At 32.7% G+C, this 69,788-nt stretch overlaps 9 protein-coding genes, 1 long non-coding RNA gene and 2 pseudogenes across 13 annotated transcripts in view; 7 read left to right on the forward strand and 5 right to left on the reverse strand.

The window, feature by feature from the left end:
• The window catches only part of LOC114177595 (GDSL-like Lipase/Acylhydrolase superfamily protein), a 2,037-nt gene extending 534 nt beyond the window's left edge, over positions 1–1,503 (reverse strand). Inside the window, exons 1-5 of the mRNA XM_028063005.2 lie at positions 1,167–1,503; positions 788–997; positions 518–690; positions 76–349; positions 1–4 (exon numbers count right to left, since the gene is read on the reverse strand). The exon at positions 1–4 is cut by the window's left edge and continues 534 nt beyond it. Coding sequence (XP_027918806.1) covers positions 1–4; positions 76–349; positions 518–690; positions 788–997; positions 1,167–1,392 — 887 coding nt within the window. The 5' untranslated portion in view covers positions 1,393–1,503. The remainder of the gene's footprint in view (positions 5–75; positions 350–517; positions 691–787; positions 998–1,166) is intronic.
• A 669-nt stretch (positions 1,504–2,172) lies between these two features.
• Positions 2,173–4,800, forward strand: LOC114177600 (uncharacterized). The gene is made up of 3 exons (XR_003603155.2): positions 2,173–2,429; positions 4,291–4,512; positions 4,598–4,800. It is a non-coding gene; the product is annotated as an uncharacterized LOC114177600 (long non-coding RNA).
• A 3,494-nt stretch (positions 4,801–8,294) lies between these two features.
• LOC114177598 (endonuclease 4-like) lies at positions 8,295–12,235 on the reverse strand. 3 transcript variants are annotated; one of them, XM_028063008.2, is made up of 9 exons: positions 11,895–12,235; positions 11,432–11,567; positions 11,003–11,113; positions 10,853–10,908; positions 10,453–10,536; positions 9,809–9,901; positions 9,567–9,634; positions 9,125–9,198; positions 8,295–8,716 (listed from the first exon to the last, which is right to left on the reverse strand). In XM_028063008.2, the coding sequence occupies exons 1-9, from the start codon at positions 12,009–12,011 to the stop codon at positions 8,598–8,600; spliced, it is 858 nt and encodes a 285-aa protein (XP_027918809.1). In that variant the 5' UTR covers positions 12,012–12,235; the 3' UTR covers positions 8,295–8,597. The 3 variants fall into 3 exon arrangements, with proteins under 3 accessions (XP_027918809.1, XP_027918808.1, XP_027918810.1); XM_028063007.2 differs by having other exon boundaries at positions 11,436–11,616; XM_028063009.2 differs by having other exon boundaries at positions 11,432–11,616.
• Positions 12,236–15,509: 3,274 nt separating this feature from the next.
• Positions 15,510–17,186, forward strand: VPS28-1 (vacuolar protein sorting-associated protein-like protein). The gene is made up of 2 exons (XM_028063014.2): positions 15,510–15,668; positions 16,245–17,186. The coding sequence occupies exon 2, from the start codon at positions 16,347–16,349 to the stop codon at positions 16,983–16,985; it is 639 nt and encodes a 212-aa protein (XP_027918815.1). The 5' UTR covers positions 15,510–15,668; positions 16,245–16,346; the 3' UTR covers positions 16,986–17,186.
• Positions 17,187–19,342: 2,156 nt separating this feature from the next.
• Positions 19,343–20,958, reverse strand: LOC114177596 (syntaxin-125 pseudogene; annotated as a pseudogene).
• A 1,828-nt stretch (positions 20,959–22,786) lies between these two features.
• On the reverse strand, positions 22,787–26,920 carry LOC114178912 (sphingosine kinase 1-like). The gene is made up of 10 exons (XM_028065059.2): positions 26,522–26,920; positions 26,324–26,446; positions 25,435–25,535; positions 25,193–25,265; positions 25,005–25,091; positions 24,840–24,917; positions 24,657–24,727; positions 23,989–24,285; positions 23,421–23,543; positions 22,787–23,328 (listed from the first exon to the last, which is right to left on the reverse strand). Exons 1-10 carry the CDS (start codon positions 26,835–26,837, stop codon positions 23,137–23,139), a joined length of 1,461 nt encoding a protein of 486 aa, XP_027920860.1. The 5' UTR covers positions 26,838–26,920; the 3' UTR covers positions 22,787–23,136.
• Positions 26,921–31,790: 4,870 nt separating this feature from the next.
• LOC114163912 (uncharacterized) lies at positions 31,791–33,776 on the forward strand. The gene is made up of 6 exons (XM_085670608.1): positions 31,791–31,934; positions 32,293–32,430; positions 32,514–32,935; positions 33,044–33,171; positions 33,252–33,351; positions 33,430–33,776. The coding sequence occupies exons 2-6, from the start codon at positions 32,293–32,295 to the stop codon at positions 33,602–33,604; spliced, it is 963 nt and encodes a 320-aa protein (XP_085526734.1). The 5' UTR covers positions 31,791–31,934; the 3' UTR covers positions 33,605–33,776.
• Positions 33,777–33,871: 95 nt separating this feature from the next.
• On the forward strand, positions 33,872–35,218 carry LOC114163914 (uncharacterized). Its single transcript, XM_085670617.1, has 6 exons — positions 33,872–34,000; positions 34,089–34,259; positions 34,334–34,402; positions 34,484–34,552; positions 34,624–34,692; positions 34,780–35,218. The coding sequence occupies exons 1-6, from the start codon at positions 33,905–33,907 to the stop codon at positions 34,978–34,980; spliced, it is 675 nt and encodes a 224-aa protein (XP_085526743.1). The 5' UTR covers positions 33,872–33,904; the 3' UTR covers positions 34,981–35,218.
• Positions 35,219–36,143: 925 nt separating this feature from the next.
• LOC114178958 (uncharacterized) lies at positions 36,144–41,321 on the forward strand (annotated as a pseudogene).
• A 3,842-nt stretch (positions 41,322–45,163) lies between these two features.
• On the forward strand, positions 45,164–46,873 carry LOC114176344 (ribosomal RNA-processing protein). The gene is made up of 3 exons (XM_028061362.2): positions 45,164–45,419; positions 45,529–45,628; positions 46,276–46,873. The coding sequence occupies exons 1-3, from the start codon at positions 45,219–45,221 to the stop codon at positions 46,524–46,526; spliced, it is 552 nt and encodes a 183-aa protein (XP_027917163.1). The 5' UTR covers positions 45,164–45,218; the 3' UTR covers positions 46,527–46,873.
• A 3,654-nt stretch (positions 46,874–50,527) lies between these two features.
• Positions 50,528–56,696, forward strand: LOC114176343 (calmodulin-binding protein 60 D-like). Its single transcript, XM_028061361.2, has 8 exons — positions 50,528–50,868; positions 51,419–51,494; positions 52,104–52,162; positions 52,489–52,982; positions 53,055–53,215; positions 53,360–53,563; positions 54,084–54,318; positions 55,646–56,696. The coding sequence occupies exons 1-8, from the start codon at positions 50,756–50,758 to the stop codon at positions 56,200–56,202; spliced, it is 1,899 nt and encodes a 632-aa protein (XP_027917162.1). The 5' UTR covers positions 50,528–50,755; the 3' UTR covers positions 56,203–56,696.
• Positions 56,697–59,133: 2,437 nt separating this feature from the next.
• Positions 59,134–69,788, reverse strand: part of APC4 (Transducin/WD40 repeat-like superfamily protein) — a 13,746-nt gene continuing 3,091 nt past the window's right edge. Inside the window, exons 7-20 of one of the 2 annotated variants that reach the window (XM_085671562.1) lie at positions 69,491–69,571; positions 68,137–68,288; positions 67,836–67,996; positions 67,656–67,756; positions 67,505–67,579; positions 66,696–66,875; positions 64,726–64,808; positions 64,561–64,659; positions 63,236–63,340; positions 62,572–62,713; positions 62,173–62,400; positions 61,915–62,067; positions 59,970–60,051; positions 59,134–59,523 (exon numbers count right to left, since the gene is read on the reverse strand). In XM_085671562.1, coding sequence (XP_085527688.1) covers positions 59,180–59,523; positions 59,970–60,051; positions 61,915–62,067; positions 62,173–62,400; positions 62,572–62,713; positions 63,236–63,340; positions 64,561–64,659; positions 64,726–64,808; positions 66,696–66,875; positions 67,505–67,579; positions 67,656–67,756; positions 67,836–67,996; positions 68,137–68,288; positions 69,491–69,571 — 1,986 coding nt within the window. In that variant the 3' untranslated portion in view covers positions 59,134–59,179. The remainder of the gene's footprint in view (positions 59,524–59,969; positions 60,052–61,914; positions 62,068–62,172; positions 62,401–62,571; positions 62,714–63,235; positions 63,341–64,560; positions 64,660–64,725; positions 64,809–66,695; positions 66,876–67,504; positions 67,580–67,655; positions 67,757–67,835; positions 67,997–68,136; positions 68,289–69,490; positions 69,572–69,788) is intronic. The other variant, XM_028059618.2, reaches the window with a different exon arrangement.

The raw sequence follows: 69,788 nt of genomic DNA on the forward strand, positions 1-69,788 counted from the left end.
AATCCTGAAAATTAAACTGTTAAACTTTGCCTAAAATCATTATCAAACACCTTGTGAAAATAGTAAACAAGTTACCTTCAGTTTTGGTGTTACTGATGAGTGCATACTTTGCAGCATAGACATCTACATAAGTAATTGCAGCCTCTGGAAGCTCTGTTCTGAGTTTGATGATTCGGTCTTTGAGGTGCTTGTTGAATTCAGTAGCCATCTCATTTTGATCCTTCACACATCCATACTCATCAAGATAGCCATCTGGTATATTGTGTTTGTAAAATAGTTGTACCGGCATGCACCCAAAGGGGCTTGTGTTGTGTATCCAGAATGACCTACCTCCTTGATCGTAAATATTCTGCAAACGATTTCATTTCAATAAACTTTCTTAAAATTCAACTCATAAGTTGATTTTAACTTCAAAATTCATTTTACTTTCTTGTTTTTTCAGAAAAGAATCATCAAAACACAAGGTCATTTTGAGTCAATTACTAGTTCTTTTCAAGTGAACCAGGTGGCTACTTACTTTGACTGCATTGGCTAATTGGTTAACAATATCTGGCATGGATTCACGTATTTGGTCAAAATTCATCTTTCTGAATCCAACTGAGAGATCATTTTGACCAATGTCGAAAGTGTAGAGAGCCTTAGAGAACTCCTCAGGCACTGGAAGCTTGCTCCTCTCAAGTGGGGTTTTGGCTAAATTTGCAGCAAACAAATACCAACACAAACACATGATCAACAAAGAACCAACCAACATAACAAGGTTTGAACTTTTTAACTAAAACTTGCTTACCTTCTTCGTAGAGTTGTTTGGTGCGAGCTTTGAACTGGTTAAATTGCACAATCTGGATGTCAAGCGAGAAAGGACTTATCCCATATTGAAATATGGTTTCATTCTGCTTCCTAATGGTGGATCCCCCAGTGGCAAAATTTGCCCCATGCCGGTAATTGGTTCCAAGGGAATTCAGATAGGCACTTAAGTAAGGCAAATTTAGCTTCTCAGCTGCACAATAGAGTATAAATAGCAGAGTTGAGGCAAATCAAAACTAGGAAAATTACTATTCATCGACACACAACTAATGAACATTGCAGAGCCTAAATTGTTAAAATGCAAAGTTGGAAACAGCATAACAGAAAGTGATAAGATAAGGGTATTTCAAAGTTCATTATACCTATGAAATCTACAATGAGACGGCCATCACAGTCCCTTCCTGAAGGTTTATGAAAAAAACCCTCGCCATAAGGTGCAGGAATTGGCACAAATGAAGCTGATATGCCTCCAGTGTCTGAATTGGAGTCCCCAAAGTTGTAGATTGCAGGAAATGTACAAGTCGGTGAGGTTTTTGGCACCACACAAGAAAGGAAGAAGAACCCAACAAATAGTGCTCCTAACCCCATTTTTTTTTTTTCACGAAATGCACCCTTTTAGCAGAGGTGGAGCACCCTTATATATAGATAACCAAAAGCACAAAAAGTTGTTTGGATACCCTAAGCCTGAAGGACATAGAAGCATAATCTTTGAGCAAATCGTGTGTAATAATGAAGCAGATATTTTTAGACCCATGTTTTTGGCGTACAGTTGTCACTTGGTTACATGTACTGTAATCTCTTACAGCTGCAACTCGTCAATAATTGTCACATGATACGGCTTCACAATTTAGCAACTCACCATTAATGGCCACATGAAGAAAATTTTGTTTTTTTTATAATTGAGAGAAATGTTGTGTTATCTTTAGAAAATAGTACACTAGATCATATTGAAAAGTAATGTCTAAATTCAACTAAATTATATTGTATAGAGGCAAAAGCAGGTGATAGATAAAAAATTGTTAAGCTAACATTTAAACACATGAAATGATAGAATAACATTTAAAAGTAATTAGAAGATCGGTTTGTATTAGAATAGAACATGAAAATTATTCTCTGTTTTGTTTTCTCTTTATGTTAGAACAGAATAATATTATGTTTTGTCAGCTGCAATATTAGTCCTAAACGAATAGTTTATTAAGGATAAGTACTATAAATGCTCCATTTGTTATTTGTTCTTATGATAATAACATTTATTATTATTTTAATCTAAGATAGTATCTAGAGCTTTCTTTGGAACACCAATAATTTTTTTTTTAAATGGCTTTCTCTACATCTATTCCTATTATGTCTTCCCCTTTTTAACTTCAGAAAAACTTGATGAATCCAACTATCTATTCTAGCGACAATAAATTGAACCTATAATTAAAGCTCACAAGCTTTAGTGGTTCGTCATCAATCCATCCATTCTTCCGCAATATCTTGTTAGAAAAGATTGTCATGATGGCAAAGTGAATCTTGACTATGAAGCTTGGAAAGTACAAGACTCGCTGCTACTCACCTAGCTTCAATCCACTTTGTCGAAATTCATTCTCTCTAGCGTCATTAGCTCAACTCAATCATGTCAGGTATGAGACAAAATTCATGAATACTTCAATCTACAAACAAAAGCGCGTACTCGTCAACTTCACACCGACCTTCGCACCACCTCTCTTGACGACAAAACGATACGCGAGTTTTAGTCTCAAATAAAGAATCTTACTAACGAGCTTGCAGTCTGAGAAATCCAATATCGCTTAAAGAACATGTTGACACTAATTTAGAAGGCTTACCATATGACGAGTCTTTCGAGGGAGGATCACTAGGGAGAGACAATATTAATGAGACATGAGTCAACCCACACATAAGAGATTGACACCACCTTCAACCCAAAACCTTAAGGCAATGAGTTTATAGGTCGTCATCCTTATATGGTGTTCAATTTTGTCATTTTACTCAATGCAAGACTTAGACCAACACTTGAATTTTCTAACAAGAGTGGGTCCCTTCATGTTGGCACTTCCCCCTCAATTAAACTCCAAAATTAAAAATGTTCAATCTGATTAGGGAGAGGAATTCATACTGTATACTGCCTTTTTAAATAGTTTTGGCATCACTCATAGGTTTATTTGTCCTCATACACGCCACCAAAATGGTGTGGTGGAAAGGAAACACAGACATATTGTCGATTTTGGTCGTACCCTCCTCCATCATGCTTCGTTACCTCTTGTTTTTGGGACTTTGCTTTTACTATTGCAGTTTATTTAATCAATAGATTACTTACTACGTCATTGAATTTTAACACTCCTTTCACAATTCTGTTAGAAAAACAACCTAATTACATATTTTTGGGAACCTTTGGATGTTCTTGTTTCCCTTTCTTCCGACCTTATAATGCTCACAAACTTAATTTTAGATCATAGAAGTGTGCTTTTCTTGGGTATTCTTCTTCTCACAAAGGCTATAAATGTCTTCCCTCTTCAGGTAAAATCTACATTTCAAAAGATATGATTTTTAATGAACATCGATTTCCTTATTATGATATTTTTCAGCAACTCTCTTTATGGTGATTCAAAATAGTTAGTGGAGATTAGTGAGGGTTGATGATTTAATGGCTAGAGGTAACCCAAGTGGACATAGTGGGTGGGGGTTTAGCGTTTACAGGCTTGCGTACCAAGCCATTGTCGATAATAGGTAGTTCGATAGTTGTGGAAGAGGAAGAGGAATGCATGACAAGAGAGGCTTACAGCTGGAGGCGAAACGACAAGTCGAGGTTGGATTCTATGGTCTTCGTAACCACAAACTCGTGGTGTTGCTATGACAAGGGGGTAAAGCGAGGAAGGAGATAGAGGTGATAAGATAGGTGGCCATGAAGTACATTTTGAGTAAGAGTTGGTAGGTGGTGTCATTGAAGGCTCATGTGTAGGGTACCCTAAACCCTAAACCATCACCTTCATGTCCACCTATCTTACCTCCAACTACACCGTCCCATAAGAACATTCACCACCAAGTTCATCACCTTCAAACTCATCTTTAAGTCCAATACCAACAAAAAATTATAGTGAAGGGAGAGTTGCAGAAAGAGTAAGACTGTAACATTGCTAAGATCATTTATTGTCGAAGATATTTTATATTGGCTTAATTAGTCGGAACATATCCAATTTCGTCCCAAAGTTTAAAAATGGTATCAATTTTTAAGTTTGTTTCAATTTAGTACCCAAATTTAAAATTTTGCATCAATGTAGTACACCCCGTTAATTTTTCACAAACGCAGTTAAGAGTGAGGTGATGTGGCATAGTATAACTGAAACTTGTCACAAATGTTAATTGTACAGTGGCATTTTTGGTGTAACGTGTGCAGTGGTTTGTTTTAAATGGATGTGTTTAATTTTTTTTGCCCTAATCTTCCTTTGGCCCCAATCTCGATTTTCTTCTTCTTCTTCATCGCAGAGCAGAGCAAAGAATTTGTTGAAGACAATGTCTCGCACACGAAGTCATCCTTTTTCTTCTTGTTCGTATGGGTCACAAAATCGCAACGTCTCTCCTCCTCGTGGGTGGTGTGGGTCATTAGGTGGATCTCCAATTTACTATTGTGGGGAGATTGCAGTGTTGAGGGTGGCAAGTACAATGAAGAATGGTGGGAAACAATTCTAGGGTTGCCCTAACTATAAGGTTTGAGCTATGATTTTCGTTATTTTTGTGCTTAGACTAGTGTTGGATGTTAAGGTGATATTTGTTGATTGGTTTTTTTCAACAGGAAAGTGCAAATGAGGATTTCAAAGGATGCAATTACTTCAAATGGTGCAATGAAGATAATGTGAATGAAAGGGATGCAATTATTGGAAGACAAAACAAAAAGATTAGTGATATGGAGAAAACCCTGATTTAAAGGTGGTTCAAATATGGTTGTAATTCTCACCAAAATACTTGACTATAAAGAGTTTGATAAGTTACACCTGATTTAAAGAGTTGGATCATTTTCACAAAACACAATAAGTGATTCCTAGAAATAATTTGGCAAATTCACATATTGAGAGAGAGAGAGGTTAAACTCTGTTTATATTAATCTTGATAAACTCATGGGTGTTATATTAATATTTTATTTATTTTGAATCATATATTATTCTATTTAGTTCAATTTAAATTATTTTTATTTACTATCCTCTTATATTTATTTAATTTATCTCCAGTTATACACTTATATATTTATTTAATAACTAACAATAATGATTTAGTATGAATAAAGTATTTCTTTTTAACATACACGGTCCTACAACTTAAAATTCCACAAAGTTCAATTTAAAATAAGGTTAACAATTAATACCTATAATTTTTTATATATAATATAGGATGTGACATATATATATATATATATATATATATATATATATATATATATATATATATATATATATGCTTGCAAATATTTAAAAAAGTATTAAATAAAATTGTTTAAAATCAATTCTTTAAAATGTAAATTTTGATCTTAAAGTATAATCTAAATAAAAATACATGTTAGTGCAAATATATTTATTCTTCTTAAATTCAAATAAGTTGCAACGTAAAGTATACAAGTTAATAAAAAATAATCTCTTTAAAAAACAACTTTAATTTCATCAGCCTAAATAAAAAACAAATTTAATTTCAGTACACAAATTCTTTTTTCATCGCTAGCCATATTATTTGAGAGAATTTTCATAACATTGTGACAATTGTATCCTTTGTTCACTCGAAAAACCTCATATTTGTTTTGAGAAATGGAGAACAACCTTGTACATTTTTGTTGTTGTCGAATCCACATGGCAATCTAGAATTTCACTTTCTTCCCATTCCTTATAACTCTAGTTATTTTTCAAACCATGTTAATCTTCTATGATACATATTTTAAACACACATTTCTAGTTTTGTATAGTGATTATACTTTTCATATTTTCATATGATTCATTTTCAATTTTTAAGATATTTTCGTTTAATATTAATAAATTGAACTCATTGTATATATTTACACTAATTTCGTATTTTTAACTTATTCTGTAAATATATTTATAAATCCTAAATGTTTTCAACCTATGAATATTTTAAACCCTTTCTGTACGTGCAAAAAGAATATGGAGTGTTGAAAGAAATTGTCCCTATAAGATTTGTTATATACTCTTTCAATAGTGAAAATGTTAATTTAAAATGTAAAATTTCTATTTTGGATCTTCAAAATTTACAACAATATGGTGTTTTTCATTCAAAATATAAAAAAAAAATGGAGAAATAAATGTGATAATAATTTAACTTTAACTTTTTTAATTATTCATATAGTATTTTAACTTAATATATTTTTATTGTTTCCATGTATATTAAAGAGAATAGTAGAAATTATAGTGGTTTAGATAAATGTATTTGCTAAGAAACAAGGATACGAAAGATAAGTAGTATTTTAGGTGAAGATATATATTGAAAGAAAACATCATCAACTATATTGCTATCAACATAAGGTAGTTTTTTTTTTTTTAATAATAATAACTATCAGATTATTGATAAAATATAAAATTTTATCCTTCTCATTTAATTTAATTTATCTTATCCAAATTATCTCATTTTTTTTACTTTAATTATTTTTCATTATTTTCTTTAACTCTCTTACCTTTTATCACCACATTCAAAGGGAACACCAGACAGAACAAAACTTACAGCTTCTAAAAAGTGAGAGAGATGTTGGTGGTTTTAATGTTAATATGTAACAAAGTCAATCTTTAAGCGAAATTCTAATTTAATAAACCACTATTATTATTATTTTTAAATTCTCAGAATATTAGTTTTTTTTTGTTTGTTTGATTTTATGTTCAAGTCTTTCCTTTACATGTTTTAATGATATTTTTGCAAGAGAATGTAACATAAAATCAGAGGTATATTGATTGTTATTTGTAACATTAAATTAAACATAAGAGAAATTATCATCATTATTTACCCGGTACACATTATACATTTATAACTTGGAATTCAAAATTCAAAACTTAAAAAAAATAGTGGAAAAAGAGAAAATCTGGGTAAGCAATTTATCTGTGTAGAGGGAGAAAGTGATGTTACAGCTATTTTATTTATAGAGGAAATGAGCATCACATTGCCGACATTCTCTGTCAAATTAAATAAAAAATATAAAAAATATTATTCAGTAATATAATAATGCAACTTATCTGTATTAGTTGAAAAATAATAACCATCTCTTGAACAATATTTCTATTTTGAGGTGACAAAAGTAGATCAATTAAGTTGATAATTGTTTCAAAGTTTTCAGAGAAATAGTATTTTTTTTTAATTTAAAAGTTCTCAAAATTAATATGGTTGGAGTGAAAACTACAATTAAAGTATTTTTTTCATTACTTTAAAAATTTATAGAAAGGTTTTCTAAATTAAACGAAAATAATATTAATTTTTTTCTCTATCAAACATATTTTATTTTCAAATTTGTTTAAATACTAAATTTATAAGTACTTAAAACAGCACTTAAATTGATAGATTTTTTTTTGTGAGAGATACACAGTTAAGTTTACTTAATTTTCTTCCCTTTATTTTACTAAACTATAAAATAGCAGCTATTTTAAGTTACAAATGTGTTATTTACTCAATTATCTTCTTACACCGTTATTCATTTTCTTTTGTATGTTTCTGTAGTTCATTTATATATAATAACTTATCATGTTATCCTTATGATTATAGAAAAACATATATTTGGACATACCTATGAAATTAAAAAAAAAAAAACGCTTGTATGAATCTTAGGATAATTTTAAGATATATTTATTCTATAAAATAAATCCATTGCAAGAAAATAAGCATATTTAAAAAAATAAAAAATAAAAGCCTCATGAATAGTTGTACTGAATTATTGTTAATGCAAGTAATAATATAAAAGCTACTTGATTAAAAATATTGAAAATAAAGAAACAAAAAAGTTGGATAATTGGCATCAAAAAATGTTAAATCATTGTCTTTGAAATGATTAAAAACTACGGTGCATTTTGTTTGATGTAAAAATCAATTTTCATTTTTAATAGATGTAAAAATGTTAGTTGACACGAAATCAGCTATCAATCTGGTCAGGAATCCGGTTTCTCTTAAACAAGTTAAGACTATAAACAAGTGAATAATGGTGAGCTTCAATTGGCTTATTGCTCAACAGAAGTTGAGTTGACAGACATCCTAACTAAGACAATTAGGTCTGACAGATTTGTGAAACTTAGAGGAGAGTTAGGATTTTTTACTTATGAGTATTTGAATTAGGGGGAGTGTTGAAGTAAATTCAAATATAGTTGGTTATAGTTAGTTTTCTCAGTTACTGTTCAAATCTTTGTGAGCTATATGTGTGCATGTGTAAACTTCAGAAAATATGCAAAATTCAGTTTTTCTTCCTTTACAATCTGATTGTGTGAGAATAGTGGTCCAAAGTTAATTTCTTTGATAAATACAAAGTAAAGACCTCATAAGTATTATATTTTGAATGATAAGCATTTACATGTGTTAAGCACACAAATCACAACAACATAGAAACTCTTTAGAATGTTTTAGGTAGGTAATGTGCTTATAGTCCAAATCAAGCAAATTGTCCCTTAGGATCAATGAACAGGCATATAAGCAAATCAAGAAGAACTGTGCTACTTTTATATTAAAAGAGTTGGCAAGAGAAGAGTACTGAAGGTCTCTCTCCTTTGGTAGATACACAAGTGACAGCACTATTTATCATGGATGCTGATCCTCTGAAGATGTGTTCAAGCTTGAGCAATTCTGGTCTTAGAAGCAAAGATACGGTTGAGGATAGCTGCAAGTCGCACACCACCTTGAGCCAGTCTTTTTTCCACAATAGGTAACCGAGAAAGGAAGTACTCATCTACATTATTGAATAGAATAATAAAGAATGAAGGGAATCCTCCAGATATTATGAAACCAAATAAAATATTGCACACGGATCACAATCATTGAACATTGAATAAGTTGGTGCGTTCCATCGGTCATGACCAGGTACAGAGAAAATTGTGATACACACTTTAGATTTTATTCTATTAATATATTTAATAAAAGATGAAGATTAAGTAGAAGAAAATGGATTCGCACAATCGAAATAGAAAAGAACACAACACAAATAAACAAAAAATCACTCCCTCCTGTCTTTTTCATATCAAACAAGGATACTAAAGAAATAACACTACCCACAGTAGAAGGAAAAGAGGAAAAAGCTCTAGCTGACGATTATGGAGTTCCTCTAATGTTCTATTTGTCCATGAGAAATAGGACATACCTTCTAAAGTGCTTCCTGGTGTAGCATTCTTGTAGGCAAATTTGCATGCTAAGCTAATGCTTTCAGAAGCATACCTGAATTGAAACCAATAAAATCAGAATATGCAATTTCAAATTATACAAGTTGTATGCAAGAATGTGATGTGGCAAACCATGGGAAGTCCTTAGCTATCTAGATATGCAACAACAATGGTAACCTTACTAGGTAAGTTACAGGTAGTAACTGGTATTGTGATTAAGATAATTATTTCAACTTAATCAATTCCACGTTTTCAAGGTGCAGAGTTATGAAAATGAGGCACAAGAAATGAATATAAATTTGTCAATATGCATATCAAAATATTGACTATCAAGCAATGAATACTGTAACCAGTTTAATACTAAGCAGCCAATGAGACAAAACTAGAGAGCAAAATGAAAAAGACTGTGTTTTATGCTGATACCGATCTGGACAGGCAGTGTAGTTGTGTGCACAATGTTCCCAAATCGATACATCATTTGACCAATTATCCTGCAGAAAGAGAGTAAAAACAATAGTTAGCCACTTTGATCGAGACGTATCTGTACAAGTCCCAGCATAGCAATAACTATGATGATGACCCAAGAAAAAGTTTCAGTTTACCTACGCTGGGTATCTTCATCATTTGAATAAATGCATTAAAAAAATTAGAAAAATGAAACTCACTGTAATATTCCTTTGAATAGCTTGTATCATAATAGAAAGATCTGAATCATAGAATGTTTTTAGAGCAGACTGAATAATCATGTCATCCCACACCTGGACCAAAACCGAAATCACTGAATTTAATCGATTTACTGCATTATTGACGGGGATAGATTGGATGAGCATGATAACCAACAGATAAAAACCAAAGGATTATGTACAAGATCTTAGTGTCAAAGAAATTAGATCACTTGCAAAAGTGGGTGCATCTTTTACCTACAGCATGTGAGAATACAATAAGGTTTCTCTAACTTTGGCATCAAATGCCAAGTGTAGGTATCAGTTCAAACTGCAAAGAATAAATAGAATTAAAATTAAAACTCATATATTTTTCCTTAAAAATGGACTTGGTTTCTAAATCTTTTCCTTGCCCATATTACCTCTCTCCCAAACACAATGAAGAAAGCAACAAGATACGGAATAAAAAATAATAGAGAGTTCCACTACAAGTAAAGTTTCTCTCAGAAAACAATAAATCTTCGTTAAGTTACACTACGAAAAGGGGAAAAAAAACAATTTCAGTTACTTAGTACAGTTAAGTCACGGAAGGGAATACACCAGTGTTATGTTATCAACAAACATAGAATCTGATTCTAGGCACTTACATGATGGAGATTTGTTTTCCTTCTGTACCAACGAACTGTAATTGAATTTCCACCTAGGTCTCCAAGGAAACCAACATGTAGGGGCTGCACCAGAAATCAGGAATGAAATTACATATCCTTGCAATTACAAGTTAGCTGAAGAAAAAAAGACATTTAACCCCGCGATTATAATTTTCACACAATACATGGGAAATAATATATTGACTAATTACCACCAATGCTTGTTTTAGAGTTTCAAGTTCTCATTTCTCAACTTACCTGCCCATAGATAAATTCAAAAACTCCAATTTGCCACTCATGCAAATCCAGGACAAAATATTTGAAAGCCATAGTTACTTTTTGGACCAAGACTAACTTGTGTTTTTGATAATATTTTAAATAGGAAACAAGAAGAAGAAACCTGATGAACATCCCCAACAAAATGTGACAAGAACAGAAGTGCCTCAGTCAAATTATCTGTATTTGATAAAATCAGAACAGAAAATTAAAGGACATATCTTCGTATGTAACTAGAAAATTAAGAATGCACTCTGTGAATGCATGCACATACAGTTTAATTCAGATGAAGGGCCTGCATCAGCTGATTTAAGTTGCATTGTATAGTTGTATATTCCTCCCGTTACACACCTATGTTTATGCTTGGAAGAATCATGGCAGTCTCCTTCAAGAATCATGAGAGTCGCAATATAGTAACTTGGAAAGTGCGTGGTCATTGAACAGTCTAAAGTCTTATTGGATAAACATCACGGGAAATACTAATAGAAGAAAGAAAATAAGAAATTAAAATGAACTTAAAGTGTGTTATCCAAAGTCTTGTTGGCCTTTTCCAGAAGTTCACAGTTTAACTTATAGAAGAAGTATAATTCATTTTAGCTTCTTATTTTCTATTCATTTAAGTATCTGTTGATAAGTTTATCCAAAGAGAACCTACATATACAAAAATTCCATCAAAGCCAATGTACCAAAGGGCCAAACATACTCACTGCAGTATTCGTAGTTACACTTGAAATCCGGCGTGTCAACATAATGTAAAGCACTACTCCAACGATAGTGGTAATTAAACCTAACCGCGTCCGCCCAAGAGCACACTGCAGCAAGATCACCTTCAGCAGAATCTGGAAGCAATTGTTTGACAGAAAATAGAGCATCTTCACTAAGATACTCCTGCAATTCAAACCCTCCAAGAATTTATTACCAACACTGCGGTCTCAGGATAAACACACAGACATGGTAAAACCCCAAAACCCCTTATACTCCGAAACCAACTAAGCTTCTAACAAACCCTTCATTTATAATTCATTGCTTTCACAGCTTGTTCTACACTACACTGGATCTGTTATCATTTGTTATATATTGAAACTAATTTAAGAATAATTGAGACATTGATAATGAATCTAGAAAGATATGTAAATGCAAAGAGTAGGGTGGTATTGTTACTTTACCTGTGCAATCTTGCAAATGGCATAGTGACCCTCCTTTCCCCAACCCAGAACAATTGGCAGTGGCATCAGCAACAGAAGAAACAACACTCTTACTCTCTCATCACCCATATGCATCATGTTAATGTTAATATTACACAATCAATAGCTATAAGATGGAATCATAGACAGACACAACAAATTTGTGCTAATACCAGGATTAATGACATGAATGAGTTTGGTGTTAAGCCTAAGATTCCTAAATACTATATAAATCCCCAAAAACTCAAACCCCAACAAGAAAGTAACTTCCTAAATTGTCATTTACCAAGAGGAAAGGCAAAGGATGAGTCACCACAATTCAGATTTACCTTACTGGTGGAACCAACCAACGGGTGTATCTGTAGGTAGCAAATGTGTGCCAGAATGTTTTCCCTTTACATGTTCAGAAAACATTATAAATTTTAGAGATCTCAATTTTAAAAAATTACTAAAATCTATTTAATTCACTATAAGTCTATAACTATTCTTAAGAATAATTTATATATTTCTCTAAAATCATATAAATTATCTCAAAATTTTATACGATTTTATTAAATGAAATAGTAAAAGATAACATTACGTTTCTAGAAAAAAAAAAAGTAATTTGACATTTTTGTAACATCAAAGCTTTTCTTCTAATTTGAAAACTTTTGGATTCTCACTTCCATTTAATGACTAGGTAAAAAATATCTATGATAATACAATTTTCTAAATATTCTATTTTTTAAATAAAAAATAAAATTACTTGCTACTTGAAGTAGATTAATTTAAAAAAAAAAATATACATCTCTTAACATTGTATATTAAGATTCATATAAAATGAGAGACATTGATACATCAATATCTCATTAATATTTATGGGTTATTTGGTAGTAATAAGATAGTAGATAATATAATAGGTGGTATAAAAATGGTTCAGTAGTAAATGACATAATAAATAATGTGTTTTGACATGTATTTAGAGAATTGATTTTACTAGTTATAAAAAATTGATTTTAGTTAATGAAGAAATTAGAAAGAGTTGATTTTGTCTGTGTATGTGAATTTGCCATCTTGAATTGACTTTAGAAATTGATTATGAATTTGCTATCTTGAATTGACTTTAGAAATTAATTATGAAGGTTTTTAAACAATTTATCAACATGAATTAATTTTAAAAATTGATTTTTAGTTCAACATGTACTTAATAATTAAAAAAGATTTAAATGACTTTAACATAATACAACGAAAATGAATTTTAAATTTAATTTTACCTTGCAAAATTATAAGTAATATTTACACCTTTTTATATGTAATAAAATTAATATTGTATTTAGTTAATGTAAAATCCTTGACCACGGTAGAGATGTTATAATAAAATTGTATTAATTTTAACCTACTTTTTAATATTGTTATACATTTATTATTGATGAGAGATACTTTACTCTCTAAACAAATATTTTGTAAAAGATTAAGAGTTAAATATGTTTTTGGTCATTCAATTTTGTGCAAATTGAAATTAGTTTTTTCTAAAATTTTTGAACCAATTTAGTCCATTATCTTTATAAATGTGTATATTTAATCTTTCAACCAATTTTTTCTAAGTTTATCGACTTTGAAACGCGTCTCTCAATTAACATTGAAGCGAACATGTGTCAAACGGTGTAAACAACATAAAATATTATAATGAAATATATTCGAAACATCAAATACACTTAATAAATCTGATTAAAAAGATTAGATCCACACATTTATAGAGTTGAGAAATTAAATTGATTCAAAAAATTTAAGAGGACTAATTCAAATTTTCACTAAAATTAAGAAAAAAAAAATTAACCAAAAATTAATGATATATAATATTGTTAAAAACTTATATAATTAATATGCATATATTTTCAAATAATATTAGAGATATATAATTTGAAAAGCAGACCACAAAGTATATGCCGATTGCCTTATATAATAAAACATTAATATTAACACCATTGTGATATACTTGATAGAAACCTATCATTCATTATAGGAATGGCCAATTTCATTAGATTTACTCCTAAAGATATTTTTCATGTCTTACATAAGAAAATGCTATAACATTACAAAAGAGAGCCACAAGCAAAGGTATGTGTTTGAAGAGAAAAAAAATAATAAAAACAAAGGTACATCTATTTTTGGTGGTATCTTCCACTCTAGAGAAGTTCTCCATAGAATATTCTAGATTCAAGGTGAATTTCGACAAATCCAAGCTTGCTTGCTAAAGGAGCATAGTTTCCTCCAACATAATTTTGTAACTAATATTTTGGGTATCATAAATGTCACTATATATATTGTAATATTTGTTTACTTGTTGTGGTAGCTATAATAATGCTTGGATAGATATTCATAAAAACTACTCAATAATATAATCTATACTAGGTAATTATTATAGACTCTAGACATTTTTATCACAATTACCTATAAATTATTTTATAACATAAAAATAAAATATTTTAAAAGATTAAATATGTTTTTGTCCCATAAACGAATTTTGGAATTAGTCAATTTTGAAACTTTAAACCAATTTAATCATTCATCTTTCAAAATATGTGGATTTAGTCATTTTAATCAAATTTTGTTAGGTTTATTTGATTTTCCATACGCATTTCAAGATTATATTTAAGTTGTTTATACTGTTTGACACATTGTTTCTTTAATGTTAAGTCAAATACTATTATAAAATGCGTTTGAAATGTCAAATAAACTTAAAAAAATTTGATTAAAATGACTAAATCCACGTATTTCGAAAGATGAAATATTAAATTGGTCTAAAATTTTAAAATAAATCAATTCCAAAATTCACTGTGAAAATTAAGGGAGAAAAACATATTTAACCCATTGTAAACGATGGAAAGTTTAATTATGTTTTTCGTATTTTCATCTTTTGAAATAAAAATTTTACTAATGAATAAAAAATCTAGCTCCCAATGTGAGTTTATTGTCTCAAAATTTTAATAGGTTTATTGTCTTAATTAGAACCTTCAAATGCCGTCAAAATGAAATTACAACCTACAAATCCAAATAGATGAAGTTGACATTGGCTTGTCACTAAGCAATAATGCACAATGATAATCTCATTTGTGTAATCATCAAATGCTAAGATTGAATTATTGATATTTTTTCGTTAAGGAGGTCCAAATTAGTATTAGTTTAAAATAAGCCACGTGTCCCAAATTTTCACAATTATAATAGTAAAAAATATTAAATACAATTATTTTTTCTTTGAAAAATTAAACATACATCTATCTATACAATTTAAAGTCTTTGTAAACCTTATAAAAAACAAGAAGATTAAAATGGTGGTGACATTAATAAATGTTTTATGTATTGAAATTGTGAGGAAAGAATAAAAAAATATTTGAAATGGTTAGAAAAAAAAAAAGAGAATAGTTAGGTCAGGGTTAGGTTGAAACATAATGAAATTGAAAAGGGGAAATGTGTGATTTGGTGGGTAACGTGTTGGAGAGAAGGGAGAAGGAGGTGGAAATAGTAAGCGGAATGCATTGAGATTTGAGCATTGCGTTTGGTTTCTTATTAGTAGTTATTTGGTTTTCAACTGCTACACGTCGATGCCGTAAGCCGTGGCGTGCAGCAATAATAATATGTGGGAGCCCACACGCAACCCCTTTCTCTTTCCCCGTGGACCGTACCGCACCCGATTTATTTCATGCAATCCATTCCCTTCTTAATCATCATATGGAACGCACCTCTCTCTCACCCATTCCATAACGTCTTCTGCTTCTTGTAAGCCTTTTTTTTCTCTCTCTTTCTCTCTCTTGCTCTTTCTTTCTCTGTCTCTCTTGATTATTGCTTTTCACCTTTGCAATTTCTTTTGATTTGGGGTTTCTTGTCATGAATTTTTTTTTACATGGGGTTTCTTTTTTCTGTTTTTTATTTTTGGTCTTGCCTGTCTGCTGATTTCTTCGTTTTCGTTTGTGTTTATGCTCCGTTGTTGTTTGGTTCGTGGGAAATTTGAGGGAGATTTTGGAAACCTATAACGTCCATTGTTTTCGTTGAAACCGCGTTTTACCCTTATTTTTCAGTTTGAGGAGGAAAGTTTTCTGATACCCAGAGTTTATATTTGGGAGAAAGTTGAGATTAGTTCACTGTCTTGAATTAGTTTTGATTTATCTGAGACAAAGTTGAGATTTTTAGTGTTTTTCTTCTGCTGGGTCTGTGAGTACTTTGGTTACTGTTTTGTTTGCATTTTGATGTTTGGTGTGATGAAATAATGGTGTTAGTTGTTAGATCCCCTTTGTAGCGCTGTGATCTTAGCTGTAGTTAACATGCTATGTTTTGGTTTTGTGGGTTTACTTTCAGCGAAGAAGACCACCCTTCTCTTTGCGCGTGTCCCGTTCTCTTCTCCAATTTTCCTCCATCCCCACTGTGTGATTGGTTTGAATATATTGTGTTCGTATACTCATGAGTACCATGGAGGTTAAGCTCTGGAATGACAAGCGCGAGAGAGAAATGTTTGACAACTTTGCCGAGCTTTATGCCATCATAAAGGCCACTGAGAGGCTTGAGAAAGCCTATGTTAGAGACATAATCTCACCCCAGGAATATGAGTTGGAGTGCCAGAAGCTCATTGCTCATTTCAAAACCTTAGCTTCCACCCTTAAAGACACTGTGCCTAGCATTGAGCGGTTTGCAGACACTTATAAGATGGAGTGCCCGGCTGCACTAAACCGCCTTGTGGTGTCTGGTGTGCCTGCTACGGTGGAGCATCGCGCGACTGCAGCTGCCTCTGCTTCCACTTCGGCTGCTGCTGTGGCTGAGTGTGTGCAGAATTTTATTACATCCATGGATTCCTTGAAACTTAACATGGTGGCTGTGGATCAGGTGCATCCACTGCTCTCGGACCTTTATGCTTCTCTCAATAAGTTGACAATCCTGCCGCCCGATTTTGAGGGTAAAACCAAAATGAAAGAATGGATTGCAAGGTTATCCAAGATGGGTGCAGCTGATGAGTTGACGGAACAACAGGCGCGGCAGCTTCACTTTGATCTTGAGTCTTCTTACAATTCCTTTATGGCAGCCCTACCCAATGCTGGTACATGATTGAGTGGCCAGTGTGCTTGTACATTAAATCAGAATTTCCCTCTTTTTTTTTTTTTCTTTTTTTGTATTTGCTTTGGTTATTAATCTTGTTGATTGGAGGAAAGGAATTTTCTATTTGGTTACAGCTTATACATTTTTAATGCTGGTTCCTTGGATATTTACTAATGATGGCTTTGTGCTGATCATTGATGTTTCATTTTATATTGTGGACTAGTTTCCAGCTTTTGTTTTCTTACCTGCTGTTGATTGTTTGGGTTTGATTTGAGTTTCTGTGTCCTCCTAGCAGGGGTGGAATCTCAATAAACTCGATTGTCGAGTCTACAGATGTACACATTTGTCTTTGTACCGATAGATGTGTTTCTATATCATATAGAGGTAGATCTTTCAAAAAATTGACATGATTGATAGCTTTTGATGTGCTTGAACTATGCTAATCATAAGTAGTTATGCAATTATTGGGTGGAGATGCGTTCCATATGGTGGATAAAAAAGGAGAGACCGATGTCTTTTCTTTTCTCCTATAGTATGTGGAGGAATGCAGCTTGGAAGATACAACTCCCATGTTTTTGTGGTGAGAAACCACAAGAAATTGTGCCTAGAGTCCATTGTAAAAGTCGATTAACCATGATTTTTTATTCTTTTTTCTATATTTCTTTTCATATTGTGCCTTGTTTTTCTTTAAACGTTGCTACTTTATTGTTTCATTCATTTTCTTTCGTGTTATGTTATTTCTTGCTACTTTTTTTCCTTATCAAACACGGTGTTTGCCAGTAGACTCAGATGCACAAAATTTCTGAAAAATCGTTAGCCTCGTGCTCTATTTTATTGCAGTATGAAGGCACATAATTTCGATTGCCTTGCATATAAACCAGCATCTGAATGATCTCTCTGCAATCAAATGTTTGTTTGGAATTTTTTATTGGGATGCCATAGTTTTGCTTTGATCATATTAATTAATTGACAAGTATTGCATGAAGAGGGTACGCTGTAGTGGAAACTGGTACAAATGATGCCCGCGTGGAAAGGTTAGCTGTATAAAAATGGTTCTCTGCCATAAATTACAGCCATTATTCACTGCATCTTAGAATGAAACTGGATTAATTGATTAAAAGTAAAGTGGTGCCCTTCATCTCAAGCTATGAACTTCTGGTGTTCAGAAGTTCAAGAAAAAGTGGGATCGTTTGGACACGATATAATATTAGAAGGAAAAAGACAGTTACCTAGAATTTGTTTGGTAAATTGGAAGTCAAAAAGATTTGGTATACCTGTTAATTAATGGCTAGACTACAGTTTACCAGTGTGATATTTAACTGGATCATTTGTTTCGTTGTGAGTACGAAAATTGACACTACTTTTAATCCATTCTTACAAAATAGTCAATTTTCAACAGAAGACTGGTACTAAATTAATACTAATACAAAATTTATTCTGTGATGACCAAGAACTGTTTGTACTGCTAGTGAAAAGCAATTTTCTTTCATTATTTTCTCAAAAAAAAAAATCTAATAATTAGTAGTAGTAATAGTATCTAAGCGAATGGTATGATCATTGCGTATAACATTTTAAGGACACTAACGTTAGGCACCAGAAGCTGAGTAGCATTCTGCAGAAAAAAATCATTTAGGACTTGGGAGCTATGCTTGTCAATTAAACTGAACACAAAGCACGTTTTGGTTAACAATGAGGCTCGCTGTCTCGGATCTATGAAGCAAGAAAATGGCTGCAGCAAGTAGAAATGCTGCTAACAGAAGCTTGAACAGAAAAATTTAGGTCTGTTCCTCTCTAACATGAATATTGCATACACATCCATTTTTAGGTTGAATTCAGATTGACTGAATTTCAATTTCACTGTTTCAAATTCTAAGCATTAATTATTCAGAGCGCACAAAGTTCTAATTATTTCTAATCTGTAGAATGTTATTCACTTTTATCCTTCTCTTGGGAAAATGACAATGGAGCTGGTGTAACATTAGAGAATTTACTCACTTCATATTTGTAACATTCTAAAGGTAAAGGATATCGGTTTAATCTTTCAAATCATCGTAACAAACATTAACATAATACAATCAACATGGTCAGAGAACAACGTCATGGTAAGAGATTTAATTTCAATGTCTATGTATATGAAAGAACATATATTAACATAAATCAATCCCACTTTTGTAAAAAACTTATCTGTAGATTAAAAAGTGAGTGTTTTGTTTTTCATACTCCAACAACTATGTTTTTAAAAGGGTCAACACATTTTCGCTGTTAAACCCTTCCTTCAACCAGTTCATCTCTCTCCCCCTGTAACATGAAACTGTACTTACTGTTCTGAATAGAAAACAGGCGGAAATGAAACGAAGAGAGTAATATGATTGAAACAAAGCATCCGTTCCGAAAATGTGTGAAGCTATTTACATAAGATGAGAAGAATAGCAGGTTCCTATATGGCACAGTTGTGTATAGTGTTCCTAATCTACTAGAATCGAAATGGAGAAAAAGCTTCTTGTGTTGCATGGATCCTTTGTTGTGTGAAGGTGTTATCGTTCACCTCAAGAGAACAGGCAAGAGCGAGGTGAAGAGAGGGAAGAGAAGCAGAACGATGAGAACAGCGCCGAGAATGATGGCATAGCAGGTCCACTTCCTGGAACTCTTCTGAATCTCTTTGGCATCCTCAAGCTGCTCCGTGCCACGTCGCACAAACGAACTCGCATAAGCCACGTGGCTCTCGATGTTGTTCAGCTGCTGCCCCTGCGCCTCCACCATCGCCGCCATGTCCAGAAAAACCTGGTGCAGTTCCATCAAGTTCTTCTCAATCTCCTTAACGGCGTCGTGCCGCTCCTGAATCTCCGAAATGGTGTCCATTATCTGACCCCTCCCCTGCTCCTGAATCGCCCTCTGCAGAAAGCTCTCGCTCTCCCCACTCGATATCAAATTCTCGATCGTCTCCTCCTCCGCCTTCTCCCCCGTGATCGTGAAGTACCTCCGCTCCACCGTCTCCTTGTATTCCATGTGCATGCGCGCCCTAAGCCCCTGGAAATCGTCCATCATGTCCTTCAGCTTCTTCCCCAACCCGCTCACCACCGACGTCCTCGTCCGGTCCGCCGACGACCCCGGCCCGCACCCCGGCAAGCTCCGGTTCGCCGCGTTCGACCGCTCCAGCGCCTCCAGCTTCCCCTTTACCACCTTCACGCGCTTCAGCACCAGCTCCACGTCCTTATCCATGCGCGCCCGAATCTCCTTCATCGCCTTCGCCGTGTGCGCCGTTTTGCTCTCCTCGTTCGCCTCTTGCAGCTTTCTGTACAGCATCTCCACGCTCCTCATGTCCTCTTTCACGTCCTCCACATCCTCGAAGAACTTGTCCAGGTTCACGCTTTCTTTCCCCGCCTCCACGTCATCTAGATATGCCTGCTCTTTCAGGTCACTGTATTTCTTGAACGAGTTTGAGAAAAGGTCGTTCATTTTTTCTTCTTTCTTTCTTTCTTTCTTTCTTCCCCAACTACCTAAAACCCTTTTTTTTTGTTCTTTTTTCTAGATATCTTGCATGCTATATATGATCAAAATCTTGAGGAGCATGTGCTGAACTCATCCTCCTCTGCAGAACCAACAATGGAGAACCCAGAAGGTGACAATTGACAGAAGCGAGTAATTGCCACCAACGAAAGGTTTAACTTTTTGAGGATGTTTTTTCTTTCAGTCCTGGTTCTTATGGTGCTGGTCTCAGAGGCTTATGGTAATTAATGATGGATGATGAAACAAGGTTTGTGTTTTTGCCTTTTTTTGAACGGAATCTTTAGATGATTTGTGTCCTTTCAAAGCTTCTGCTCTTTTTTATTTTTAGGAATTGTATATTGTTTTTTAATTAGATGTTCCATTTTGATACTATCTAAAACAAAAGAAAATTGAATGTTTATGCAATTGTGTTTGGAACCTAACAGAGTTTGAGCTAGAATTGATGAATCCTATTATAGATGGAACTTAGCAGCCAGTCTTCCCTCCTTCACACATTCTATTTTTGAAAGGAAAATCCATGGCTGCTCAATTCATTTTTATCTTTCATCTTTCACATTAAATATCTAACATAATAAAACTAAAAAAAAATAAAAATGAAGTGATGTTGTATAAGTAAGATCAAATATTTCTCTCCACCAATAACTGTTCAGTGTAATCAAACTTCAATCAAACAGAAGAAATAAAAATCACTTAAAGAAGACGTGCTATAATTTGTATGTTATAATATACTATATTGAATTAGCATTGATATATATATATATATATATATATATATATATATATATATATATATATATATATTCATGTATATTATTACAAATAATGATAGATAATAATCATAACTGATATTTTTAATCTGTAATTAGCATAATTATTGTGGTACTTCTAGTCTTTAGATAATAAATAAATAACTTATTAAAATCAATACAAAATAATTGAACTAGTTATTTTAATTGATAATAATATAATTTAAATTCTATCTTGTATACTGATATTAGATTTGTAGGCTCTCTTGTTGAATGGTTTAGTTGGCTTTTTTCTTACTTGTGTTATACGTTGTAAAATGTTGTCTTTGCGTTATTCATGCATGCTATAAGTGCAAGTACATCCACTGATATTTAATGGTAAAAAACTAAAAAGTAAAAGTAAAAAAAAAAGATATTATTAAAATTATTGAAATGAAAAACATAATTAAAATTATAAAAATAAATATTTTATTAACTTCTATAATATTACAATTACAAGGCTTATTACAATTACAAGGCTTAAATATCTTTTTGGTCCTATTTTCGTAGTGTTTTCGTAGTGTTTGTTGCGGATGGTCCTTATTTTGACAGAATGTTTAAAATGGTCTTCGTTTTTACCGAATGTTTAAAATGGTCCTCATTTTCGCAATTTATGTTTTATTTGGTAACACTGTTTAAATCATTAACGGAACATTGTACAGGTGGCACGGTGTGTTACGTGTATTGTACGGTGTAGTACAATGCTCCGTTAATGATTTAAATGGTGTTACAAAAAATGACCAAATAAAACACGAATTACGAAAATGATGATCATTTTCAACATTCCGTAAAAATAAGGATCATTTAAAACATTCTGTTTAAATGAGAATCATCAACAACAAACACTACGAAAATGACGACCAAAAAAATATTTAAGCCTAATTACAATAAAAACACAGAACACTTTACGATCATTCCTATTTATTATAGGTGATTTTTTTGCTGATAATAAAAGAAAATAAAAAATAGTTATGTTAATAAGAATAAAATCAATATAACATGTACACAATATATTATAAAATGATCTACATTATTAATTGTTACTAAATTTTGTAATATTAGTGAAGAACATTGGTTAACACATTAAAAAACATTGGCTGTCAATTACGATGGCAAGAAATTATAAACAATAATGTCTTTCTATGTTGGCTTAACTAATTCATGTATTAATAATGTATAAAAAATTGCATGCATTATATTTTAGTTACAATTAGTAAATAATGTTTAACAAATAAATAATTTATGTAATTACGAAGTAAACTTAATGATTCAAATCTAATTAAATTCAATTATCAAAATTCAATTAAATGTAATTATTCAAATCCGATTGATCCATTCACAATAAAATAAACAAAATAGACTAAATATAATGGATCACAAAAGTTATTGGTTGTTGAAAATTTCCACAAAAATCATGGAAGAACAAACATTTTCCACAATAGTTAGAGACTCACACTTAATGATATTCAGACTTCCCACTAATACTTTGCTTGGACAATATGAAAGAAAGAAAAAAAGTTAAAATAAAAGTTACTTATTATTCTAATATTATTTTTAAAAATTTATTAATTTTATTATTCAAATACCCCTTAAAACACATTTCTAGCAATGGTATACATCTTTGTCCCCCTCTTTTGTTCTTTCTTTTTCTTCTTCTTTCTCTCTCATCACTGAAGTTGTTCCAATCAGCTCGAGAAAAGCAGGGGATATCTTCTCTTTCCATCTTTGTAACAGAGGAGGTTACGGAAGCAAACAAAGCTAAGTGTCAAATAAGATTTGGTGTATACATCAATTTTCTTCCAAAATTCTTAAACCCAGAGTATTCATTCTTTATCTGTTTCTCACTTTTGTTGTAAAGATCACGGATTTTAAATAGGAGCAAAAAGAGTAGCTAAACCTTGATCCACTGTTATTTGAAGTTTATCATAGGCCATCAAAGTCTTCTGCTCACACTGGTACGATCCTTTACCCCTTGCCAGAACCTCACCATCTGCATCTATGATCCCTTCCTTCTCCTGGTCCCCCAAGCGCGGCCCAGGTTCCAAGACCAGAACTTTCACCTATGGTTTGTTGCAAAAGATATAGAAAGTAACATATCTTGTCGTGCAAATAAATCACTGCAGGAAAAGTATTACAGTAGTGATGACCACACCTTTAGGTACATGACATGTGGCGATTTTACATGACCTCCATTATTCAAATCTGACATCAATGACAGCAACGGTAATTTGGGGCAATTCTTCATAATGATCAAGTCCAGATAACCATCTGAAAACTGCATTTACCAAATTAAATTAACAAAAGACTAGTTAAGTTCATGGCTGTAGGCAACTATCACCAATAAATAGTTAAGATGTCACACAATGGAGGGAGAAAATTTGGGGTGTGGTGTCAGCTAGCAGTTATGTCAATGATGGCAACAATTGGGGTGTCTCTATGATCTATTCTGCACGATACTTATATAATGAACATTGATGTCTAATAGTCATTAAAATCAAGCAAAATATACCAATAGCCATTCCTCATTTAGTCGTATATTAGCCTCCATGGGACCAGTTCGGATACTAATTTATATGGATTCATCTTCTAATTCTTTTTTTAATGTTGCCAAAACTGTCATGTTAGCAATACGAATCAGTTCTAGCTATGACATCACATGTCAGGTGAAACAGTATGAGAGAGCAATGATATACAGAAGAACTTTTACGCATACAACCAACCTCTGCATCTGGTGCAGCCTTGGTGTTTTCAGCACCCCAAGGCACATTGTGAAGCCAGACAGAAATAAATGGTCCATTTAAAACCCTCCAACTCAGATTCTCCAAGTCAATTTCAGGTCCCTGATAAATTACCCTTTTTAACTTCACTGGTTCCTCATCCATTTGATCACTAATAATGCGTTTGCTAGCAGAACTGCCAGGGTAACTTATGGTCTCCCCGTAAGCTTCAAATCCAGGTGCAGGCACAAAATAAAGACATCCTTCATAATGCCTCAAATGGAAGATTCGAGAAAGAGCCTACAACAATAGGTAATGCAAAGAAAGTAAAAAATAACCTCAATCCTTTTAAGTCAAAGAAATTGCTGTATAACAACGAGAACATGGCACTGAAGTGTGGGTCACTACTAGGTATACATATAATTCTGGTGCAAAAAATCAGGAGACAATCTTAAATTCGGTACTTTGGCTTCTACATAAACACAAATACTTTTTTGTAAACTTGGTAGGTGATCAATACTTTGATGATTAACGGCTTTTTGATTTATGTTCTTGCCTTCAACCAAAGTATCAGATAACTCATGCAACAATAATTCATATAAAAAGACTCAGCAACTAAAGAAAGCATCATAAACTAACATGTCTTCTTACTTATTACACGGCTTACTTACATAAAAATCTATTCGTGCACTTCCCATCCACCTATACTTTTCAGACTCGATATCAATATCAGCCACCAGACCTGAAATAAAATTATCAAATGTTACATCAAATAACATGGCCACAACCACATGCTTCCTCACAACCACCTCTTTTTCAAAATCCAATATATGGTGACGTTAATTTATAATTACCCCATGCAAGCATCAACACACTGAAAAATCTGGTTTCCCCTTGTGTGATGGTGGCCACATCAAGTGATCGCTTATGGCCTGACAGCATTTAATGCAGAGTTAATATATACATCAACACAGTTTAAAAAATCATATATATGATCACATATGTGACAAGTTCGTAACCTCTTATAATGGCGAGAACAGCATTGGTTATTGTACAAGGATCACCCACTGAATCGAGAAGAGACTTTGCCATGCCATTCCCCGTACCTTTATTCATTTTATACGAACGTGCATCACAGAGGAGATAATTAGAAGATTAACACAACAAAATTTATTGGCTAAATTCATTAAAGAAAAAGGAATGAAACCTGCAGGAACTACTCCAAGGGGTATCTTTATTGCAGTGTCCCAGTCCTCCCTCTGAAGCAGTCCATTTACAACCTACTAAAAGTGCGTGACGTTAGTAAGATAATTAAAGAGAAACATAGGCAACCATGTGTACAAAAGAAACTCAAACAATCATTAGTTCACACAGCCATCATCACATTCTTAATGGTCGCACTTGGTACGAACTGTAACCAAATAACAACAATAATTTCAGTGAACTAACCTCAACCAAAATCCCATCTCCACTGACACAAACTATTCCATCGTATTTGGAAAAATCAAGTGACTGAACAACTTGCTTTGCATGGAGCTGATGCTTGGTTTCTGATATATAATAACAAAAAAAATAATTCCAACTTATAGATAGTACTATAATTTTTTTATTATGTTGTAGACTATGATAGAATGCATTAATAATAAAATATTTAACTTTGATAATAGTATTTTAAAAAACTAATTTTTATTATTCACAGTAAAAAAAACGTACACCTATAAACATTAAACTAATAATAATAATTATAATAACATTTACTTATTTATTTAGATTTTATACCTACAACAATTTTTTATATTTTAGTTTTTACATATATTGCATGAATACGAGTATGATATAGGTACTGATACAACATTTCGATAAACTTGGGATAGGACGTCAACATAATCAATATAAATATAATTAAATTTTATAAATGATGAAAACATAAATAAAACTATTTATAATTTAAAATGAAATTAAATCCTTGAATAAGTTTCAATGTCATTATAGTTCCTTCTCTTCTCCATCATCTCTCAAAAGAACTGACTCCAAATCAATTCATCACTAGAAGATTAGAAACTTCAAGATTCTTACCCTTTCAAGTATATCCTATTTATCTCCACCAATATCCCACATTTTGTTTTCACGCTCTATATAACTATTACACTTCCTTGAGTGGAGATAGATATTTGTGTGTGTGTGTGTGTGTGTATATATATATTTTGAATCTTTGGCTCTTTTACGATTTAGGATTATTAATGTTTGATTGGTCTGTATAGATTGTTATTATCAATCACACTTTTTTTATAATAACAATAATGGCAAAAGAAAGAAAACCTAAGGAAAAGATCAAAACCTTGAACAGTAAGATGGACTTGTGCGTCTTCCAAAAGAGGTTTAACATGATCCCGAAAAATATTGGCACCAAATTTCCTTCCCCCAAAAGGATTAACAAAAACAAAGAGCCTCTTAGGGCGTCCTGTTCCAATAAAAATCAGAATCCGCAGCACAAAATTAATCACATAAGCTACCAAAAAATCTTCAAATTAGTTACCCAGGGAATCGATGAATTCTTTGAGCTTCCGGCACCAGAGCCTGTGCGATTCCTCCGACGATGGCCGAAACACGACGTCGTCTCGGACAACTTTTCTTCTACTCCCGCAACCACAGCATCCATCTCCGCTCTCCACCACGGTTTTCAGCCTAATGTTCAAACCATCGGTGGCGAACCCGATAACCTCTTTTTCTATGATCAAATTCCGTTGACCTCCCTCCGGCCACCACAGCCTCCCATCGGCAAGCAGGGATAACTGCGTCACAGTTCCGTTAACGTTGACCTGATCGGAGATTATGGCGGCGGTTCGGTCCATTTCCTGCGAGAACCGGTTTGATTGCAAAATAAACCGCCAGAGCAGAAGGTCAAAGAATAATGGTAATGACTTGAGTTAGGAGGAACACAATTGATTAATTTATTGATTTCTTTTTCACAAATTTTAAAATATATAATAAAAGCCTTAATTTTTAAAAGTAGATTAGTAATGTTTTCAACTAATAAACTCATTTTTGATATATTTACACGCACTCTAGTCAGTAATGCGAATTATATATATTGAGATTAATTTCTTTTGGGAATTAAATTAGTCTAATTTTTTGTTTATAAATTTTACCACCTTTTTTAAAGTTGTTCCTAAACGTGTACTTTGATCATCTTTTTTAAATGAAATCATTTCTTACCATTATAAATTTATTTTAAAAAGCATGTTAATTGTCAAAATTTTAATTTATATATTTCAGGGAAAAATATGTTTTTCGTCCCTCAAGTTTTACTAAAATTTGAAAATGGTCTCTGGTCGAAACTTGGTCACTGTTCAATCCCTGTATTTTCAAAATCATTGTTTTTAGTTCCTATTTTTGGACGGCGTTAAAAATAACAAACGGTGTCACGTGTTATTTAATTTTTTATATATATAAAAAAAACTAGCGTCGGCCTAGCCGATGCTTTTCACCAAAACTAGAAAAAAATATGCTTTTAGTCCCTGAAGTTTGAACTTAATTTGAAAATGGTCTCTGATTGAAACTTAGTCACTATTTAATCCATGCACATTAAATATTAATTATATAATAATAATAATAATAATATTAATATAGTATTAATATTAATTACTTATTAGTATAGTACACTATTTAGTCACATTTAAACTTAGTCACTATATAATTACTAATATTATATATAATTACTGATATTATTATATAATATCAGTAATTATATAATAATAATATACAAATAATAATAATATTATATAATAACAATATATAATTATTAATAATATTATCAATAAATAATAATAATATTATTTATTATTTATATTATTACTGATATATTATTATTATATAATTATTAATGATATTATATAATTGTTAATAATAATTATTATATATTATTAATAAATAATAATATTATTAATTATTATTTATATTATTACTGATATATTATTATTATATAATTATTATTAATATTAATACTAATAATAATTATAATATTATTATTTATTTTAATATTATTAATAATTATATAATAATTATTATTATTATTGTTATTATTATATAATAATAATACTATTAATAATTATATATTATTATTATATAATATTATTATTATTAGTAGTATAGTATTATTATTATTATATAATTATTATTTAATGTGCAGGGACTAAATAATGACTAAGTTTCAACCAGGGGTCATTTTCAAATTAAGCTCAAACTTCAGAGACTAAAAACATATTTTTTTCTAGTGAAAAGCGTCGGTCTAGCCGACGATAGTTTTTTTTTATATATAAAAGATTAAATGACAGGTGACACGCCGTTTGTTATTTTTAACACCGTCCAGAAATAGGGATTAAAAACAATGATTTTGAAAATACAGAGACCAAAAAGTAATTATGTTTCGACCAAGGACCATTTCTAAATTTTAGTGAAATTTGAGGAACTAAAATCATATTTTTCCCTGTATTTTACTTTTAAAATGAATTAGTCAGTGGAAACGAGCAGAACATTACTGTTATTTGAATATCTTGGTTTTCTTTTTTTCATTTTTCTATAGAAATCAAATCATAGTATAAAAGTAGTAGCTAAACCCTGAGTTACTCGTATTTGAGGCTTATCATAGGTTATCCGAGTTTTCTTTTTCACATTGAGATTAGGATTAAGTTATAATCATAGAATTAAGAAAGAAAACATAAATTCAAATTTAAAAATAATTTTGTAGAATGTCGCATGTGTACAATTATTTATGATCCTATTTAAATTACAAAACAAAAACAAAATATAGGGAGAACATAGAGGTTCCCTCAACTTTATAATAATTATATTGGTAGAGATATTGTTATATAATAAGTATTAAAAATACAAGGCACGCATTTATTAGCTTATCATGATAAGAATTAGATAATATATATAGTATCATATATGATTTATAATGATAAGATAAAATAAGTGTATGTATGGTGCTTTTTTGGAAGTGTGGTTTTGTATCAGTGCCATGTTACTGTGTAAACAATAGGAAACAGTCCTCACTACAACATTAGGTGAACAAAATGAGATAGCAATTATATACATAAATTCTTTCAAAAATAATGTGGTATACTTATGGTCAATGGTATATCATCCTATTTTGGAAATATGTAAATTTGACCAAGGGTCAACCTCTATATGCTTATAAATCCTTTTTTTTTTTAATTATTCATCGAATGAATTGGTTGAGAAATGTTTCTGTTTGTACTTAAAGTATATTAAGGTCACTTACGTCTTCATAACAAGATTTTGATTAGTTTTTGAATATTTTTTATAATAACATTATTTTTTAAAGTATTTTACGTTGCGAATTAATTTTAAAATATTTTACACTAATTAAAAATTAGTTTTTAGAATTAATTTTAAAATATTTTACACTAATTAAAAATTAGTTTTTATTTATTTTTTACTATTTGTTATTTATTAAGAAAGTTGTGATCCAATTCAATTTGTTTGGTTGAGATGACTCAATCCAACTTTGGTTTGACTCGACCTAATATTGTTCAACATGGGTTGAGATTGTGTCTCAAGAATTAACATAGTATGATATGAACTTGATCTGACATTGGTCTAATGTTGGTTTAACTCAACTCAGCCCAATATCGGTTTGACTTAATTCGTGTGGTCTGACTTTACTTGGTATAATATAGACACAATTTTATTTAATCTGATGTGAGCCCAACTTGACTAGGCTCGAGTTCGACACAAGGTGGCCTAAATTGACTCTTTATGAGGTGAGATTAACTTAACTCAGTCCAAGGTGGGTCAAACTCAACTCGATTAGAGGTGGTCTCGACTTAACTCAGCCAAAAGTGGGGCAAAATGACTTAGCAATAGGTGAGTCTACTCGACTTAGCTTAAGGTGGGCCTAACTTAACCTATGATACGTCCAAAATGACTCGATCTGTGGTTAGCCTAACTTCACTAAGTTTAGTGTGGGCTAATGTGGACCTAACTTAACTCAATTCAATGCGGACATGTCTCTACTTGGTCTAATGTGGGATCAACTTGATTAGACCTAACATGGTCCAACTTGGCTTCACTCGACTTGATTAGGCCCTATTTAACTCAATTTAAGGTGCATTCGACTCACCTTGGCTTGACATGGACTCAACTCAACTTGGTTTGACATGAGCCTAACTCAACTTTGTCCAATGTGAGCTCAATTCAACTCAACACGTTGTGGAGCCTATCAATCTTATCTTACTTAGATCCAGCCTATCTTAGCCTAACCCTTACAACCTACTTTGCTTGGGTCTAACCTGACCTTGTATATCTTGACCTGGGACCTACTCACGGATATTATTTCTTTACCCAACTTTATTTGACCTATGTGTGGCTCAACTTTACCAACATTGGTCCAACTCAACTTAACCTAACATGAGTAATCTCAACTTGACCTAACATTTTTCAAAATTGAATTTGACTTGCCCTATACTCAATTCAACCTAACTTATCCTAATTCATGCTTAACTTGACTTAGCACGATTTGAATTAGATCTATATTGGCCTAACCTAGACTTGTTTTGTCTCAACCTGACTTAGGTCCTTGACAACCAGCTTAAGATGGTGTCAACCTGGCTTAACTTGACTTAAATTCAACCCAACTTTGCTTATATTGTGTTTGGATTTGAATTGAGTAAATGTCTTTATGTGTATCAAGACCATTTTAAGTAATTTTTTTTCATTTTCATTTTTAAATAAGATATCTACTTAAAAATATGGTCCATTGGTTAGCTTTGACCAATGGGGCTTTTGTTGCTATTTTGGTCCAATAATTTATTTGAACTTTCTAGTCCTGTAGTTTTTTTCTGGCTCACGTGTTGAAGATCAATCATGCGAGTTGAGTCAAATTGACAAGTTTTGTAATTTAATATTTTGTAATTATAATTATAAATGAAAACTATTTACAATCAAATTATAAAATTTATTTATATTTAATTTTATAATTATTAAAATAACTTTAATAATGGTAATAATAATTTTTTTTATTTTTTATTTTATAAAAAATTAAACACACATACACACATCTGTTTTCATTATCAACTATTAAATAATTTATTGTATTAAATTAAATTACTCTAAAATAAATAAAAAATTATAAGTGTGTAAAGGATTTAAATATGTTTTTTTTTTCACGAATTTAAATGTTTTTAATATTCACCACGTTAAATGTTCTAATAGAAAAACGTTTATATTTTGCTCGAAATAAAATTCTATTTCAACACTAGTCAGAATCTTGTTTCTTCTACTATATATCTAAGAAATCTTTAGTATAGGTAAATTACTGAATTGGACATCTTAACTAACTGACACGTGTCTGAAATTGAGGGTATTTTGGTCTTTTGGATAATTTTTTTTTTCAGCTGAAGCTTTAATTGTTGATTGATGGTTGCTGACAGACGGAAGCTTCTGCATGAAGGCATTGCATTTGGCGGAGGTATTTGAATTTTTCTTCTTGCATTAGGTTTGTTCAGAAACATATTGTGCTACTTTTTTCTTCTTCTTCAACATTTCATTGGATCTTCTTTCTTCTTCTTCATAGCAACGTAAGTTTCATTTTTTTTTTTGGTTGTTTATTTTCGTTGGTTGATGTTTGTTTCTTCTTCTTCTTCTTCTTCTTCTTCTTCTTCTTTTGCTTTCTTTTGCTTTCTTCTTCTTCTCCAGTTTATTTATATATCTTTGTGATTATTGTTGTTCAAAGTTTGCAGAACCTGTTTTGTTGTTCATACCGACGTAAGTTATAATTTTTTTTTGCCTTTTTTTTGTTGGTTGATGGTTGCTTCTTCTTCTTTTTCTTCTTATGCTTTCTTCTGCTTTCTTCTTCTTCTGCTGTTTATTTGATTTTTTTTTTGTTGTTGAAGGTTTGCAGAAGCATTTTAGTTCTTCATACCAACGTAAGCTTCCTTCTTGCTTTTTTTTTTATTTTTTTTTTCTTACGTTCGCTTTGTTCTAACACATTTTTGCTTTATTTTTTCTTCTTCTTTGAGTGCATTGCATGTTCTTTGTTCTTCTTCATCTTTCTTCTTCTTCGTACCAAGAGTTATTTAAGTTATAAATTGTTTTGTTCGTCTTTTTATTTTCGTTGTATTTATTTTTTTATTGTTTTTTTTTGTTGTTCTTCGTTTTTTTTTGTTGTTCTTCATACAACTTTGATTTTATGTTCTTCTTCTTTTTGGTTCATGTGTTTTTGTTATTTTTAAGTTGTATTTTTTTTTGTTGTAAAGCAGTTGACCTGTTATTTTTATGTATTAGATGGCAAGGAAATTTGATATGATCAAGGATATTGATGGAAAAAGGGAGACTTTGAAACTTGTCCGAATTGTGGATCTGTGGTTTGTTGAGTCATGGGATTCAAAACGAAATATGGAGATGATTCTGACAGATCAAAAGGTAATGTATGATTGTATTGTCATTGTATCAGTGTATTTTGTATGTGTATGTATTTGATGGTTATGGATGGTTATGGTGGTCAGGGTGATGTTATCCCTGCTATGATTAAGAAGGAAGACATTGCTACGTGGGAAGACAAGCTAAAGGAAGGAGAAAGTTATATAATGCATAACTTCAAAATTCTCAACAACAGAGCTCAATATAGAGTTTGCGACCACCCTTATAAGCTATTGTTTATTGGAGCTACATCTGTTCGACGACAACCAATTGCCAGTATTCCTGCAAAAGTTTGGAAGTTCAAGAGTATAAAGGATATCATTGATGGAAAGTATTCTGCAGATTTGTTGGTTGGTAAGTTTTTCTCCTTGATTTATATTTGTTTTCTATTTTTTTGTTGTCTTTACTTACTGTTTTGTTTTTCCATTTTAGATGTCATTGGTGTGGTGGATAATGTGGAGGAGAAACCAAGTTCCAAAAATGTTGTGTTTGACCTAAAGGACTTGAGGTTCAATTGTTTGTTTTGAATTGTAATGGTGTTTTGAATGTCATAGATTAAGTTGATTATTTCATTTTAATGGTGTTTTGAATTTGTTTTTTTTTTTGTATATTGTAGTGGTGCGTCAATCTGTTGTACTCTTTGGGATTCATATTGTTTGCGTTTGGTTAGTTATTGGAGGGATAGTCGTGAAACACCTTATCCGGCTATTATTCTTACTCAGGCAAAGATAAAGGCTGCCTCAGGTTTCATTGTATTTCGAGATGTTTGTTATATTGATTAGTCTACGTTAAATGGAAATTTATTTAAATTATTTTGTATATAGGTCCATGGCCGGTGTCATTGTCTAATTGTTGGAATGGATCGAAGTTGTTTATGGGAGATGATGTATCAGAACTGATTGAATTTAGGAAGGAATTTGCAAAGTAATAGTTTTATATAACGACTATCTTATTCTATAACTCTTTGTATTTCATAAGTACTAACTAATGTTTATTGTGTAGAACTACTGCTCATGAAACTTTCGAGGAGGGAAGCCAATATAGTGGATCATCCCAGATTAGTCATGTTGATAGGTTTATGTATAAAACTGTTGTTAAGAGTGTTTCACAGATCCTGATTGTGATAGAGGTAGTTTCGATTTTGTATACTTTTATAATCGATTTTTGTTATTATTAACCCTTCTTTTATTGTTGTAGGAGATTTCATGTGTTACTGTTGCACATACACTTAAATTTAACTTAGGAAATGATGGATGGAGTTACTTGGTTTGTAACTTATGCGCAAAAAGAACATATGAAGTTGGTTCTTTTAAGTGTTTGAATTGTGATGGTTATAATGAGTATCCAAAAATGAGGTTAGTAATAGTTGTATTGTCAAATTATGTTATTTGTCATTGAATATATGTTTTCAGATACAAGCATCTTATTTTTGATTAAATATATGTTTTCATGTACAAGCTTGAAATTCAAGTGACTGATGGAAAAAAAGGTTGCTAACTTCATGCTTTGGGACCAAGACTGCATCAATTTAATTGGTCTTTCTGCTGGTGACTTGCGAAAGAAAATGATCAAGGTTGTATATTTTTTCTTTTCCATTAATAATATAATAATGGCATAATAATACTCATTTGATTTCATCTTTGTTTTTTAAAATATATTAGGATGGTGAGGAGGATCCTAAGTGTTTTCCACAGGATCTAGACGTTCTTTTGGGTTGTAATTTGGCTTTCAAGGTCAAACCACAAGGAAATAACCGACCTGCTTCAGTAATGAGAGTTTCAACTGATCGTGAAATCATAGGACACATTAGTAGTCTTCTTGGACAAACTGAGGTCGTTATTTTAATCTTTGTGTACTGATTATGTGATGTATTTTGAGATGGAACTAAAGAAATCAAATTTTGCAGGTAATGGAAATTGTTGAAGCTAAGGAAAATTTTTCTGATCAATCAGAGCTTCGTAAGGACAAGTCGATAGTAAGTACTTATTAAATTGGTTGGTTTTATTAATTCCCATTTTCATGTATTATATGTTTTAATGTATATTGAGTTATGCAGGCAATTGAGGTTGGGAAACGTACGAGTGCCAGTGAATCTGATGTCCATACTCATACTGGGAGTTCTTTAGTAAGTATTTTAAAGTAGGTATGATTTGTGGTGTAATCAAAATTTATAATTTTAAATGTTAAATTTTGCAGGCATTGGAACTTGCTGAATGTGGTGATAATGCAGCATGTGACTTATCTGCTGATACTGATAGTTCATTAGTAAGTATATAAGTACATAGATTTAGTGTCTTAATTTTACTGGACAGTTTAAAGATGTAATTTGACTAAACATATGTTTCATTGCAGACGTGCCTTTCCAGGACTGATGATCTTGATCCGGATGTTGTTTTATGTGTGACGCCCAGAAAAGATCTTTACGCTACCAGTGACAATGAAGACATGCAGTATATTCCAGAAAATTTCATGGATTTTGATCTTTTGGAGGACCTGCCATTAGCCCAATTGTCAGCTACAAAGACAATGAAGATTATCAAGAAGGAGAAATGATATTTAATTTATGAAAGCTATGGAAATTATTGTAATTAATGTTGCTTAAGACTTTATGTTAGTTTCCTTAGAAATGTTTTGGGTCCTTCAAAGGATGCATTCGTGTTTCCTGTTTTGATAAATTGTACTGGGGAAACCTTCTTTGGTTTTTTAAAGAGTTTTGGTTGTGCTTACGTTGAACAAAGTTTGAACACTTTTCGTATATTAATATTAAACACTAAGGTCTATTATAAAAAAATTGTAACCGTCCAGATGTTTATGTATTTATAGTCAGAATTCAAAATTTTATGCATTGTTTTAAGTATACTACCATAATGAGAATTAAGGAAGACTACCATGACAACATGTTATTAATATTCTTTTAAGTATGCTAGCATGATACGCGTTGATACATGTTCATTTTGTTACAATCGAACCTATGCATTCAGTTTAACATTTTCATATATTTTTTATAATATTATCTGGATTGATTAGACATGCATTTAATAAAGATACGTTAAAGTTTATAGAGTAGTAGGATATCATAATTCATTCAAGCAATGATCAAACCCACATTTATTAAAGCCAAAGACGTGCAATAGTTAATGTTGATGGTACGATATTGTATTCTATTAAACCAGTACATTTGGTAATTATTTCCTGCGCTACAAGCAATGTGCATGTAACTGTATAAAGCTGGCAGATTAGACACATTAGGATGAAAAGACTTGCATTTAAGAACCCGAAATCATGCTTCGCATTGACATGACTTTATAGTGGTGCTCATTTTGGCGGTAAAAATTTCACGAGTCATCTATCCAGTATCATGCAACTGCGAAAATCTTTAGATTAGTTTATGTTAACACAACCTTTAATGGTTAAGTAGATGAGAATTTGGTAAATCAAGTGTGTTCTAAAGGGTTAAAGCACAGCTTACTATTATTATTCATTAATTGGAATTGTTTCATTTATCTGTTCACAAAGCAGTATTATGAACTATATCTGTAATGTTTTCAAAATTTCGTGTAGAAGTTTTTCTATGATCTTCAAATATAACCTTTATATATTATGCAAATGTTGTTATTTCCGGAATAATTATCATTGTGTGTTGTGTTTAATGTAGAATGATGGCCGATGAAAATAGAATCTGCAGTTCAAGTGCAAGAATAAAAAGAAAACTCATAATGCAGGAGAAGAGGATGAAAGCTACATACAAGAATCAGAAGCGCGTTCAAAATAAAATGCCAGATTGTACCCCATTAGCAGATGTGACAACTTATTTTGTTAATCAAGATACGTTGCATATGGAATCACAACTTGGATCTTCTGATATTAGATTCAGGAATGTTCAAAGAAATGTTACACGCTCACGAAAGAAGCCTCAAAGTTTGCTTGACAAGTTTGAAGGCACTGTGAATAATATGACTAACATAAGTCAAGGGAACATACCAAGTCAATCATTTGTATTGGAAGATGTTCATGAACTAGAATCATATTCAGATGAGTCTGAATCGCTTGGTCAAACAGTAGAAGGTAATCTTATTTTGAAATGAAATTAATAGTTAATCATTATTACTGATATGTTGATCATAATTAATTAAGCAGTCATTGATGAAGTAGATGATAGGAACCATCAAAGCATGGAGACTAATGCAAGATAAGTAATCTACGAAGTTTTTTATCAATATAATTGTTACGATATATGAGAACTTCAACTAATAATTATATTAATTTCCAAATTGTATGCAGATATAGGAGATCCGATCTATGTTTGTCAGCATTGCAATGCATATATGTGGTATCAAGAACGCATTGGCAAATCTCATCATATGATTAATCCGAACTTTCAACTATGTTGCTCAAATGGAAAAGTTGAATTGCCAATGTTGAAAAAACCCCCGGATGAGCTAAGTCAACTTTTATTTCAATCAGATTCAAAACAGAACAGAAGTTATCAGAAGAATATCAGAACATACAACATGATGTTTGCATTTACATCACCTGGAGCAAAAATTGACAATAAATACAACAATGGAGGTGGTCCACCAAATTTGAGAATCCAAGGACAATCATGCCACAGAATTGGGAGTCTTCTTCCACCAATTGGACAACAGCCAAAGTTTGCTCAATTATATATTTATGATACTGAAAACGAGATACACAACAGAATTCAATCTCTAAGGTACAATTCATTCGTCTAAACAATTGTTATTATATTATGTAGCATGTTTGTATGGATCTGCTGAAACAATTGCCATATATGAATGTAGGAACAACAATGATATTGATGCTGAAATTGTTAGAACATTGACAAACATGCTAGATAAGTACAATGTCCATGCTAAATCTTTTCGTATGGCAAGGGACAAATATGCGGAGTAGCCATGTCATGATCTTAAATTGAAACTTATTGCTGATAGGCAAAACGATGGACGTATATACAACATCCCCACCGTTTCAGAGGTTGCTGCATTAATAGTAGGAGATGTTGACACTGCATCTCCTAGGGATATTATTATGGAAAGCAGAACAGGAAAATTACAAAGAATAAACGAGTTGCACACAAGCTACTTGGGATATCAGTATCCGCTGCTGTTTCCCTATGGTGAAGATGGATATAGGCATGATATTAGTCATCGTGATTCTTTGGCACTCAAACGTAACCGCTTAACAATTAGGGAATGGTTTTGTTTCAGAATTCAAACCCGACAATGTGAGCCAATGACCATTCTTAGATCAAGAAGATTATTCCAACAATTTGTTGTAGATGGATATACAATGATTGAGTCTGAAAGACTATCATTCATCAGAAACAATCAGTCCAAGCTGAGGGTTGAGAAATATAGTAACCTCTGCCAACCAAGCAATGAGAGCTACACAGAAGCTTCACAGAAAGGAAAACGTTTTGTGCTTCCATCTAGCTTTGTCGGTGGTAGGAGATTTATGGATCAATTATATTTTGATGGGATGACAATATGTGGTCATGTAGGATTCCCAGATCTTTTTGTAACTTTTACTTGCAATCCAAAATGGCCAGAGATTTGCAGAATATTGAACCCTTTAAAATTAACTCCTTCAGATAGGCCAGATATCATTGCAAGAGTTTTCAGAATCAAATTTGACCAACTATTGTCAGATTTAACAAAGAAGAACATATTGGGAAGGGTCATAGCATGTCTGTATACTTCATATACTTACTATTTATTTGTTTCATTTAATTGATTATTCTAATCATGTAACTGATGTATGATTGCAGACATGTATAGTATTGAATTCCAGAAATGTGGTTTGCCACATGCTCATTTGTTGTTATTTTTGCATCCATCAAGCAAGTACCCGACAGCCACGAATATTGACAAAGTAATCTCAGCTGAAATACCATGTGCCAAAGAAGATACAGAATTGTATAACTGCGTAAAAGAACATATGATTCACGGCCCATGTGGAATGTCTAAGATATCATCTCCATGCATGAAAAATGGATCATGTTCTCGATTTTATCCAAAGAAATTTGAAGATACTACAACAATTTCAGAAGATGGTTTTCCTCATTATCGCAGAAGAAACAATGGTCTTAGCATTGTGAAGAATGATATTGCACTAGACAATCGATTTGTGGTTCCTTACAATCCTACAATATTAGTCAAATATCAGGCTCATGTCAATGTAGAATGGTGCAACCGTTCTAATTCAATCAAGTACTTATTTAAGTACATCAATAAGGGTTATGATAGAATTACTGCTGCCATTGTCTCTAATGAGAACCAAAGTTTTTTAACTGATATTCCAAGGGATGAAATCAAACAATATATTGATTGTAGATATATTTCTCCATGCGAAGCATGTTGGAGAATATTTTCATTTCCAATTCATGGAAGAAATCCAGCTGTTGAACGATTATTTTTTCATCTACCAGGCGAGCAATCAGTGTACTTCAAGGATGATGATGACATTGATGATATCATGGCAAAACCGACAGTTAGGGAGTCCATGTTCACCAGTTGGATGGACTGCAACAAGAAATATTCAGATGCAAGGGAACTTACATATCCACAATTTGTTTTTAAGTATGTGTATAATAAGAATCAAAGGTGTTGGAAACCAAGGAAAAAGGGAAATACCATTGGAAGACTTATTTGGGTTCCCCCAGCAACTGGTGAACTTTTCTACCTAAGAAGGATGCTAACAATTGTTAAAGGTCCAATATCCTACATAGATTTGAGAACTGTTGAAAGCATAACTTATCCTACATTTAGAGAAGCATGTGAAGCTTCTGGATTTTTGGCAGATGATAGAGAATACATCGAAGCTATCAAGGAAGCCAATGAATGGGGATCTGGAAACTTCTTGAGGAGATTATTCGTAACTATGCTCATGTCAAATAGTATCAACAAACCTGAGGAGGTTTGGAAGAAAACATGGGAAATGTTTTCTGATGGAATTGTATATAATGAAAGAATTATTGCACGAAATCCAGGTGAAATAGTTTTTAACAATATTAATGTCAATTTTGAATATGAAACTATGTTAACTCATGTTATTTGTTGCAGCCCTCATCCTGAATTTTGAACTATTGAAAAATTTGACTTTGATTGAAATTGAGAAGCTTTTACAGAACAATAGGAGATCATTAAAGGAATTTCCGTCCATGCCTTATCCTAATGATTTTGCAGTAAATTACTGTGGCAACCGATTAGTGTATGCTGAACTTGATTATAACAAGGATGATGAACTACGTATCTTTGAATCAAATTTTAGCAGTATGACAGGTAAGTCATTTATTCCTAATATTTTTCCAACACAAGTCATTGCTATTTATCTAAATTATTATTGATATGCAGATGAACAAAGACGTATTTTCCAAAAGATTATAAATGCGGTGCATGATGAAAAAGGGGGCATGTTCTTTTTATATGGATATGGAGGAACTGGGAAAACATTTATGTGGAACACATTATCTTCTGCTCTTCGTTCTGAAGGAAAAATAGTTCTAACAGTTGCATCAAGTGGTATAGCGTCTTTGTTATTGCCTGGAGGTAGAACAGCTCATTCAAAATTTAAAATTCCAGTTCCAACACTTGAACACTCTGTCTGCAACATTACAAAAGGTAGTGAACTATCAGATTTGATGAAATTGGCAAACCTCATAATTTGGGATGAAGCACCAATGGCACACAAGTTTTGTTTTGAGGCACTAGATCGAACTTTAAAAGATATCATGAAAGAACACAACAAATCAGATTTCGTTTTTGGTGGCAAAGTAATAGTATTTGGAGGGGATTTTAGACAAATTCTTCCTGTTATCCCTCGAGGAAGCAGGTCTAATATTGTTCATGCAACAATCAACTCAAGCTATCTTTAGGAGCATTGCCAAATTCTAAACTTGACCAAAAACATGCGACTGTTACAGCAGGGATTGCACAGCTCTACTGTTGCTGAAATTGAAGAGTTTTCTTCCTGGATAATAAAAATTGGTGATGGTTCACTGAATGAACCTAATGACGGCTTAGTAGATATAGAAATCCCTCCAGAATTTCTAATCAAAAACTACAAAGACCCTATCCAAGCTATAATCAATAGCACTTATCCACAACTACACCAAAAATTCAATGATGAGATGTTTTTGATATCACGAGCTATTCTAGCCAGTCGAATTGAAACAGTGGATGAAATTAATAAATCTGTTCTGGATTCTATTCCAGGTGATGCTTAACTCATACTTATCATTTTTTCATACATCTGTCATATTTTATACGTCTAACAACTGTTACTCATAAAATTTAGGTGAAGTAAAAGAGTACCTCAGCGCAGACTATATTGATTCTTCAGATACCATGGACGTTGATGTATATGAAGGTATTACACCAGAGTTTTTAAATTCATTGAGGACATCGGGGTTACCAAATCATATTATAAAACTCAAAGTTGGGACCCCAATAATGCTTTTGAGAAATTTAGATCAATCTGAAGGGCTCTGTAATGGAAGTAGATTAGTAGTTACCAGACTAGCAAAGCATGTAATTAGTGCAAAAATTATAACTGGGAAAAACAAAGGAACAGAAGTTTACATCCCGCGTATGTCTATGTCTCCTTCTCAGTCACCATGGCCATTCAAGATGATTAGAAGACAATTCCCAATCATGTTATCTTATGCTATGACCATAAACAAATCTCAAGGTCAGTCTTTAGATTGTGTTGGATTGTATCTGCCTACACCAGTTTTCAGTCATGGTCAGTTATATGTTGCAGCTTCCAGAGTTAAAAGCAAGTCTGGATTAAAGATTTTGATCCATGACACCGATAATAAGCCTTTGACTGCTACCACAAATGTAGTTTTTAAAGAAGTTTTCAACAATGTGTAATGAACGATTACATACCTGATCTTTTTTTGGCTAGCCATACATATGTCGAATAGTTACAGAGTAAGAATGCTTAACAAATATTCTTAAATATGATGTGTTGGCGTAATGTATAAGTTTATTGTCATAATAACTTGCAGTAATAAATGAATATGTGGTACTTTTATCTTATTCCTTGCATTTATCATGTCTGAACTGACAATTACATTATGGTAAATTCGTATTGGCCATAGTGCATTAAATATGCAAACTGCCATTGACCAACAACAAAACAAGAATTAATTATGTGCGCAGATAATATTCTGAAATAACTGCTAGGTTCATATAGCAACTCCTTATATAGAGTATTGTCTTGCAGCCATATAATTAGCCCAATTGATTCAGTATGTCTTACTTGACACACCACCTTAAATATGTAGTTAACCTCCCACAATTGTCAGTTTAATCATGTATTTAACCCCAACAAGACCTTGCAACGTCATACCAGCAGCCCAAGTAATACTGAATATTTAACTAAACACACTACCTTAATTATCAAACGCACCTCCCAGAACTCTGACATTATTAATCAAATATGCTGATGCAAATGAAGATCCATTTTCTTTTATTAACAACTATCCATACTATATTAAATACATCAAATTTTGGACATTACATTTATTTATAAAATTGACTTTTTTAACATAAATAAGTAATATTATATAGAAACGAATATAGACATTATTTTGTTTTTTTATTAACGTAATATTAGAGTAAGAGTTATATTGTTATTTATGTTATTTATGAGTAGCAGTTATGAAAGTAAATAATGTTATTTATAAAATGATATTACCAATAAGAATACTAAGGTTTAAATATACTGTTATTAATTAACAAATAATTTCATATTTGGTAAAAACACTTTACATTTATTCAAAGTTTTCGCTAATTTGAATTTATATTAATTTAAATTTTAAACTTAATCAAAATATGAAGATAACGAAAGTTGAAACTTGGTATAATAATCCTAAGAGACGTGTACATATTTATCATTAAGTAGATATAGTCAATATAATAGTCAATATAAATAAGCAGTTTTATATCAACATTCCAAAATACATTAATGTTGATATACTAAATATGTAACATAAACTTAAACTATATATTCCAAAATTCATAAAAACGAAACTTAAACTAAGTGTTTGTAGGATGTACGTAATACTTTGACAAACAAAATATTCAAAGCATTACAATAACCTAATTCTTCAATATATGGATTACGCCCTTTTCTTCATCCTCCACAACAAATCTTATCCGATCACCAGCAGCCAATCTGTTTTCTTTGCAAAACTTCTTCCAACCACAGGTCAAGTAACACTCATACGAACTTCTGCCCGTCCAACGTATCTTACAGTCCCAGAATTGAGATTGGTCATTCGTCAATCTGTAGCTCTTGCGACCCTTGATCAAGCATTCTTTTGCAAATTTGGAATCCAGATACTACATTCGAAAAAACATGTTAATGCATCATAGATAGGAATTCAAGTATGAAAGCAGGATTATATATATCTGTCTTACCAAAGAAGATGCTTTAACATCATAATTGCTTAATACTTTCTCAAAATCAGGAGCAGCAACTGGAACTTGGGTGTTTGCAGCACTGCCCGAATTTCTGTTATAATCCATTTCTACTCCTTCAGCCAAGAATATCCTATGAAGAAATACATTGTTTCCTACATAGTTTAAATGTAAGTAACACGGACCAGTCAACCCATAATATGGAATGCACCTACTAAAACCAAACAGGACCATCCTCAAATTCTCATCTTTATCGACATATATTTCAAACATCTTTGACAGGGGATCATACAACTTGATCGCGTAATGAAACGCAAGTTTATCCCGACAGAATATTTGAAAGTAATCTGGGACAGTAATCAACATCTAAGACAACAATCAAGACATGAACTATATTAGAATCAATGCCATACAAATGCAACTGTAAATGTAATAACAATGGATTAATATAGCATACCGTCGCTGGGATAAACTGCACCCTAAACGCTTGGAAAAACCTTATTGAAGACAAAGGGTTACAACCAAGAGAAGTCTTTGCTGTACCAGGGTAGTCAAACTCCTTCCAGTCCAGATCAAAAAGCCTTATACGAAAAAATTGGTCTCCACAGTAAACAGTACACACATAATAAACATCGTTGACGTTATAAAAAGACCGAATGCTCTGGACACCACGAAACTGTCTCTGACCCAAAAGACCCTCCTCAAACTCTATATTTATGGTATTTCCTTTCGGATCGCTAAAGAAGTTGGTCCCCAGCAGTAGCATTTTACCCCATTGCTCATAAAAACCAACTTCGAACTCCAGACATTCCTAACATACACGAAAGCAGTAGCATTCATAAAAATGAAAACTTTCAACACAAATTTCTACAAATACTTCAACCACAACACCATCGTACAAAAAAACATTAACTCTACGCCAGAACCTAGGTATTCCTATCCAAAAAACGAAACTTTAAATAAACGAACGAAATAATGCACCAACCTCTGCGGGCTCCATGACAGTAACTGAGTTTTGGTAAAAGTTTGTGAAGCTCATGGCCTTTGATGAAGACATTTTAACGTTTGGAGGCTGCTGCAACTGCGACAGGGATAATGGATTCTTTCTTCTTTTCTGACCAAACACAGGGATGATGGTTTCTTTCTTCTTTCTGACCAAACACACGCACACTGATCCAACTTACCATTTAAAGCCGCAAAACGTTACAACTGAACGAAACAAAACCCCCTGACGAAACCAATCAACGTGCAAAAAAAATATCCCCACGACAAGACATGTAATAAGTTGGTTTTGCCGCCATCTTTTCGTATTCTGAGAGATATATTACATTTATTTTAATGATATTAAATTAGTAGTAAAAACGTTTACCATACCACTTTAATAATCTACTGGTAGGTTTAAACAAGAAACCAAAACACAAAACACAAAACAATTCACCAACATTGACCTTAAATTCAAATGAATTGTCAAATTAATAATTGAATAAGAGAATAATATTACAAATATAACAACACTAATATATAACTGTAATTAATTGTAGGAAATTATTTCAAAATTATATTTATTTAAAGAATATAATTATTACATATTGTTTATAACCATGTAAATATAAATATTAATTTCTTTTTAAAAAATAACTTTTAAATCTAACAAGAAAATCCAAAACAAATAAATTAACACCTGTTTTTTACTCTTTAATCTTCACCAAAACTCTAAACTTATTAGCACAAACAACATTCTATAATTAAATTTCTAAAAAAATTAAACTGAGATTTCGTAATTCAAACAAAATAACAATCTATATCATCACAAATAAATTATTCCAAATTACTCAAAAATATATAACATAGAACACATAATATATATCAATAATTAATTATACGTAAATGTATAATTACATAATCATTAGATGATTTTGTTGTTTGAATATTTTAAAATTCACAACTAAACATCTATAACTTTTAAATGAAATTATTGATTTATTGATAATAATATTAAATCCGTTTTCTAAACAAAAATATTTAAAAACAAAAACACGACCCGTGCGTACGCACGGGTCTCATGCTAGTTTACACGAAAATATTTGTATAGAAAAGACAGATACCTCATCGAAGTATAACTTTTTTCTCAAAATTATTAAAATTTGAATTTCGATTTTTCTAATATTATTGACATATTTCTTTATTTAACACTATTATAACCAAAGAGTTAATATCTTAAACAATCCTTATTCTGAAATACTGTATTTATATTTTAAAATACATTATTTGACATACTTAATTTTTTAACTACTATCATATGAAAAGGATTTGGGCGCATTCTAGGTTTTGGTTGATTGCGGGATGGAGGAGACAGTGCAGCGCAAAGGCACGCACCTGAAGAAGAGGGCTCTGAAGAACAAAGCTTTGGGCATCACTTTCAACGAGAAAGACCTCAAAGACTACGTCACTGGTTTTCACAAGCGCAAGAAGAAGAGAAGAAAGGAAGCGCAGAAACAACAGGATGAGGCACTGCGCCGCAAACGCAGCGAAGAACGCAAAAAGGTTTTCACTTTTGCATTCTTTTACAACCAATGGAGGATGTTTGGGTTAATTTTATTTATTTTTTTATGGATTTTGTTATCTTATCTGGTTGGTTCGAATTGTTTTGCAGAGGAAGTTGGAAAGAGAATTAATTCAGTATGGAGGTGTGCTACCTGATCAGAATGAGGAGCGCCAAGAAGAAGTTGCGGACCAAGTTGAACCTATTGCTGGTACATTTTCTCAATTGGAATATTCCTCGCTGTTGCATTGTTTGCTTATTCACTTGTTGATTTAGACTCACTTCTTTTCAGTGTGCACAATTAAGAGAAAAAAAAAAGGGTGAAATGACTTAATTTTTTCTTATTAGCATTTGAAATTAGCTTTGATTTTTTATTTATTTTTTTATGAAGAAGCTAAACAATAGAATAGAGTTTGTATAAAGTTGGTTATACACGAGGTTAACTAGAGATTATACAAACAAAACCTTAGTCATATCAGCATTCCTTTTTACTCTGGCATTCATATTATGTTTGAGCCTGATGTGATACTTGGACATATGTAACTTAAAAGTTTATCAAGTTTATCATCGGGGGTGAGGTCTAGTGGAAGAGGCCAAAACGTGGAAATAAAGGTTGAATTCCCCCTTGAAGGAGTGCTCGTATTTAATGTTAACTGTGCCTTGAACAAGATTTGTTTTTTCAAAGGAGATCTGTGGAAAACAAAAAAGTGTAACCTGAAAGTTTGGAGTAAAACCTGTCCAAAGTTTATTTACTAATGAATCTGAGGCTCTTTTTAGTGTATGATGTGTAATTGATTTCTTTTGTGCTTGTGAGTTGTGATTCATTTGGTGATTGGGTTTACCTTCTGTTGTTGAAAGAAACGAAGACATACGAGAACGCCGATTTGAAAGTTACTGTTGTGACAAGTGAGATCAACCCCGAAGAAGAAAGTTATCCTGGTGAGAGGAAGGAGGAAACAGTGACCCCCCATTCTGTTGGGGCTGATAAAGGGCAAAGGGTACCTATAAGTAACAGGAAATCTTTTAAGAAGGTTGCAAAACAGAAGTCACGGCCCAAACCATCAAATAAGAGAGACAAGAAGAAAGGAAAGAAGCGGGGAAAGAAGTAATGGTAGCTAAGCACCGTGCATCTTCAGGACAATTCTAAGTCTACAATGAACTGCGTTTATTTGAGGTGTTTGTTAAGTGCAGTAACTTGGCCACCTAGAAGTGAGAACTCGTGCTTGCTTATTGCCGGATTTGGACTTGTTTCATTGTTGAATATTTGTTCTAGTTGGTTACCTGGTACCTAAAGTACATGACAGGACTTTCTCCAGCGGGGTCATTGGTGACTTATTAATTTGGGGGATTCGAGAGTTAAGGAAGAAGCACCTACTTTTTCTCTTGTTTGGTTAATCGGTAACTGTCTTGTGTATTGTACATTTATTTAGTTAATTTACATATTTAACTTTCTAGATTTTCTTTTCTCTTATTTTATGTCTAAAGGTTTAGTTTCAGTTCAAAGAAAGGTTTTTAGTTTTATCTTTTTTTCCTTTTCTGGGAGCTATGGTTCATGTAATATGAAGACACATAATGAATCAAGCCCTTAATCCTGTGACAACCTTAAGCAAAATCCTTGGTAAAGTTGAGGAGTTGGGTAATGTATGTTCTCAGCCAAGGCTAATAGCAACTTGCTGTGGGTTTCAAGTTTAACCTCTTGCAGTTGGTAGTTCTATTTAAACCTTAATCAAGAATATTTACAGCCTTGTCTCCCAAAATTAAAACAGGTCAAATGACTGCTGGCATTTTTGGATTTAGTTGCAAAAACTTTGAAGCAATCAAAATTTAGTTGAAAGCTTCTTAACCATAGCGACATGACTGAAAATTTGGTGAAATTGTGAGGATGTTGTTGTTCTAATATTAAAATATGTTTGCTGTTAACATATAGGGCTCTTTTCAAATTGGGAGTTGCATCATCGACCAGGGCGTAACATCTGTTTTCCCATTCCTGGTCTAAAATGCACCTCTATTTGTATTTAAAGATGAGCAAGATTTACAATCTGTAGCATATGGCTAGCTGTTCATTATGAGGAAAGAAAATGGTATTTCAATTTAAGAAATAATTGTCTTCAATTTTGCAAAACGGATTAAAAGAGTTATCTACCCTGTGAATGCATGTGCATGATTAATCGGCTGGTCTTTTTGACTAGGAACAATCCAAAAAAAGAGGAAGTTAAGGGGACAGGAGCAGAAATAAATAAATAAATTATAATTATTCTAAAGAAAATTATAGTACAACAATATTACAGAAAAAGAACCAAGAATTATAGTATTTATAATAGAAATGGTATTATAAGAAACTCTCCCTCTGGTCCTAACCTTAAGGTGAATTTTACCATACATTATTTTCTTGCCAGATTCTCATTTTCATAGTTTTTTATTTTTATTTATTTTTTACAACTTAAAAAAGATTAATTTGATTATTATAATTAAATATCAAGTTTGTGAAATTGTCATTTTTATAATTTTTTATTTGCATTTATTCTTGTAAGTTTTCATTGTAAAAAATAAGTCGTTTCTCCCTGTACCCCCAAAACATTCTTCAGTATTTCCAAAACTTTTATAAATTTTGTCTTTACCCTCCAGTAAAATTTAAAAGAAAAAACAGTAAAATAATCCACCCACCTCCTGCATCCAAAGAATTAATACCCAAACACCACCTTTTGATCTAACCCTTTTCCCTTTCTCTCGCGGCGCACTTCCTCCACTCTAATCTCCATTGTATTCATCTTCCTCTTCCATTCGCATCACCCTTGTCTCATAGTTACAATGTCTTGCAGTAGCAGCGCACAAAAAAAATAATGAAACGAATGTCGACATCTGCAACTAAAATGTCCGAAGTGAATGTCCACATCCGTAATACAAAAAACAAAAAAAATTACGAAATGGATGTGGACATCCGCAACTCAAATGTCTGAAGCATGTCGACATCCGTAATACCCAAAAACACAAAAAAATAATTACGAAACAAATGTCGAAATCCGCAACTCAAATGTCTGAAGTGGATGTCGACATCTGTATAACCCAAAAAAACAAAAAAAATTATGAAACGGATGTCGACATCCGCAACACAATTTTCTGAAGCAGATGTCCACATCTGTAATACCAGAAAAAGAAAAAAATATTATGAAACGGATGTTGACATTCGCAAGACAATTTTCTGAAGCGAATGTCGACATCCATAATATATATAAAAAAAAGAAACGGATGTCGACATGTTGACATCTGCAACTCAATTGTCTGAAGCGGACGTCGACATCCGTAATGGTAACAAAAGTAAATTTAATTGTATATCAGTGATAACAAACAATATTTCAATGATAAGAAACAAGATTACAATTGGAATATGATTACAATGGGATTATAAATACTAACTTGGAAGAAAAGAGTTTTGAAGAGCTTTGATGAAACAGGACCATCACTCAGAGAGCTTGAAGTATGAATGGAAGAAGCAGCTTGAAGCAGGGACCACTGGGACCACTAGTGGGAGCTTGAAGTATAGAGACACAGGGACGGACCACACGGACCATAGAGCACCACAAATATTGGGAGGAAACGAAGACTGAAGACAACGGAACAGGAGAAAAGTTGGGGGTGCAGGCACTCGCAAAAATTAAAAGAAGATGACCGGTAGCAACATAGTAAATTTGCTTTCACTATTTTCAACTACTAAGTTAGGTAAAATTAATCTGGAACAAAAATATAATTATTGGGGGTACAAGAAAAAATGTTGAGTGCAACGAGAACCCCAAAGTAAGCCAGTATTGAACAAATACATGTGACTATGATTTTTATTTTCATTTCTGAATGTAAGGAAAGAACTTGATAAGAGGAGACAATACCTGTTTTAATTATCTTTATGTCTAAAAATATTTAAATACATTGGTTTTCAAGTATTGTAGTCTAAAAATATTTAAATACATTACTATTAGAACCAAACTTAAAGAAAACAAATAATTAATCCCATATATATTAGGATCACATAATTCTAAACACTAATCTCTCAATTGAAACGTGAGATACCAAAATCATAATCTTGATGCTTGGGAACTCAATTAAAGCTTGGAGAACCAAAGTTATGCAATTACATATTCGAGGGATCAAACGTATATTTAATATTTAATACAAAAAATACATTTCAAGAGAATTTTCCTGGTATAAACTATTGTGTAAAAGAAATTGAATAATATACAGAAACAAAGTCGTAGATTCTAATAATCTTGATGATAAATTTGTAAAGAAAATCCGTCACCGTATCTTATTTATTGGTATTCCTACCCTACAGCTTTCCACTAAAAGCCAATTGAGAATCGAATTTATTCTGAACCTTTATGCGTGTTTGAGTTCAGCATGTTTATCACCTATGGCCTTGTAGGTCCTTTCTGTTTTTTAACTAAGAGATTTAAGGATCTTGCATTTTTCATTTTCATGCTGTTGCATTGCACTGCATTCTCTTTCTTTTATACTCATAATTTTTCTCTCAATTTCGTATCACCCTGAAACAAAGTAGATGTAGATCATCTTTATTTCACAACCCTAGAAACTTTTTTTTTTTTTCATTTTAATTCACCCTAAAATAAAGTAGATATTGAGCATCTTGCAATTCGGAATCCCAGAAAAAGAAAAAGGAAAGAAAAAAAAAGGAGAAAGAATAAAGGGTGTAATATACTTTTTGTGGCAGTAAAAGCGTGAAACTGAAAACAAACCTAGGAGGAGTTAAAACAGAGTTACAGAACGATCTGAAATCTGACGGCTACGAACCCCAAGGCCTAGCAGACCTGACCATCCCAAATCACGCCACGTGGCAGAATCGTAAAATGAAGAAAGAGATTCCCATCAAAGGTGAGCCCAAAAAGAGAGAACAATAAAAAGGAGATATGCGAGTGACACGTTTGTTTTGAGGCGTGCGACAAAATAAGCGTCAGAGTGCAAAATAGCGTTTGTGGCCGAAAAAGAAAATTCTGAGACGTTTCCCCGAAGTTTCCACACCCCGTACTTTTCCAACTTCTCCTTTATTTTTATTTTTATTTTCCCTTTCTCTTTCTTTTGAGTCCCCACACCACGCCCCGTTTGGATGCTCTAAAAGCGATCCAAAAGTGGCGCTAACTCTCATTTTCCGTTTTTTTGTTTTGCCGCTTATTTATTTACTTGTTGCTCAGTCAACTGAACTGTTGAAGCTTACGTGACTGAGAAAACCTACTTACCTGCGTTGTGTGCCGCCGCCGCCGCCGCCGCCGTGCTTTTCTTTTTTATTTTTCTTTCGTTTTCTCCGCAACCAAACAGTGTTGGGATTGGAACAATGCACGGAAGGTATGGCGAGAGATCGAGTGGCGCGGGGAGAGAGAAGCGAGGTTTGGATTCGGCTTCGGCCGAAGAAGGTCAACCTGATCGGAAACGACCTGCTTTGGCTAGGTGATTCTAATTGCGTTTCCTTCGGAGTCTTGTGCTTCGCTGAAGTGGATTGTTTTGTTCCTTCTTCGTTGTTCTGTTTTGTTGCATTTGTTGATATTGTGAGAATGGTGGACAAATGTGCTTATGATTGTGGTGGTGGTGGTGGATACTTGAAATATTTTGACATTGCGGTGAAAATCGCAGTTACTGACTGTTTTTTAAAATCTCGAGGTTTAGGTTGCTGTGTTTGCACGAGAATTGATTGAGAAGTAGAATTGTCACGTTATCTGATTTTATTGGCAGCTTATTTATTTTTAAAAGGAAAATTTTAGGCAATGTATTGTTTTTGCACGAGTCTGAAATTCATGTGAAAGAATGGTTCTAACAAGCAAAGAAGGAAAGAGACCGGTTTAAACCGAGTATATGTCTCACTAATTAATGAGTATGCAACTAACAAAGCAGTCCGTGAGGAGGCTGTTATGTTCTCATATGTTGAAGCTTACTTTGGTGTCTTAAACTTGGTTATGAGTGTGTTTATTTGTTTAATTAGTTTATTTATGTTAATTTGCAGTGTAATTGTTGAAGCCCTGAAGGTTGACAGTCTGCAGAAACTTTGCTCATCACTGGAGCCTATTCTACGCAGAGTTGTAAGAAAATTCGTTCATTGTGGTATTGATTCTTAATATATTGATCTGATAATTTTCTGAAATTTTTGGTTGATTTACTGGTCAATAGTGCCTTAAGTTATCACTTGTATATTCTACTGCTCACCTAATCAGCCACACAAGCACAACCTCTCAGGCTGCTGGCCTGTAGCTAAAATTTATTGTACTTCAAGCTGAGAGGCCTTTATTTCATCTGAGGCTTAGAAAGAATTCTGTAGGAAATTAGTGATCTTGTATTCAAAACTGTAGAAGTTGATGTAATTTTTTTTTTTTTTTAATTTACTCGTTAGTAGACGAAACGGACTCTCGAGTCCTTCCTAGTCTCTCTTCTTGTGGGACCGGGTTGGCTGGTTACTTATACCCCTTCCAGGCCTCATTATTTGGGAGCCTTATGGAATAGGTCACCCATTTTATTCATCATGAGAGGCTTTCTGGGATAAGTTGGCTCGCAGCGTGTATGTCTGAGTGTTATTAACCATAATTTAATGAAATAGCTCTATAAAGGAAGAGATCAAATGCTTTGTTTGCATGAATAATGTTGGATCAAGAACATGTGTTTTGTTTCTTATTTTTATGCTTGTTGCTGAACAGGTTAGTGAAGAAGTCGAGCGTGCTTTGGCAAAACTATGCCCCTCCAAGATTGCTGGCAGGTAATTTTTTTGTTCCCTCTTGCTAAAGATAAATTTTATGTCAGATGAATGTACATGACACATGGACCGCCTGATCTTTTTCTGCTTATGCTTTCATGGCAATTAGAAATATATCCTGCAATAACTTGCTTTGCTAGAGGTTGGAATGATAAGATTAGACAGATAGTCCATGTTACTGTAGACTCTGTTACGTTTTAAAGTAAAAAGTTCAGTGATCCAAATCTGTTTAGAGATTACTGTGTTAAATTTCAGGTTCAGCTTATATTATTTATCACCGTAAGTTTATAATATCTATAATTTTCTCTATTACTCAATGTAAAATTCAGGTCTTCCCCAAAGCGAATAGAAGGCCCTGATGGCACAAATTTACAATTGCAGTTCAAGACCAGGCTGTCCCTTCCCCTCTTTACAGGTGGAAAGGTGGAGGGAGAGCAAGGTTCAACAATTCATATTGTTTTGATTGATGCAAACACTGGCAATATTGTCACATCAGGGCCAGAGTCATGTGTCAGGCTAGATGTTATTGTACTGGAGGGAGATTTCAATAACGAGGATGATGATAATTGGACTGAAGAAGAATTTGATAGTCATATTGTGAAGGAGCGGGAAGGAAAAAGGCCTCTTCTAACTGGTGATCTGCAAATCACACTGAAGGAAGGTGTAGGAACACTGGGTGAGCTTACGTTTACGGACAACTCTAGCTGGATAAGGAGTAGGAAGTTCAGGTTGGGCCTCAAAGTTGCCTTGGGTTGTTGTGAGGGAATGCGTATCCGTGAAGCCAAATCAGAACCTTTCACCGTTAAGGATCATCGCGGAGAATGTAAGTTCATAACGTATGTTTGTTATATAATTCTTGGAAAATGGTTGTAACAAATCATTAATTGAATTATAGTATACAAGAAGCACTACCCTCCTGCCTTGAATGACGAGGTCTGGAGACTGGAGAAAATTGGCAAGGATGGGTCATTTCACAAAAGGCTAAATAAAGCTGGAGTATATACTGTTGAAGACTTCTTAAGACTTGTGGTCAGAGACCCTCAGAGACTGCGGAATGTAAGAATCCAGATTTTTGTCCATTTATCATTTTAATGCCAATTGTTCGAATTTTCAATTCCTTTGGTTTTGCATTTGCATTGATCATATAAAATTATTTAACTGTCAAAGGATTTTATAGGTTAACTATCCTTCTTAATGTAGATCCTTGGAAGCGGCATGTCAAATAAGATGTGGGATATTCTTGTTGAGCATGCCAAGACTTGCGTTCTCAGTGGAAAACATTATGTGTACTATCCTGAAGATGCAAGAAATGTGGGTGTTGTTTTCAATAATATTTATGAATTAAGTGGCTTAATTGCCAACGATCAATTTTACTCAGCTGAATCTCTCTCTGAGAATCAAAAGGTAAGCGCACTACGTAATATTTTCCTTTTATGTTGAATTCAGACCATACTGCTGAGTTTCGTCCATAATATGGTTAACCTGATTTCTGATGCCACATAACGAAAGTTGTTCTTCCTTGCAATCTTGGATAGGCACGAGCAATACTTCATGCTGAAAGCATTTAGCTAAACTATTATGCATATAATCTTTGGCTTGGCTGCACTATTTTTGCTTAGTTTTTGTTTTATTTTTTTGAGTCTTTATTGTGGTCTGGAAACTTTTTCTAGTCTTTAACTTTGTACTTAGACACTCATAGTATCTATAATTTTGTTGTTCCTGGAACTATGGATATAAATCACTGATAAAGAAAATGGAAATAAATCGGCTTAGCACTACGCTTACAAGTGTTACAAAGATAATGTGGGGGATTTATGCTTCCATAAAAGAAAAATTGGAGATTTAAAAGATGTTAAGAGTTCTTCCAAACGATGGGCAAGGAAAATGACAAGTTTTCTGATAGTGCCAAGAATACCTGTCGTAGGTTTATGTAGACACATTGGTGAAGAAAGCATATGATAATTGGATGCATGTTATTGAGTATGATGGGAAATCTCTGGTAAATGACATTGAGGATAAGACTTTGGACACCGCTCATCCTCAGGCACCAATGATTTCCCATGAATATTCAAACTCCCTTCAGCAGATACCCATCCCAGCTTTGCCACTTCCAGGACATGCTGGCCAGCCTTCAATGGATTCAGGAGTAACAGTTGGAGGTACGTATTTCCTAGCAAAAATAATATTATTAGCAACAAAAGCAAAAGTTTTTTTGGAGTTTTTTTTGGTTTAAATTATTTTCTGAGTACTTTTTTTTTTTTTATCTTTCCATGCAGTTTTTTTTTTCTGTATTATTTTCACAATTTTTTTCTTCCCTTTGTTCATAGACCCAGTACTCATAATATTTTCCTCTTCAAAACCCAACTTATATCTTCAAGATGGAAAGAGTGTATCTTCTGCGAGATTAAATCGGGTTTAAGAGAAAATTCATTAAATATATTCCCATTAATTTTATTACTTTTATCATTCAATCAATTTAATTCTAAATTCAAATCCAAGCTAATTCGTTGAAAAACGATTTGGACTGGATTAGTTATTACGTTTGATATTTTTTTATTCTAATAAAGGAAATAACTAAGCTTTAAACTACAAATATAAAATAATAAAAAATCATTAGCAATATGAACTATTTCATCCCTTTAAATAATAGCAAATTCTAGCGTCAGATTTCATCTCAAAACCAAATGACATTAAATAGTTTTTCAACACATATATAAAGTCTCATGACAAGAATGAGACAGTGACGTGAGACTTTCTAACACCTTTCCCCTCCATAGATGTTTGCCAAAGCAGACAATTCTAATAGAATAGACAATTACCACTATGAGCTACAAGCTTTGATACCATGTCAATTTTTCGTCATAAAATCAGCACTATGTAAAGTTGTCCAGTAGATATATAAGTCTCATTTCAATAATTGAGGCCGATGATGTGAGACCTCCCGAGAGCAACTACTACACAACTCCATAATTTAATTCTTGTTTCACTCAATGAAAAACTAGAGATGTGATAGATGTATAGTATATAAGTGAATGCAGACTTGTTCCGGTGTTCCGGTACATCCAATAAATTTCACACAGCTTAGGAATCGAGGTCAAGCATAGTTTAAATACTCTTTCTTCTCTCCGCTCTCCTCTTAAAGACAAAACTGTAATGGAGTTTTACGCTTCAAAGCAGACATACCTTGAGAATACGGTGGTTGTTCCTAACAATGCTGCCGGACCGACTTGGGTCGGGTCGAAATAAAACCTTATTTTTCAAATTAATTTTGTAAAGTTGAGTTAAACTTAAAGTCTACTTAAAATGGTATCAAAGTTATCCGAAACTTATTCTAGCAAAATTTATTATTTACTGGCACTATCATATGTAAGCTACACTCGTTCAACATCAATCTGTGTATATTGTCTTGCTCATAATTGGCCTAAAAAATTGGTGAACCCGTGGGATTATATTGGTTGCTGACTGACTACACATGAATGTCTGCAGGTTATCATGATGGAACAACTTCTAGATTCTCCTTGCAACCACAGAATCCCAGTCTTAACTCTTCCATTCAGTTTGATGATAACGCATTTTCTCTTCAAAACCAATTGATGAGTGTTCCACACCATGCCCAACTTCCAAGAAATGAGAATGGACTAACTGTTGGTCCTGCACAATCATCCACACATGGGTTTGAGCCTGTCAGCATTTCAAATCCTACATATAGAGGAGTTGAAGAATACTTCCCTGAGGAAGAAATTCGTATTAGAAGTCACGAGATGCTAGAAAATGAAGATATGCAGCATCTACTCCGTATGTTTAACATGGGGGGCCAACCAAATCCTGCCTTTAATGGCCATGAAGATGGGTACCACCCTGGTTCATCTACATACATTTCTGCAAACCCCATGGGCTATAATTTTGATGATGAACCAAATCGGTCCTCAGGCAAAGCTGTTGTAGGCTGGCTCAAGCTGAAGGCAGCATTAAGATGGGGGATTTTTATTCGGAAGCAAGCTGCTGAGAGACGAGCGCAACTTGTTGAATTGGACGACCCATAGAGATCTTTAATGAACTGACCGATAGTTTTTCTGGTTATAGCATCCAAGGCTTCTTTGCTGACTTTCCGAATAGTTCTCATGCTAAAATTTCACAGCATGAGAAAGAATATGAAATCTGGATTGAACTATTTGGTGCAGACTTAACTCAAAGATTCCAATGTGGCTTGATATATATAATAACTGTTGTGCATAGACCTCTGCCTGTAGAAGAATATCACTATGCAACATCTCTTCTTTAACTGCTTTCCTTGTGATGACCCAATTTGTAGAGGCTTGACAGTCTGCTTGTTTTTAAACTGAAGAGTCTGTTGCTGCAATCTGCTTAAACCCGGAAAGCTCCAAGTGCAATTTCAAGAAGCTACAATCTTTACTACATTTACCGGGCTGTATTCAATTCTGTAAGTAAGCTTGCTGGATATGTTCAACCTAACTGAAAGTGAATGCTCTGTGGCATTATAATTATAATTAATTCCATCTGCAATGTGCTTCGAATACCTCTGTACTTTATGATTGTTTCGGCATCTGTATAACTTTGCATATTGACGTGACGTAGTTCATAACGGTATCATAACTTCTTTGTGAAGAAGTTGTCACCCTGCAGTACAATTTCTGACATGTGGAGATGAACTCCTGCGACCAAATGACAGCTTTAGTGAAAATGTTGAATTCGTGCAGATCTAGGGTGACTTCATTTTAATTAATTAGATGTAATTAATTAAGTCGTGCAAGCAGCATAAGACTTCATTTGATAAAGTTGAAGTCGTGGAAGGATGATGCGACTTTCTTTCGGAAACATTAAAGTTCTGCATGCAGGTGGGTAACGACTTCGGTGTAAATGAAGTTGAACTAATGTCGGCATAGGGTGTGACAACTTCTAAAGATAATATGGTGAATAGACATGCTTTCTAAAACTATTTTGTTATTTTATGTTTTTAATAGTCTTGGTGGTACTTAGTTAATGCAAGAATCCTTTTTTTCTAGAGGATAAACAAAGATATTAATGTAACTAAAAAGCTGAAGTTTACAATCAGACTTGTAACAAACCTTGATCTCAGTTCCCACTTGAATAAGAAAAGCATGTCCCCTTGAATAGTTCTCAACAATTCTCCTCGATCTCACTTGCCATATCAATAACAAGGTCAGTCAATTTCTTTGCATGATAAAAGGCAATGCTTACTTGTGTTTTTTCAGCTTTTAAAGCTTCAAACTGCATCAAAACCTTTTCTGATTCAACTGAGAAATCGATTTGCAAGAGTATTTGATTCTATCTTCAGTGATGAAGTTCATATCGGAAGGAAGAACACTTTCATAAAAGCATTGATTTCTTTCCGTGGAGAGGCGCGTGTCTTGTAGGTAAACACTGCAACGCTGAATCCCCTCCTTACAGTAATCTTCCCAAATCCTTCCTCCAAAAATAACCGATTTCCTTTTCTAAGCCAGACAACACCTTCAAGACTAGTAAATAGTATGTCTATTTTTTTTTCAAATAATGAAAGAAATCGGAAACAGAAAAATAGAAACGAAAATCAATATCTAGCAAGGATTCCGTACATCATAATTTAAAACATGAAATTCAATAGCACTCAAACAATCATACGTTCTCATTCTAAATCAATACATTTTTATAGACTCCAAACATACTTCTTTTATACTCAATTTCAAATTATTTATGCATTGAATCAAATACTTACCAAGTAAGACACTTGTCATGTAATTATGAAATAAATTGTGATGACTGATTCAAATTTATCAAGTTTCAATTCCTTATGATAGAATTATTTCACTTATACATCATTAGAAGAGATATCTCCATCCTAAATCTCATTATACTAATCTCCCTCAGTTCTTACCACCTAAACTTCATCCTTTATATGAGTATGTGACCTTATTAGAGTCAGGATAATTTCACAATATGAATCTCTACTCAAAACATAACATTATATTTACTAATATTGCATTTCTCCTGAGGAACACACCCTATTCATACAATGTACACAATCTCTAATTTCTGTATATAAATCATTTCATCGCTTTAGCATGCTTTAACCATTTTTAAATCATAATCATTTTATAGCATGATAAATCCTCAAGATTCTTTTTATATTTCAAACCGTATCATATAAAGGAATTAACAGACTCGTCTCACTTACTCACCTAGTATGTGACCCACGAGAATGTACTTACTCAACGACTAATAGACTTGCCCGTGAGCCCCGCATTAGAACAAACAATACGTAAATTCACCCAACAAAGACAAACTCTTTGTAATCTTATTTTTTTGACACTCCACTCAGTGAATGTTTGGCAAGGAGAAACCTAGAATTGTATATTAGATTGTAAACTTAAGTGTTTTTATCCCGTATTCCAATAAAAAATTAATACTAACTCAGTTTAAAATATCCCCTATTAAACAAAGAACTTAATTGTGGTGACTTTTCATCTACAACTATTAATAAAAGAAATCGTTTTCAATAATCGTTTTAATATAAACTACATTACTAATCATTCTATTTCTTAAATTTTATAACTACTTTTTCTAATTATGATTACTTTTCTAAAAAATAATTTGAAAATTTTAGTCATATTTTTTAATTTAATAGTAATTATAAGAATTTATTTGATAAAATAAAAGTGGACATTTTCACTAATCTTATTAATCCACATAACAGGATGACGTGTTAACATTTTCTCACATCATCTATAGTTAAAAGGTAAAGACTATATGTCAACATTTCGTACACTAATCAATGTAATGGCAAGGAAAATAATGCAAAAGTGTAACGAAATCTATTTAACAAATTGCAAAATGAAAGCATTAAAAGTGAGATAATTATTGCACTTAAATATGTCGCATTTAAGTTTAATGTCCGTTTCATTACCAAACCTCACATTTAGTTCATTTACGAATGATAGATGAAAATGGAGCAATGCTTCCCTCTCACGAACCGGTACTGTCGATTATTTACTCCGGTCCCTCTTATTTTACTTTTTGGGCTGAACTGTTTACTATTATCACAAAATAATTAGTTAATTTAGTGTTTTTAAAATGAACGCTAATAACACATGGATATTCTACAACAGAGTTCGGACCATTAAGAAAATGGAAAATGATTACAACCTGGCCGAAACAAAAGTACAAAATGGTTACGAAGGAAAAATAAATTGGCGAATTATTCTGCATCCGAGACCTCATCCTCATCTTCTTCCAAAATGTAGACCAGAGCACGCTTTCTTGCGGCGAATACACAAGCCACGCCTCTAGATGCTGTCCAAGATAAAAGGGTTCGGTGCAGTTTATACCGAGATTAACACAATAACCATCTAGAAGATAAAAATCAAAGATTCTTTAAAGGAGGGGGAAAACATTAGCAACGATAATCATTATATAAATCAGAAGTTTTACTTTCAAAAGGCATTTATGTTGAAGAACCGTTTGTACCTCTGAATATTGTCAAATAATGTTAACCAAAGACTGATTACAAATAAACATTCTCCAGGGACTTGATTAATATTTATATCAGAACTGACATTTAGTTAATTTCCTAAATTTGATTATTGTAATGTACCCCTAATATATTTGCACCAAAAGATCAAGACGCACTACATGGTGATTCATAAAACAAATATACTGCATGAAATTTAACTTAGGGCAGATATTCTGCGGTTTAAGTAGAATCGGTTTATTTACAAAATTAATGCATTTTAACCATCGGCAGAGAGATAGAGATAGATAGAGAGAGAGAGAGAGAGAGAGAGAGAATACTCACCACTAACTGCCAAGGGAGCAACTACAGAATGTGGGATGGTGCGAGCTTTCTCATCCTCAATATGCAAGTAAGCAACAGAATCCTAGACACATAATTACAAAAACATAACTATGATGAAATATAAAAATTATAAATACCTTAAGGAGATATCTATACAGATATTAACTAATGGTAATTTTTGAGATTATGATAAGATTACAGATTTTACGTGATAGAGTCTGAAATTGTGATACATTTGGTTTGATTTCACAGTAATTATTTCCTTTTATTATATAACTAGGGTAATTGGGTTGAATATCTTGTAGATCTTATAATTTTTTATTTCAAAATTACGGGAAAACATTTGACAACATTTATGTATATGATAGGCCTACGAGACTGCTCTAAGCAGGTTTTCAGTCCAATACTTGTTCCATGCCTGTGTTTATCTCATACAGCCAATTTCAAGTGGATTTGATAAAATTCAGCGAAAACTAGTCATCCAATAGTGCAGCCGCTGCACATGTTTGTTATCAGCAAATGGTTTAGCAAGAGGGATTGAGAATGTATATGTGCCGGGAACATTTTGAGATGAATTTGATAGTAACAAAGGAAGTCCCCAAGCTTAGAATTGGACGAATTCTCAACGCAAGACAACAATTAAGTGGCTGCAATCACAAGGGAGCAACACTGATGCTCAAAAGAAATCAAGGTGGCTCAGATGACCAAACCAGACTGTCTGCATGGCAAAATGACAGTCAGATGAACTGCACTTGTCAGGGACATGGGGTGCAAATGGCATGGGCCTGGGTTTCAACATACAGCATATCTAGACTTGGCTAGCTGACAATTTTTATCCACAGCCAGGTGCCGATATTGACTATTGGAAATAAAAAGGCTATTTTACAGGGTAGCTAAACAACTTAGAGGTTCAACCAGAATGTAAACTCTAGCATCATCTTAAGATGATCATTGATTTCATTAAAATACCACAAAATTAATTTTACAAAATAAAGTTAGTTCAGAATGAACTTGTAAATGCTCACGCAAAACATAAAATTATGGCATGCATTGAATCTGACAGACAAAATTAAGATGATAACAAGATGATTTAAAATTAAATTAGTAGATACTTTTCGGTTTGAGGAGATACTTTCTGTTTTCACAAATAATTACAAAAACATAACCTACTTTTCACTTCGTTTAATGTTTTAAGATTTGTATAAAAAAACAATTGAAAAACAGTTGAAGAATGAAGATCAACATATTACAATATGCAAGGTTTGGCAAGACATTTTTTATTCTAATTTTATTCACAAACAATTACAAAAGTGTCACCTTATTTTTATGTTGTTTCTCGTTTTCAAAGATGTAGGACAAGATGAAAAAAATCAGATTTATTTTACACAATTACAAAAATATTTGAAGACAAGAAAAATGTGACATTTTCATAATTATTTATAGAAACAGAAAAAAAAACAAAATACTTTTTTCTTTAATCAACCAGACCCTTAATTTTTTTTATTCTTTCGTTTTCATTTTTGCCTTTTTGATGAGTAAAAGAGCTATAAGGAAAAGACATTCAAAACAAGGGAAATTTTCCCACCTTAGGAGGAAATTTATTTTGGACATCACACGCTTGATCCTTGATTTCTGAAATATCTCTATTACCTCCTAGGCTTGGTTAATTGTAATTTCTATACAACTACATGTTTTACTTTGTCTTATCCTCTTATTTTCATAAATTCTATTCAGTATTTATTGGCACAAGCCAAAGGTGAGCTTTCCAGGGATATATTCAGATAGGATGATCAAAAAGAAAATGAGAAAAGCCTAGGCACCAAAGATACAGGGGACCTTAACTAACAAAGATAAGAATAAGTGTTATTAGAAAAAAGAGTATTGGTTACATAAATCACGAATTTATACCATAGACAACGAAAACAAGGGATATAGGACAACTTACCTTAAGTTCTGGTAATCTCCAGACATCTATATAAGCAGATCTTGACATAGAGATATACTGTAGATCACTTGCTTGCAGAATCATCATACAACCATCACCAGCACTTTCTGATGTATTAGTAACTTTGTTTAGTAACAAGACAATTTGACTATCCTGTTTTAAACATTAAAAAATGAAAGGATAAATCTTGAGATTTGTGAACATTAAAATTGAGACCATAAAAGCTGTATGATGAAATACTTCTTACTTTCTCGTTACCTTATACAAAGACAGATCCACACATTGATAATCAACAGGAACATGTAACAGCACCGCTTCCAACGAACTGCACCCCTTCTTTAGGCAGTGGGAGTCATGCATGAATCCTCTGACTATACATATGCAATTTACAATATCTGAGAAACACTCATCAGGTACTTGGAAAGATACATAATCAATAAACTGGTTTTGAACAGTTTGAGGTGACACAGAAGCTCCAGAAAAATCCTACATCAAAAAGCACGAAATGAAGAAAATAATACAGAATTATAATAGAATTAGAAACCAACCGACATTAAATTCAAATGACCACAGACATAAGGAAAAAAAAAAAAAGACCTCTTGCTCTTACTGACTAGATTAATAGGAATCATCGAAAATGTTCATTCTGTGAAGTACCTCATAATATGATACTGAAGTGGGAATTCTCATGGATGAAGATGATTTTGGCAAAGATGGTAGAGGAAACAATGGTAGTATATCCTCACAAAGTATCTTTCTTGATATTGTGGTAAAAGGCATTTGAAAAGCCTCTTTAAAGCTGAAAGACAATGACGTCACAATGTAAATCTGAAAGAAATATAGTGATATGGCTAGAACAATCTAAAAATATATGTTTGCAATTTAAAAGACCTGACTTTTATTATCTTTTCTGCTGAGTCCAAGCGATAAGTGAAAGCTTTTAGGCAAATCAATTTTTGAAGAGAATCTTTTTGATGAAACTATTTTAAGATGGTATGCATTCAAGCTCAGGTCTAAACCAGTAGAGCAATAAATTGTATGAGTCATAATGCTTCATTAGTCATATACGCTAACCTCCCAGAGTAATATAACTATGAAAAATTAAGTGTTTCTTTACACTATGGAATAAGAAAAAATATTCACAGAAAAAAAAACGATAGTTTTGTTCATGACATTTCTCAATACATTTTGCAATTTCATTCATAACGATTTAAGCACTATATAGATCCACCAATTTGGTTCATGAGTGCAATGGAAGGTTAAGATAAACAGAAACAAGGTATTGCCTAACCAGAAGGAATAAAAGGGCAAAAAGAAAAACCTTAGTTCCATCAGCTGAAATTCTTTAGCCAATGTTCTCCTTAGATACTCAGTGTCTGAAAATCCCCCAAACTGAACCAATTCTCTAACTCTTTGCATTGTTTCCCTGAATATAGCAAAAAATAAAGGAACTTCATATGTGGTGTTCTAAGGTAGAAGAACAGAGGGTGAACAGTGAAATTCAGCAGAGAGCAATAAAGGACCGAACCATTTAACATACCAATAATTGATAGAAAGGAAAAGCAAGAAGGGTTCATGCTTTAAGCATGGAGAAAACTTTCATCCCTAACATCAATGGCCAAAAGAACAATTAATTTTGAGTAATGTGGGTGAATTTTTTGTGCTTATTTTAAAAAAATACAATAAACAGATTTCTATTTGTTTTTGTGTTTGTCTAATCTGATTATTTTAGAAGTAGTTCTCAGCTTTTTTTAGAGAAGAAAAACCCATGGGACTCTTAAATAAGTGGTTTTTTAAAAAAAATTGCTTATTTCAGATCAGAAATACTTATTTTAAGAACAAAACTGATCGAATGAATGACTAAACAAAAATGAAGAAGGAAATTTTATTGCCGTGGATAAAGATGGTGTGGTGGAAGAACCAAATTCCAACTGTCAGCCTTGGGGACAAGACTGATTTTTCAGCAGACAGCAACAATATGAACTGATAGTCAGGGACAGTTAGGCTAGTTATACGTAGAAAATAACTGCTTCAGAAATCGGTTGTTTTATAAACAAGGATTATGGTTATTTATACTAGCGTAACACAGGCGCTATCGCGCCTGTGTGTATGTATTTTTTAAAATGCGTGATATTATATTAGTAGGTGATAATATTATAATATTATTAAGTTAATATATATTTTAAAATTATATTTATTAAAAATAAAGTAAAATATATCAAAACTGATAAAAGAATAACCATTGATAAATAAAGAAGAAGAGAAGAAACAGAGACATCTGATTTTATAAAAAGTTTGTAAAAGTAACGGTCAATTTTTTAAAATTTAATAAATTGTTATATTTAAAGGGTAAAATCGGTATTTTGAAAAGTGGACACAAAAAGGGGAATCCCCTTTATATATTGTTATAGATGTAGAAAATAACTGCCGTCTTAATTCCCACACAAATTGATAATAAATGGAAAAATATTAAAGAATTTGTAGTAGAAAACAAAACTTACAAAATCAATTTCAACTTCATATTCTGTTTCAGATATTAAGGATTGCCATTATTTACATGCAGAAAAAACTGCCGTCTTAATTCCCACAGAAACTGATAATAAATGGAAAAATATAAGAGAATTTGAAGTGAAAACCAAAACTTACAAATCAATTTCAACTTCGTATTCTGTTTCAGATATTTCCAGCAATTGTTTAACTGGATCTTGTTCGTATAGAAACTTCAAGAATATAATAACAAGTTCACTGCAAAACCAAAAATAAATTCAGACAAAATCATCTTTCATAACATTAAGGAATGTTTAAACGAACCTGTTATACGGTAGAAGCTGGTCACTTGGTTCTGACATGAGTAATTTTATACACTTTAATAGCCAGTTGAAGAAGTTTGAGTACTGGTTGAAAATGTAAAGAGGAAAAAAAATTAAAAAAATAATATCAAAATAATAGATATAATAGGCTTTTATAAAAAATGAATTCGTTGATATCTTTCAAACATTATTTTCTGTGCAGACAAGTGAAATCCAAATAAGTGTTCCAGCATTCCAAAAAATCCAGTCACACAAGCTTATCATCGAATCCTATCCTCCACAATATTACATGCTCAGAAAGCACAGTATATGAAATAGTGTCATAAAAGTAAAAATGTGATAACATAATACGTAGATTTTCACCACTTCAAACACATGCACTCATTTCCGTAAAAAAAATTGCTTCTGACAAGGAATAAAAATTTAAACGTATATTAAAATACCTCCCAAAAACGAGGTATTCAAATACAAGCAAACTGACACTTCATTCAAACAACCTTTTGGCTTTCTAAAACTATGTTTAACCTTAGTATTCCAAAAATCCCTAAGGCCACAGCTCTAGGCTCTGGCTTTGCACTTGACCTTGTTCCAATATTTTGTTTCTTGCTTCTCAAGTCACCAGATTTCCTTGATTGTGTTATTTCTTTTACTATTTAAAGTAATGAGTATACTCGCAGTAGTTTATTCTGGTATCTGTTCAAAACTGACTGTTAACTGATAGAAGTTCGATCATTAGAAGTTCAAAGTTACTACATGACTACGACCAAAGAACTTCATCAAATTATACGAACAACCTATTCCTCTGGGGATTTGTTTTATCTAAAAAATACATATGCATATTACCTTAGAGTTCCCAATTTAACAAATGACAGCTGATGTTTATTTGGGGCTTTCTATTAGGCTCTTCTAGCTCCTACCATCACATTGAACCCACAAAAAAGTGTGGGTAAAGAAAAGTCAAGAGATACTTAAACCTATTGAAGATAAAAGTAATTTTGTTATTTCACAGGATACCCAAATAGGCACTAGGAAGCAATGGTGAATGGCAGAATATGTGTGGAAGGACAAAATTTTACCATATAAACATGCCATTGTAGCTTCTGGCCCTGCCATAGTGAGCACCCCATCACAAATTACCTATTGTGGAGGGGTCAAAAAATGCCACGTTATTGCATTATGGCATTGCTATAACAGATATTAACAACATTGCTTGGCAGTTAAGCTGGCCCACACGCCTCAGTTAACTTGGGAATATATTGGAATGGTCGCAAGACTTTTCTAGTAATTAAATCTTAGAGTTGAAGAGTAACTGAAATATTGACATTTGAGTTCTTCCCTTTGTCCATTTTTTCCTGAGTTTCCACCAAATTTCTCCTAATAATTAAATATTAGAAGTCAATAAATAGATTTTTTATAATAGAACCACAAGCAGCAATGTTTTGAAACTACACCAATAATTAAACCGATGAAGACAATTCAATGGTTGAACCACGGTTCATTAAGAAATAATTAAAATATACTTTTAATTTTATATAATATATTAAGTGATAAAATAAAATATAGAATTATCACAGATTAAGTTATGCAAAATTTTAAGGATCATATTACAAGTCCTACAACTTAAAAAACTCATAATAAATAGTTAATAGAAATACATACGTAAAACTCAACCTTTGGTTATTTAAAAAATGTTTATGAATAAAAATAATAATAAACCACCACCTTTTCAAATACAGATTTTTGAACTGGATTTTAGCCACCAGTTTTTTACTGATCTAGTGAGCTAACTAGCTTCAGGTCATATTGGCTGATCCATTTTTAAAACCTATGATATACGGAATTTGAATAACTATTGTAGCTCTCATGGAAATATATAGCTGATAACAATTTAAAGGCCATGATAACAACAGAGCTAAAATTGAAAAATAAAGCTACACTCTACAAGATTCATTTAAAACAAAAAAGGCACACCTGCTGCACAACAGATGAAAGAACCCTCATAAATCGTTCAACTTGTACAAGTAGCATACCAGCCTTTTCTGTTGCATTGTTAATAAGTGATTCATCCAAGCCAATGCTGTGATAGCGTGCTCGCCATCTTGAAAGCCCTCTTAGTTCTCCTATTCTGAATCCAATAACTTCGACGGCAGGCTGAAAAATACATTTAAGCTTCCATGAGAGCTTAAGTGAAGTGTTTACAAACACTGAATAAACTCAAAAGTAATGAACTTCTAGTACCATGTCAAGAATGGAACAGTAAAAGTTCAGGCTATTACATGAATGAGCATGAATTTTATATCACCTAACAATTTATTCAATACACTACCATTCCACCTTTTGCGTTTTGATCTCATGGTAATGCCCTCTGTTAATGTTATTAAAGTAAGTGAAGCTACCCATTTTCTTCTACAAAGGTCAGTGAATTATATGAAGGACCCTGTGTGACAACAAAACTGGACCTTTATAACTATAATTGCAATCACAATTCTTCCAGACAACATTGAACTTAAGCCCCTTCAAACTGAAGCCTCTGAAGTCCTAAATCATTGTGATAGGAGCAGACTTGCCTACTTTGTTAATACATGGTAGGAGGTAATAACAACGTAGCTCAAACCCATTAATGAGGTTTGGAGAAAAGTTATAGACGAAAGAAAAAAAAAATCTTCTCATTGTCTTTGAAAAAGACTACAACAGGAAGCTGTTTGCCATGACAAATTTTAAAATATTTGCTTTCAAACAATATGTTTCTCCTTATTGGTAGACATTGCTGTATATTCTACCTGGAGGTGGTCCAAGACAATGCGTTGAAGTTCTTTGCCTGCACCAGACAGAACCTTTGAAATACGCTTGACACCCTGTAAAGAAAAAAAGTTGCTGAATGAAAACTACATCCACAAAGACGAATGCAACTAAATAAGACTGCAAGTATACCACTTCTCCCAGAGTGTTAACGAGAAACTGATGAACTGGTGGGCTAGTTCTTGCACCACCCAAAAGGCTCAGAAACTCCTCTTGGGGTGAGGAATCAAGTCCTAGTAATCAAAGACAGAAACAAGTAAATTAAAGTGAGTGTAATGACTAAAACAAATTCCATAACTCTAATTCAGTTACCATGATTTATAATCAGAGTAGACAAAGAGCTAAATTTCTCCTGAAATGTGTTCATGGCATCAGACCACTGCCTACACATAACTGATAATGATGTGCGAACAACCTCAGTCAAATCCTCAATGTTAGAAGCTTGTTGAGCTACCTGATGAAGCTCATTTTTCCTGTAAAAAAGATAGAAGGGATCAAATTGCAGAAATAAGATGCCGAATTCATTTGCATTTGTCTTGAAGGGAAAAGGTCTTAAATGTTACAAAGAAAAAGAATGTAACAGCAAAGCATCCATTTCTCAAAGAATTTTTACCTATTCCAAAATATAGTAGTATTCAGGGCTAAGCAATGCAGACCGTGCTCATTGTGCCCAGCCATGTTAGCTTCTCCCAAGTCAGCACCAACTTTAACAAGGTCCCCTGAGCACATTACTATCAAACGACAGAGATCTTTTGATAACGCAACCTAGTGATATGTAACAACACAGCTTCCATGAGTACGTTCCAAGGGGGAATGTAACAAAACCAGTCATGTGCCTTTATCCATCAGCTTATGCTTTTGGGAGTTATTTTTTTCAACATATTAGAACCTCTATATTGGGTTGGGTAAACTAGAATTTGATCCTAACCATCTTCATTCTTCTGATAAAAAGCTCCGTTATGACACAAGGTAGGGAGGCTTATTCATTATCTACACTTAAAGCACAAAAGGCTCTTACATTAAAGGCAGAGTTAGTAATGAAATATAGAACCATTCACGCTGCTTCACCTAAAGCTCAAGCCTTTTTCAGGAATTGGTTCATGACAGGCATTAATTAACTTATGTAAGTTGAAGGCTCAATATTTTTTACTCAAATATGTTTTTAATCTCATAAAGTGAGTTTTGATTTTTTCTCCCCATAAACAATTTTCTTTGTTTTTGGTCCCTCTAAAGTTGAAATTTACCACTTTAGATGCCTAGTATTATGACACTATTTAAATATTTAGGTGTTGAACAAAAGGTTAACTCACCATTCCAAATTACACATACTAGTGTGGAAATATAATGTCTACATGTATCACCTTAAAAAACTGTTAAAAATTTGAAAAGTTAATGCTATTCATCTATCTTAACATGACTATCAAGGACTAAAATCAGTGCGTTAAAAATTTTAGAGGGATGAAAATAAAATAAAATATTCTGCAAGGACAAACACTAAAAATTCACCGAAAATATGAAGAGTGATTTCAAATTCGACAGAGATGAAAAAAAATTATTAAAAACTTGTTAATATAGAGACCCAAAATATATATGAACCATATTTTTTCTTCACTGATTCATTTCATGAGTGATGCATCAATATATTGAACATGGAATCTCCTCTTTGACCATAAGATCGAGAGAGCGGAATTAGATTCACTAATTTACCATTAATCTTTTGGCAGAATTTCAAACATCATTGCATTCATTCATACAAACTTATTGATGTAGTTCTTCTACTTCTTTGACTGTATTTTAATTTGCCCTTCTCATATTTCAAAATTTTAAAATGCACATTAGGATGTTAATTAATCAACTAGTTAGTTTTAAGCATCAAGATATAGTTTAGGGTTTTCCATATTTCGTCACCAACGAAATGGAACTGGAACAGCAAATGAAGTTCAGTGATCAAAATAAAGAGAATCTACCTTCTGTATAGAAGCATTTGAAACTCTGTTAGTTGTTTCTGCACCATCATGGCAAGTAGGAAAAGTGAGGTTGTGTATGTTCTGAAAGGCAACAACCACAAGATGATCTAATATTAATTAAGGAAAGGCAAAAAAGATAAAGGTAATAAAGAAACAGACAAGCCTAACTGGATATTAGTTTAGTATTAATTATTTTACGAGTTTTTGTCTCTGAATATTTTATTGGCTTTCACAGAAGAAACAACAAAAGGTAACGTATCCTATCTTCCAATGTCATTAGCAATATCTTCTTAGTTAA

The sequence above is a fragment of the Vigna unguiculata genome, chromosome 3, assembly GCF_037176805.1.
Source record: "Vigna unguiculata cultivar grain cowpea cultivar isolate G323 ecotype 2 chromosome 3, ASM3717680v1, whole genome shotgun sequence".
Lineage (NCBI taxonomy): Eukaryota > Viridiplantae > Streptophyta > Magnoliopsida > Fabales > Fabaceae > Vigna > Vigna unguiculata.

What these genes read in the sequence shown, in the direction of transcription:
- LOC114177598 (XM_028063007.2), bottom strand. Translation starts at nt 12,011, where the DNA reads ATGATGCATATGGGTGATGAGAGAGTAAGAGTGTTGTTTCTTCTGTTG. An exon ending in CTATTCAAAGGAATATTACA is followed by an intron (nt 9,635 to 9,808) that starts GTGAGTTTCATT and finishes CTCTTTCTGCAG; the next exon opens with GATAATTGGTCAAATGATGT. An exon ending in TACACTGCCTGTCCAGATCG is followed by an intron (nt 9,199 to 9,566) that starts GTATCAGCATAA and finishes GTTTCAATTCAG; the next exon opens with GTATGCTTCTGAAAGCATTA.
- VPS28-1 (XM_028063014.2), top strand. Translation starts at nt 16,347, where the DNA reads ATGAGTACCATGGAGGTTAAGCTCTGGAATGACAAGCGCGAGAGAGAA.
- LOC114178912 (XM_028065059.2), bottom strand. Translation starts at nt 26,837, where the DNA reads ATGGACCGAACCGCCGCCATAATCTCCGATCAGGTCAACGTTAACGGA. An exon ending in AGTCCATCTTACTGTTCAAG is followed by an intron (nt 25,536 to 26,323) that starts GTTTTGATCTTT and finishes ATTATATATCAG; the next exon opens with AAACCAAGCATCAGCTCCAT. An exon ending in AGGCTGCACCAGATGCAGAG is followed by an intron (nt 23,544 to 23,988) that starts GTTGGTTGTATG and finishes TGGTAAATGCAG; the next exon opens with TTTTCAGATGGTTATCTGGA.
- LOC114163912 (XM_085670608.1), top strand. Translation starts at nt 32,293, where the DNA reads ATGGCAAGGAAATTTGATATGATCAAGGATATTGATGGAAAAAGGGAG. An exon ending in TGATTCTGACAGATCAAAAG is followed by an intron (nt 32,431 to 32,513) that starts GTAATGTATGAT and finishes TATGGTGGTCAG; the next exon opens with GGTGATGTTATCCCTGCTAT. An exon ending in TTTAGGAAGGAATTTGCAAA is followed by an intron (nt 33,352 to 33,429) that starts GTAATAGTTTTA and finishes TTTATTGTGTAG; the next exon opens with AACTACTGCTCATGAAACTT.
- LOC114163914 (XM_085670617.1), top strand. Translation starts at nt 33,905, where the DNA reads ATGGAAAAAAAGGTTGCTAACTTCATGCTTTGGGACCAAGACTGCATC. An exon ending in GTCTTCTTGGACAAACTGAG is followed by an intron (nt 34,260 to 34,333) that starts GTCGTTATTTTA and finishes CAAATTTTGCAG; the next exon opens with GTAATGGAAATTGTTGAAGC. An exon ending in TTCGTAAGGACAAGTCGATA is followed by an intron (nt 34,403 to 34,483) that starts GTAAGTACTTAT and finishes TGAGTTATGCAG; the next exon opens with GCAATTGAGGTTGGGAAACG.
- LOC114176344 (XM_028061362.2), top strand. Translation starts at nt 45,219, where the DNA reads ATGGAGGAGACAGTGCAGCGCAAAGGCACGCACCTGAAGAAGAGGGCT. An exon ending in GCAGCGAAGAACGCAAAAAG is followed by an intron (nt 45,420 to 45,528) that starts GTTTTCACTTTT and finishes ATTGTTTTGCAG; the next exon opens with AGGAAGTTGGAAAGAGAATT. An exon ending in CCAAGTTGAACCTATTGCTG is followed by an intron (nt 45,629 to 46,275) that starts GTACATTTTCTC and finishes TGTTGTTGAAAG; the next exon opens with AAACGAAGACATACGAGAAC.
- LOC114176343 (XM_028061361.2), top strand. Translation starts at nt 50,756, where the DNA reads ATGCACGGAAGGTATGGCGAGAGATCGAGTGGCGCGGGGAGAGAGAAG. An exon ending in TAAGGATCATCGCGGAGAAT is followed by an intron (nt 52,983 to 53,054) that starts GTAAGTTCATAA and finishes ATTGAATTATAG; the next exon opens with TATACAAGAAGCACTACCCT. An exon ending in ACCCTCAGAGACTGCGGAAT is followed by an intron (nt 53,216 to 53,359) that starts GTAAGAATCCAG and finishes TTCTTAATGTAG; the next exon opens with ATCCTTGGAAGCGGCATGTC.